The 72,089-nt window shown below is 39.9% G+C and overlaps 1 non-coding gene across 1 annotated transcript; it reads left to right on the forward strand.

Moving 5' to 3' along the window:
• Positions 1-30,814: 30,814 nt before the first annotated feature.
• On the forward strand, positions 30,815-30,916 carry LOC131767496 (U6 spliceosomal RNA). Its single transcript, XR_009338709.1, has one exon. It is a non-coding gene; the product is annotated as a U6 spliceosomal RNA (small nuclear RNA).
• The last annotated feature ends 41,173 nt before the right edge of the window (positions 30,917-72,089 follow it).

Consider the following 72,089-nt stretch of genomic DNA (forward strand, 5'->3'; position numbering starts at 1 on the left):
TTTTCTCAAAGTCACATTGATAAAACCGAATACCACCTGAACCACGCAAACTCCAAGTTGTCCAGCTGCTTGATACCTAATGGCCGACAACAGCAAGGCAGCCTGAAGGATCTTCTGCCCTCTCATTTCAAAAGCTGAGATTTCACATATCCTGTATCTCCAGATGCTGGCTTCCCATGCCCCTCTCAGAAAGGAGTCTAACTGGTGAGAGTATTTGAATGCTGGTCACAGAAGTCTCCCCAGAGGTGGTATCTGGAGTACTCACTCCTATCTATCTGATGAGAGGAAGATGGAAAAAAAGAAACCCTAAGAAACAAGACTTTGGAAGACACTACACTATTTCGAGGACTTTTCTACGGATGCCTGTGTGGTTTGCCGAGATAGAGCTCCCTGATCGTCCACAGCCCTGTCGAGTCCCAGCCAGGCCTCGTGGCGTGAGGCAGCTAAGAGATAGTCAGTCAGTCCATGGTAGGGCAAAGGAATATAAACAAATCCCTCCTGCTTTGTTTTCAAGTCAATGGCAAGATTTTCCAATGAGACGGTACAGCGTTTGGCAGGCGCAGTTTGTATCAGCAGCCGCATCAGAGGAAACTTCAACCCCTGAAAATGAAACACGCTATATACTATTGATCATTCACTGAGAGTTCATTGACATTCTGTGGTTTACTTTTACTCTTCTTACCCCAGGTATAATTCATCAGAAAACACACATGGTCTTCTAAATTTTTATGAAGAGGCAACTGTTCCAGCTGAAAGTTAAAAAGTCCCCCAACGCCCCCCCCCCAAAAAAAGAGAGAGAGAGAGAGAGAAAGATGTGAAAATAACCTGAAGTGAGGTTTCAAGCAGATAAGCTTCCTCTTTCCTCTGCAAGTCCAAGTTGAGAAATCTCTTTCTCGTTTAGTAATAAATAATTACTGAGCACCTACCGTGTAAAAGATGTAAGACCAGGCTCCATGGTCATACACACAAAAACTGATAACTGTATCATGATAAATAATAGATAAGTGATAAAGTGTATCATGGGTGATAGAAGGCTTGCTCAAGAGGGGAAAAGTGAAGAATTGTACCATATGATTTGTTATTTCATTCGATGTAAATAATTACTCATGGACGCACGGCTACTTGTTTATTTATTCATCTGACTCTATGGATTAAAACCTCATATTGTCATTATTTTGTTGCTTAACTGTTTCAGTTTAGGCCATTAGAAGCTCCTTCAGGTTGGCTCCTGTGTTCTTTCAATAAGCACCACCACTTCCGGGTCTTTTTGAGCATTTCCTTACTTTCTGGCACCACAAGACATTCCAGGCTAAGTTTGTATTTTCCCTGCAGCAGCCCCAGCATCAGCCACTTCTGCAAGGAGCCTTGGTTCCCTTTGTTTTGGAAGATGGTGTTTAGAAACCAAGATCACTGTTTAGACGTCAGTGATTCTTGGTCCTCTCACTGGACAGAAGTGTATGTATAGAAGTGTATGTATGGACTCTCTACCACCTCACACACATATCTATATTTATGTATTTATCCACCTGTATGTGTAATAAAAAACCAGGAGCTCAAAGTGACACCTCTGATTCCAATCCAGTCCTGCAGCGTTCATTTTAACTTTCCCTTTTCTTTATTCATAACTTCTTTCTCTAACAAAGAGAACCCAGCTTTCATTATCTACTATCTATTCACCTATTTATGCAATTCTAGTAAGTGCTTAAAAGAGTTTCAGAATTCCCAGTCCAGATCCTGGTGACAGAGAACTGACCTACTTTTACTGACGGGATAGCTGCGAGCACGTGTACAGTTCTTTTGTGTTGGCCTCAGAGTAACTAATCCAAGAAGCTGTTTTCCAGTTACTTAAGTTAGGTCTTTTCTTTCCTGCCCCGTCAGTGTGGGTATGTTATATGTTGGTAACACAGGAGGTTTGTTTGTTAGTGTTTGTATTATTCCATTTTGTGTTCTTCCCACTGCCTGCTTGCTTTTCATTGTTTACTCTTGAAGTGTGTGAAATAGTACTATGATTCTAAGAGTCAGAGCTGTACAAAAATTACACTCACAAAGTGTCATCCCTCCTTGTCCAGCTACCCTTTTCCCATGTCCCCTTCTTTCCAGCCCATCGCCTCCCACCCTTTAGGAAACCAGTCCCTTAAGTTTCTGGTTTATCTTTCCTGATTTTCCTTTGGCAAATATAAGCAAATATCTATGTAAGTACCTATATCCGCTTCCTTCTTACAGGAAAGGAACAACTATAGATAGTCTTCTGCGCTTTCCTTTTTTCACTTAACAGTGTGCTATTGCTGCAACTTCTTGCTTAGGCTTCACTCCTGGCTCTATCTTTGGTAAAACTTATTCTTCTTACGGAGTTCACAGGGTTTTTTTTCTCTGACTTCTAGTTCACTGAAAATGTCATTTATGGGCTTTGTTTTTGTATTCTCCTTGTTGCTCTAAGGGGGTTTCCAAGAGGGAAAGCAGATTCTGAACTAAGCTGTTACCTTATTTCCACTGAAACCAGAAACCCACAAAGTATTTGCATTTTAAAATGTTTCCCCTAGAAGAAGACTGAAGACGATGACTTTATAATGCAGTTTGAAGCACTGAGTTCCTTCCTGGAGATGACTGAACTCAGTGAGGAGGGAGGGGCCTTTATAAAAACGGTATCAATTCATTACTCAGGCAGAGCCACTTAGCAAGTGGTTTTCAGTGCCTACTATGCGACAGCATTGCTCTAGGTACTGGGCACACACCAGTGATCAAAGCAAAGATCCCCATCCTCATGGAACGTTCTTTCTATACGCAAGATACTATACTAAGGACTTAAAGGAAAATAGATATATAAAAGATAGAAATAAATAGGTCCCTGCCTTAAGAAGTTTCCATTCTCACTACTAGACAACATGTATACACCTTCTGAGGGGAACTAATGTGCAGCTTCATGAAAAATACAAAGTGCCAACATCCTAAGTTCCAAATGATTAACATGAGTTTCTTTCTTCTTTCACTTAAATATTTATGGAGCATCTACTACGTGGCAGTCACTATTCTAGGCACTAAGGATACATCACTGAACAAAAGAGGAAAAAAATCCTGTTTTCATAGAGCTTACAGTTTTGTGGTGGTAGAAACCCCACTGATCGATCAAAAAATATAAAGTCAAAACACATCAAATATCAGGTAATATAAGTGCTCTGAAGAAAAATAAATAAATAAATATAATTTTTTTAAAAAAAGAAAGCAGGAAAGGGGAATGAATGGGGTGGACCACAGGGTCCTGGTGGTTGGACCCTGTGGGGCTCCCGGGCACAAAAGCCCCACAGGGTCCTGCTTGGCTTCATTTTCCCTTGGATGGCTCACAGTCTTCTAAAACAGCCCCACAAAGTGACCTTCCTTCACCTCAGTCTTCCTCTTCTCAGTAAATGTTATCATCGTTCATTCAATTCACAAGCCAGAAACCTAGGAGATATTATTTTCTGGTTGCTTCACCCTTTTCATCGATATCCTCCCAGCGTATAGTTCCAAGAGTACGAAAAGGCTGTGCTCTCTGCTCACCTCCACTGTAACCCCCACACTGCAGCCTCCCCCATCTCTGTCCTGTGTGACAACCTCCTCCTCCTATCCTGTTTCCTTCATTTCTTCTCTCACCCATCCCATTGTCCACTTGCCTGCCAGGGTGATCTTAAGAAACAGAAGGCCCTCTTCTTCCATGGGTCCCTATTCATACTGCATGATTCTGTCCCTCCCTTTCTCTCTCACCACGTCTCAACCCACTCTCACCATATCCACCGAGCTCCAGCCACAGTAGTCTTCTTGCAGTTTCTAGAACAGACTATACTACTTCTCACCTCAGGATCCTTATCCATCTTGTTTCGTCTCCACACCGTGTGCTTCTCTCCCTCTCTAAATGGCCAAATTCTTTCTCATGCTTTATGCCTTAGCTTTTGAAAGAGTGGAAAACCAATCTTCGATGTTATGGGTGTTGGGTTTTAGCCGATAAGAATGTAGAATGAATATCAAGCAGGATGAGTGGGAGAAGGAAGAGGAAGAAAGCAATAGAAGAAAATAAACTAAAATTGATGAACACATCATGTACCAGGTGCTATCACTTGAGCAGATAACAGAGATGCATACAGGAGCAAAATGAGACTTAGCATGGGGCCAGGGAAGGGAAGAAATGAGCAGAATTGAAGACGCCCTCACTCAGGGAGGTTCCACCTCACTTCATAATAACAACCACAAGGGAGGTTGTTGGGGAAGACAGGAAACCAGTACATGAGCCAAAGAATGACTGATGTCACTGTCCAGCATCAGAATTTCACTTAGAACTTTAGTGTCCACTCATCACAGCTTCCTTCCAAGCGTCAGGAGAGAAGCACGGGCCAGGCTGAGTAGGCATGGGTACATGCCGTGTTCAGACACCAGCCCAGGGATATGAGCAGTGGAGCACCATCCACCTGGCTGGGGTGCAAGATGTGGGTGCATGGTGGGGCAGACAAAGGGCAGGGAGAATGGGCAGGCCCAAGGACAAACACTTAAACTCCATCCCAGAGTAACTGCTCAGTGAGTATATGTACAGCACCCTAAGTCCTTAGCATAATGAAGGTCCTTACTAACTCGGAGAAAAACATTTTTTAAACACAAAATTAAAGTCTCAAAATTAAAGTTGTGTGGTTCTAAGAAGCTACACCTTAAACCCACTTTTCCAAAAATTAGCAAATTAGAAAAAAATCTTGGCTTTGAATATTTTACCATACTTTGTTTTTCATTTTTCATGCTAACAGTATTTTATAGAGATACAATTTACATAAGAGTCATATGCACAGGGCTCCAGTACCCAGGTCCATGACTGCTAACATAGGTATTCACCCTCTGTCACCACTGCCCAGCCCAAGAGGACAATGCAATACAAGTACTACCATTGGTTCCAAGGTGAGAAACACAATTCCTTGTGCTAGGCAATACCCATTATCGGTGACCACCCCCTGACCTTCAGTCTAAAAGAGCCAAGGTAATTTTGGTATGGTTGAGTTAATGCCTGGCATAGAAAAGCCATTTTCACTGAAGTTACCTGTACAATGTCAAAAACCCAACAGATACCATTCTTTTCTAAAAGAAGTGCCAACCATAGTAGCTTTATATTTAGAGGAAAATGAGAAAAATATTCTTATGCTTTGGAGAGTCATGTGTGACCCTGCTTCTCTGAGTGGGGTTTTTCCAGGTTATTCTGTTTCTTAAAGCCACTAATAACCCCAGCTCTACCGGTTTTCTTTACCCTGTGCCCCCAGAGGGACATAGGTACAGTCCTGCCAGGTGTAAAAGCAGAGGGACAAGAGCCTTTTTAAAAATCTGTTATTACACTGCTTTCGCCTTTGTGGGTCTCACCCTAGTGGGAGGGTCTGTGGTTTCCATGGCAATGATACCTGGCATCAATGCTGTGCAGCCTTCCAGGGACTGGGGTTGGAAGCTGTGAGGCTAAAATACGTCTGTCAGAGGTAATGAAGAGTTCTCTGTGTAAATATTTCTATCTGTCTGCTCCACTCAGCCACCTGCACAGGTCCAGAAGGTAAAGTGAATGATGCAGGGGTAGGGATCGGGGACTGGGAGTGTCAGCCTGAGACTAACATGACACGTATCACACAGAGCGTCTCTATCGCATGTATCATGATAGGGCCAACACTGCCACCCAAACGGATGGCTTATTTATCCAGATAATAAATTAAAAGCTGATGCTGGGTGACTGCTGGAAGTCTTTGCAAAAGATTTGCAACAATTCTCAGATTCAGCTCTAAAAGCTGAATTCCCTGTGTTCCTACTCCCTGCCGTCTTTCATGAATTGCTTTCCCTAAATTTACTGTCTGTTAACACTATCATCATTTTCCTAGGCATCTAATGCTTCAAGTTGGGCTTGCAACCCATTTTTAAAATCGAAGTATAGGTGACATAAAATAATAGTTTCAGGTATATAACATAATGATTCGACATTTACATACATCACAAAATGATCTCCACGGTAAGTGTAGTAACCATCTGCCACCATTCAAAGGTATTACAATATTGTTGAGTAATTTCCTGTGCTGTACATTATAGCATGACACTTATTTTCTGACTAGAAGCTTGTACTTCTTAATCCACCTCACCTATTTCCATTCCCCCTCCCCCTTCCTGTCTAGCAACCACCAGTTTGTTCTCTGTATCTATGAGTTTGTTTATGTTTGTTTTACTTGTTTGTTTTGTTTTTTAGATTCCACATATGAGTGAAATCGTATGGTGTCAGTATTTGTTTTTGTCTGATTTATTTTGCTTAACATAATACCCTCTAGATCATACATGTTGCTGCAAATGGCAGCAAGAATGGCTATTATCAAAAAGATAACAAATAACAAGGGTAGGTTGGGGGGGTTGTGGAGAAAAGGGATCCCTCTTGCACCGTTGGTGGGAATGTAAATTGGTGCAGCCACTATGGAGAACAGTACGGAGGTTCCTCAACAAATTAAAATAGAACTACCATATCATCCAGCAATCCCACTGCTGAGTATCTATCCAAAGAAAACAAAAAACATTAACTCAAAGAGATACAGGCACCCCTATGTTCATCACAGCATTATTTACAGTAGCCAAGATATGGACACAACCTAGGTGTGCATGAACAGGTGAATGGATAAAGAAGATGTGGTACATACGTATAATGGAATATTACTCAATCCACTTTTCTAATTGAGTCAACAAAATAATCCTAACAGCTTCTACTTCCCATTTTTATATCAGCCATTCATATCCATTCATTTATTCATGCATCCATTCACTTAAAAAATACTGAGGATGCAACAAAGAACAAAACAGAAAAAAAAAAAGTTCAGTGTCTACAGACACACTAGCGCACGGAACAAGGTGAGAGCTGTAACTCTCTATTGTGACAGCTCAAGTCAGATTTCTGCCCACTAGGCTAAGAACTTTGCCAGTTGTAAAGATCAAGTAATCCTCTGGTAGGCTGCCCATTTCTTTCATACCTCTGGCCTTATGATGAATTAGCCACCAGGAAATATCCTTTTCAGGTCTACGTATTCTGATAATATTCCTGTTGTTATTTACTGTTTCTACTCTGTTGGTGCCTTATTTCTAGAAGTAAGTGCTGGTGTTTGATCTCTGCCACTGTAGGGAGCCCTTCATCCCCGTCATAATGACAACATCTCCCGCCACCAACCTAGCCTACGGAGGCAGCTTCCACTGAGCTTTTCAAGAATGCTGGTAATTGATTCACTAGTTTATTTTTTAGTGCCTTCCTGAAGTGAGTACCTCGGGGGATTACCAAAGCACATCCACCAGAGAAGAGGCTCTTAATATCCAGCCATTCAAAGAGGTGTGTTTTGTGGCAGGCAGCCGCTTTCCCCAGCCACCTCAAGGTTCTCAATGGCAGGGATGGAGGAGCTTACGGTCATGGAGTCCCGCTCTCCAAAGCTGAACTGGCAATCACTATGGCTGAATGTTTAACCTACCGAGAGCGTAGACCAAAACTATCATTTGAGAGAGCTACCTAGTAGAGGATTACTTGTATTGGAATGCTTCATCATAGGAGGGAGCCACTTGGGCTGATGGGAACATACACGTATTAGAGTATGGACTTCTCTTCCCTGTCTCTAACATTTCTGCCCATGCCATTATCCTCTGACTCACATAATGCCTTACTCACCGACATGGTATCCCACACAATATTGCTTTTAACCAAGGAACTTATTTCATGGCAAAAGAAGCACAGTGGTAAGTCCATGCCCATAGAATCTACTAGTCTTACCGGGTACCACATCACTCAGAAGTAGCTGCTCTGATCAAATGGTGAGATGCCAATTAAAGGCCAGTTGAGAGAGAAAACCCTAAAAAAATCTAGGCTCTATCCTATTGGATGAAATACATGCTTTCAACCAGTGACCAAATACATGGGGCAACTTATCCCACAGGCATAATCAAGAGGGAGAATTTGGGAATAGACCCTCCTACAAATACATCTTATAATCTACTGAGATAGCTTTTGTTCTCTGTGCCTACAGTGTTGGCTTTGCTGGTTTAGGGCTCTTAGTTCACCAGGAAACATGATTCCACTTAAGCTTCTCTGACCATTTGGGTTTCTCATGCTACTGAACCAAAAGGCTCAAAAGAGTCTCATATACGGCTGGGAAATTTGGGTTCTGCCCCTCATGGGGACAGAAAGGACTATGTGTGCAAACTGTAGTCTTCTACGGGTGTCTCCTAGTACTTACATGTTTAAAATTTGTGGAAATCTACATCAACCCACTGAAATAACAACTTCTGGGAATTCAGACCCTTTTAGGAACAAACGTTCGAGTCATGCTACCAGTAAAGAGGCTTTACCAACGGAGTTGCTACCTTAAGATAAAGGGAACATCAAATAGGTAGGTAGTGGAAAGGAAATTATAAATATCAATCATGGCCTCAAAAACAATTACAAAAGTGTCACTGTTATAAATATTTTCTGCCATGTTTGTAGTGTAGACATTGCTAATGTTAAGTCATCTTTTTCCTCACACCTCCTTTCTCTTATTATTTTACTTAAGCACTACAGTTGGTGTAACAAATCTATAACTTTTTCTTTACATTACAGAATATTCAGATATATGTGCCTATGATTTCTGTAGGAAATCTCTCCTTTTGGGAAGAGAGTACAGTCTTGGTTTGTATGAAAGATAATTGCATCTTTAGTCAGAAGCATAAAACTCTATCTTGGTTGGCAGAGTATGGATGCTGATTAGCTGAGGAGATAGATGGTATTGGTTATTTACCTGTTTTTCCTCAGTGCCCCCAAGTGCTTCTGTGCTTCTGGGCCTAGATCTGCATACTCCATTCTTCACACTAGTTTGCCAGTTGGCATTCTAATAGGTTTTGCTGCTGGGAGGCACCAAAGGAACGGAAGGTGGCAAGAGGAGAGAAGGGACATTCCTCCTGTTTTCAGCCCCTCTAGCAAAGCTCCAGCAAACACAGATGATTGAGTCCAGCCTCCAGCCTTCTTCAGTATTCCCAGCATCAGCCTTTCCACACCCCTTCATAGGTACCAGCAATAGTGAAGAGGGGGAGTCTTTGGCATTCCAGCACTAACCACATCACAGTCCCTCACCTGCTGGGCCTGGCCCCCCTCCACACTCTGCACTCCTCAGATCATGCTGACTCCCATGAAGCCCAAGCGCCCGCTAGGTCACACACCAACCTCAGAGGTCCAGCACTCCCCTACCTAGACCCTCCCTCAGGATTCTGAACACCAACAGTGAGGGGGTGTTTTATTTTTTGTTAATATAAATTCTAATATTGCTTTCAAAGTGATAATATAGTTCTATATGTTTTCATTACCAAAACAGAGTTCTGTCTATAATAGGAGTATCATGTATTCTGACAGTAATCAATCTTTCTAAAGAAGATTCCTTCTTTGTTTGCAGTAAAACTGGCGTTCATTCAAACATTCCTGACGGAGGGTAGTAAGTGGGAAAATGATGTGCTCTGTTTCAAATGTCTAGTTTCTTTGGTTTTGTGGGGTTGTTTTTTTGTTTGTTTGATTTCTTTTTTTTTTTTTTTTGCGGTATGCGGGCCTCTCACTGTTGTGGCCTCTCCTGTTGCGGAGCACAGGCTCCGGACGCGCAGGCTCAGCGGCCATGGCTCACGGGCTTAGTTGCTCCGCGGCATGTGGGATCTTCCCGGACCAGGGCACGAACCCGTGTCTCCTGCATCGGCAGGCAGATTCTCAACCACTGCGCCACCAGGGAAGCCCTGTTTGTTTGATTTCTAACTGGACCCTGCTTGATATAGAGAAGAGTATCAGGTTTGGAGGGGAAACTAATTACCACCATCATTCACTGTTACTGTATTCATTCATCCCTTCCACATTTGACACTTATTGGATACCTATTAGGCTTTGGGACTATAAAGATCAGCCAGGCATTGTTTCTTCTAGCCATCAAAGAACTTAGAGTTAGTGAAGGAAACAGGCAACTAAAGCAGCAAGAGAGTGTAATAGATGGTAGAAGAGTGCTTATTTCAGTCAGGGGTTGGGAGAGAGTGAGCATAAGCTTCCAGAAGCCATGGTATCTGAACAGAAACACAAAGTGTGAATAGGAACTAACAAGGTAGAAAGTGGGGGTTGGGGAGAAAATGTTCCATGCAGAAGGAACAAGTGCCAAGAAAAAATGTTTAAGAAAATGTGACAAGTTTAATACAGCAGTAAGGATGGAGCTTAGCTTGCAGAGTGGGATGGGCCAGAGCTGGGAAGGTATAGAGGAAAAACCAGGCAAGAGAACAGAGGCTGGGGGGCTTCCCTTGTGGCACAGTAGTTAGGAATCTGCCTGCCAGTGCAGGGAACACAGGTTTGAGCCCTGGTCTGGGAAGATCCCACATGCCGCGGAGCAACTAAACCCATGCGCCACATCTACTGAGCCTGTGCTCTAGAGCCCGCGAGCCACAACTACTGAGCCCGTGTGCCACAACCACTGAAGCCCGCGCGCCTAGAGCCCGTGCTTCACAAGAGAAGCCACCACAATGAAAAGCCCGTGCACCGCAACAAAGAGTAACCCCGCTCGCTGCAAGTAGAGAATGTCCACATGCAGCAACGAAGACCCAACGCAGCCAAAAATAAAAGAAATAAATAAGTAAATTTATAAAAAAGAATATTATCTTGTCATTGAATGAATACAGTAAATAACTTGAGTAAGTGTTGGGAGTGTGTTAGAGAGCCAGTTGAACAAATTCTGTGTGAGATAGCTACCTCTCCTTGCCAGGCTCACAGTGAGGTTGGCAGCAGAAAGAGATATTCTTAATGCCTGGTGAGTATTCCCAAATCCAAGAAGATTGTGAATTCATCTAATTACTTTTTAGTAAAAGATTTTGTGAACAAAGTACAACCTAAGTACCGTAAATGATTTTTAAATCCATTTCAAACGCTGCATTTGAAGTTACAGGATTCTTTGACTTACATGAAGGATGTATTCCACGTGCAATTAAAATTTTGTTAATGAAATTCTACCTCCCCTGATTGCCACATTTAAGCCATGTCTATATTCCCTCACAAACTATATCCTGGCAGCAACAGTTGGATATTCTTGCCACATGTAAGAATGCCCAGCCATCATCCCATCACTTGAAATCCAGAGCAAACACGGAACCGCACAACCATCCAGTCACTGTTGCGAAGAGAATCACCAAAGTAAGATGTAAAATTATGTGTGTAAAAATAAATCTCTCTCCCTCACACATGATGTCACTCCAGGTTTCCTTCTCTCAATACTCTCTATCATCAAATATGGTGGCACCATGCGTATATTTTTCTATTTTCCAAACTGTCTACAATGCAAATGTATTCCTTCGTAATTATGTAGTAGAGCCTCTACACGAGGTATTCAAATATCTGGGAATATCTGGTAAACCAATGGGGTCAGCCTTCCTGATATGTATTTGCATGAGGAATTGAAGAGACTTCTCAGAGAAGAGGTCACAAAACGGAGCCAAGAATGAGAGTCTTGACCCAGCAAACAAGCCATAGTCATCAAAAAGGAGGGGTGATCCTGAACACATCCTGATATGGGTTATTGGATGTGGCCGTGTCAACTTTGGTTTCATATCTGAGTTTTTTTGTTTTTTTTTTTTTTAGGGGTCGGGGGGTACGCGGGCCTCTCACTGTTGTGGCCTCTCCCTTTGCGGAGCACAGGCTCCGGACGCGCAGGCTCAGCGGCCATGGCTCACGGGCCCAGCTGCTCCGCGGCATGTGGGATTTTCCCGGACCGGGGCACGAACCCGTGTCCCCTGCATCGGCAGGCGGACTCTCAACCACTGCGGCACCAGGGAAGCCCCATATCTGAGTTTTTTAAAGAAAGTGTGGCTGAGAGAAATGTTAACATCTCTGTATCATTTATGACACTGGGGTACAAGTAGCCCAGGTTCAGGACCCCTCTAACTAGGTATAACACAGGGACAAACATTCTTCCCTCATTCACGGTGGAACTGTCTCGGCACCTGAAGCAATCTGGTGAGAGACTATGATGCCCAGCAAGAGTATGTTGGGTCTGGAAGTCACAGAGATGCTCAACTAGGAAGAGAAGTGACTCTCTGCAGAAGCAGTGGTATTACAAGATGATTCTCACGGAAGAGGCAAAAGGGCCCATTAGATGTGAAAGGTACCCGGTGGACCCTGAGGTTGTATCCAGAAATGTGAGACACAGCGGTGTGCCTGGCAGACTTGTTAAACCACTTGAGGAAGCCAGTGCCAGGAGGAGACGAATAAAATCCCCAAGCCACATGGAAACACATCAGACATTCCTTGGGGACTCCCAGGAAAGCACAGCAAGAATTTTCAGTATACCAAAGCAAGAGTTTGAGAAGGACATCTAACAGTATCTCACACAGTGTACGTATGCAAGCTTTTTCCTTTAGAAGTGTGAGTTTAAATGCCAGTAGAGCAGGTAGAGAGGATGATACAAAATGAGTGACTCATATTTGTAACGAGGTGGATGGACCTAGAGTCTGTCACACAGAGTGAAGTAAGTCAGAAAGAGAAAAACAAATACCGTATGCTAATGCATACATATCAGGGCAGGAATAAAGATGCAGATGTAGAGAACAGACTTGAGGACACAGGGGAGGAAGGTGAAGCTGGGACAAAGTGAGAGAGTGGCATGGACATATACACACTACCAAATGTAAAATAGGTAGCTAGTGGGAAGCTGCTGCATAGCACAGGGAGATCAGCTCAGTGCTTTGTGACCACCTAGAGGGGTGGGATAGGGAGGGTGGGAGGGAGGCTCAAGAGGGAGGGGATATGGAGATACATGAATACATATAGCTGATTCACTTTGTTGTACAGCAGAAAATAAAACAACTTCGTAAAGCAATTATACTCCAATAAGATATTAAAAAAACAAAACAAAATGAATGACACAAATTTATAAACGTATCCTCTAAATAGTGTTACAATCTGCTGGAGGAAATGTCTGTCTTCTGGTCCTTGCTCTGCTCTCCATAGCAGCAACTTACCAAACTGCATTTTATGGATTATTGGAGGCTACTCAGAGGGAAAGTGAACGTCTGGGGGAGGGGCTCAGGAGTGATTTCATAACTGATTTTGCTGACATAAGAAAAAAAAAAGATTTTTCTCAACTTGAGACAAAGTCACTGCTGTATGGCCATATAATGTAAGACAGCTTATTCTTCAAAACCATAACCCTTAAGATATTTGAAGACAGCTGTCATGTCTCTGCTGAGTCTCTTCTGAGGCTAAACACCTTGGACATCTGTTCCTCAGATACCACGGCTGCGGCCCCTTCCACATGCCAGTTCCTTTCCTATGTTGCCCTCTGGTTAGTGAATCCATGTCTTTTTGAAAAGGTGTGTGGCTGAATCAGAATTCACAGATGTTGACGCAGATGTGCTTTTTAAGACGTTTTCATTGTCGACAATTATTTTTGTCTTACACACAAGCCCCTTTCCTCATCATGAAAAGAAAAATTAGACTTTCCAAATAAATCTAACTATTTCTCTTGACTTAAGATATAGATTATTCTGTTCCAACGCACATTTTTATAGCACCAATTACTCATACATGATTGGTTAGTAGGAGAATGATGTCAATATAATGCAGAAGTTACTTTGGTTCATACATCATGCCTGCTAGGCACGGGAGAGAATTAAAACCATCAGCAGAAAAAAAAAAAACAAAAAAAAAAACACCCTCAGCTTGACACCTGCACAAGCAGGAGGCTTCTTCTACTCTGCACTTTAAGAAAATTAAAAATGGGCCCCTACTGATGAATTGTTTGTTCGTTTGTTTTAATCAACACCAGGGGCTCTTCCCTGGGCTCAGGACTCCAGCTCACCTGCCTTCCCTCTGCACAAAAAGCCTGTGCCCTTGCACTATTGTTTCTCGGAATTCTTATTCCCTAAGGCAGCCTGAGGCCACGGATCAGTGCTGGGCAGTCCATGTCAGCCCTTAGCTAGATATGATTGTTCGGTTAGTGCTCTGGCGAACCAGGCACATAGGTTTTTCCAAGTGGTTTGTGCCTAAACTTATTTTTCCTACAAACCTGTTATTCTTCCTGAGCAATTTTACAGAATGAGAGGTTTTTCAGGTACAGGTACAAGGAGTCGTAACAGAAAGACCCAGAGACTCAGCCATGTCAATATTCAATCAATTCAAATGTAGCCTCTCCGTAAGGCTGTTTCTCCCTTCTCAAAGCAACTCCCACCCCCCACCCCCTGCTTTTCCCAAAACAGTGTGTAAGTTCAGAGGCGGCTTTTGTATCCTAATGGCAGGAGAGATGGGCAAGGGCCTCTGACCTCATTCAAGACGATCTCTGGGTCATCACTGTCCCCTGTGGAGATGATGTTCCCTCTCATCTGGTTTCTGGTCCTCTGGGCTGCCATCAGTGTGCCCCGTCCTTCCTAGTGTCTCTAGGTATTATGTGAGCACCAACTGCTAAAAACACTGATCCTTCCTATACCCTTCACTCGCAAAGTCCGTCACCTGACCCGAGACCGTGCCTGGTCCACAGGCCTCCCAACGCCTCCACCCCCCACTGGAAGAGGCCAGACCCGTGGGTACACTGCTCAGCCTTTGCAGGATGCAGGCGACCAGCAGCATAGCCCAGACCCCTCCCTCCACACTGCTGCTCTTCTGCTCCACACGGTGTTAAACAGTAGTGTGGCAGGAACTCTCCTTACACCTTATCTTCCACCTTCTTCAGATCTGCTTTCTCTTATAACTCTGTGCTCAGACTGTCATAATGCACCCTGGATAGCTAAAGGGAAACGTGGAACTTTACAACCCCTTTTTGTCTGGATTTCAAGATTATTGTCTCTCTATATTCTCAAGAATAGTCAAATTTGAGTCTCAATATTGAAAAACATCTTTCCCATTTTTTTCCCATTCCCATAAATGGCTAATAAACAGCCATTTATTAGGCTGTTATTTTCCCTTCCCCTGAAACAATGATTGTCAATGATTTGGGGGTGAAGGAGCCACGGGACAACAAGGAAGTCAGGAGCTTCGGGAATCAAGACACACTGGTGGATATGTTTCTAAAGTTTATCAAGGTTTCATGTGACGTCCAGAACTGAACATGGAGGTCTGACCAACAGAGAGCTCAGTGGGACTAGAGCTGGGAGTGAGTTGACCTCAGTAAAGGGTCTTCCTTTTTTTACTATGCAAATCACGTTTTAGATTCATGTAACTAAGTCAAGTGACTACTGTGGAAGGGAAGATGTGGTCCGCCCTTGGGTCTGCAGGGTCCCACACTAGTCGTTTCCTGAGCCAAAGATCCTGCTGAGATTTCCCCACCTGCTATTTTCATCACCATGAGCTGCCTCTGCTCCAGGCCCTAGTGATCTATTAGTTTCACTTGTTCTATTACCTTATGTCTCCAAGTTCCTTTCTCACAGGAGTTCCCTGCAGCTGCCAAACACAGGCAACAATGAGGCAGCCTTCCCCACAGGCAGCGGACCCAAGCCTCCCCACCCCAGACACCACGGTCGAAGAGCACCCGGACCTTCGGGAGGAGAGGCTCACCTCATCCCATGCCTGCTCTCTCTGCTCTCCACGGGTCTCCTAGAGCCCTTGCCTGCTCCATGCCTTGCAACCTGATCAAGTACTCTTGTTATTTTTTTCTTTCTTTTCAATTAATAAACTTCTAGAAGAGGGTTTCAGCATCTAGAAAGGGCTACCAAATGGCGAAGTTCATGTTAAAGAAGAAACAACTACCTGGTTTGCCCTGGCGGCTTCCTTCCAACATCCCTAAATCAGGAACATCCCTGCCAAGGGGCCCGTCAGACAACCTGCATCTGACATGCAGAGCTCAGGGTCCTCTGCAGGGGAAATGTGTTTTTATACAGTTTTAAAACCTAATTAGTGGGCTTCCCTGGTGGCGCAGTGGTTGAGAATCCGCCTGCCGATGCAGGAGACACGGGTTCGTGCCCTGGTCCGGGAAGATCCCACATGCCGCGGAGTAACTAAGCCCGTGAGCCATGGCCGCTGAGCCTGTGCGTCCGGAGCCTGTGCTCCGCAACGGGAGAGGCCACAACAGTGAGAGGCCCGCATACCGCAAAAAAAAAAAAAAAAAAAAAAACAAACAAAAAAAAACCTAATTAGTATTTTTTATTGTCATCATTTTAGTAGGTGATTTCACTTCAAATGAAGTAATTGCCCATTTTTTTTTACTAGCTTTGCTTTAATTGGAACAAATATTACAATAAGTTTAGGGGAGGCCTCAGGATATGAAATGACAGACTTGCTCACTCATCTTTTGACTCTCTTTCTCCCCTAGAAATGATAGAGAAAAAAATTGTATGACAGAATGAATTCATTAGTGACAAAATGAAAGCAAAATAGGATTTTTGCTCTCAGAACTCAACTCTTGAAGCCTAAGAACTACATTTTAACAAAAGTGTGTTATCTGTCTAAAGAGGAAGTAAGGATACACGACAAGGCTGACAGGACTGGAGGAAGAAGTCAAGTTTGAGATAAACCTCGACCTCCAGGAAACAATGAAACAGAAAAGGAGTGAAAGAGATCACAGCTCTGCATGCCCAGAATCATGTTACCTGCTCAGGTGCCCTACAAGGAAATATTGGGCTGACATGCCCCCAAATACACACACCTGGCGTCAGCCCTCTTCAGAAGAGAGGTCTTCTGGACGAAGAGCCACCCACATCAGCCACCTGTACTCATCAGTAGAGCGCTCCACTTGCAAAAAGGAATGGAACACCCAAAGAAATCCAAAAGAATGGGAGAACAGAGAGGGCAGACAGCAGAAGCAAGAACTACAATCCTGCAGCCTGTGGAACAAAAAACACATTCACAGAAAGATAGACAAGATGAAAAGGCAGAGGGCTATGTACAAGAAGAAGGAACAAGATAAAACCCCAGATAAACAACCAAATGAAATGGAGATAGGCAATCTTCCAGAAAAAGAATTCAGAATAATGATAGTGAAGATGATCCAGGACCTCAGAAAAAGAATGGAGGCAAAGATCGAGAAGATATAAGAAATGTTTAACAAAGACCTAGAAGAATTAAAGAACAAACAAACAGAGATGAACAATACAATAACTGAAATGAAAACTACACTAGAAGGAATCAATAGCAGAATGACTGAGGCAGAAGAACACATAGTGACCTGGAAGACAGAATGGTGGAATTCACTGCTGTGGAACAGACTAAAGAAAAAAGAATGAAAAGAAATGAAGACAGCCTAAGAGACCTCTGGGACAACACTGAATGCAAAAACATTCACATTATAGGGGTCCCAGAAGGAGAAGAGAGGGAGAAAGGACCCGAGAAAATATTTGAAGAGATTATAGTTGAAAACTTCCTTAACATGGGAAAGGAAATAGCCACCCACGTCCAGGAAGTGCAGAGTCCCATACAGGATAAACCCAGAGAGAAACACACCAAGACACATAGTAATCAAACTGGCAAAAATTAAAGACAAAGAAAAATTATTGAAAGCAGCAAGGGAAAAATGACAAATAACATACAAGGGAACTCCCACAAGGTTAACAGCTGATTTCTCATCAGAAACTCTACAAGCCAGAAGGGAGTGGCATGATATACTTAAAGTGATGAAAGGGAAGAACCTACAGCCAAGATTACTCTACCCAGCAAGGATCTCATTCAGATTCAATGGAGAAATCAAAAGCTTTACAGACAAGCAAAAGCTCAGAGAATGCAGCACCACCAAACCAGCTTTACAACAAATGCTAAAGGAACTTCTCTAAGTGGGAAACAAAAGAGAAGAAAAAGACCTACAAAAACAAACCCAAAACAATTAAGAAAATGGTAATAGGAACACACATATCAATAATTACCTTAAACATGAATGGATTAAATGCTCCATCCAAAAGACACAGGCTTGCTGAATAGATACAAAAAACAAGACCCATATATATGCTGTCTACAAGAGACCCACTTCAGACCTAGGGACACATGCAGACTGAAAGTGAGGGGATAGAAAGATATTCCATGCAAATGGAAATCAGAAGAAAATTGGAGTAGCAGTACTCATATCAGATAAAATAGACTTTAAAATAATGTTACAAGAGACAAGGAAGGACACTACATAATGATCAAGGGATCAATACAAGAAGAAGATATAACAATTATAAATATATATGCACCCAACATACGAGCACCTCAATATATAAGGCAACTGCTAACAGCTATAAAAGAGGAAATAGACAGTAATACAATAATAGTGGGGGACTTTCACACCTCACTAACACCAATGGACAGATCATCCAAACAGAAAATTAATAAGGAAACAGAAGCTTTAAAGGACACAATAGACCAGAGAGATTTAATTGATATTTACAGGACATTCCATCCAAAAACCACAGATTACACTTTCTTCTCAAGTGCGCATGGAACATTCTCCAGGATAGATCACATTTTGGGTCACAAATCAAGCCTCAGTAAATTTAAGAAAATTGAAATCATGTCAAGCGTCTTTTCTGACCACAATGCTATGAGATTAGAAATCAATTACAGGGAAAAAAACCACAAACACATGGAGGCTAAACAATACGTTACTAAATAACCAAGAGATCACTGAAGAAATAAAAGAGGAAATCAAAAAATACCTAGAGACAAATGACAATGAAAACACGATGATCCAAAACCTATGGGATGCAGCAAAAGTGTTCTAAGAGGGAAGTTTATAGCTATACAAGCCTACCTCCAGAAATAAGAAAAATCTCAAATAAACAATCTAACGTTACACCTAAAGGAACTAGAGAAAGAAGAACAAACAAAACCACAAGTTAGCAAAGTTAGCAGAAGGAAAGAAGTCATAAAGATCAGAGCAGAAATAAATGAAATAGAAACAAAGAAAACAAGAGCAAAGATCAATAAAACTAAAAGCTGGTTCTTTGAGAAGATAAACAAAATTGATAAACCATTAGCCAGATTCATCAAGAAAAAGAGGGAGAGGACTCAAATCAATAAAATTCGAAATGAAAAAGGAGAAGTTACAAAAGACACTGCAGAAATACAAAGCATCGTAAGAGACTACTATAAGCAAGTCTATGCCAATAAAATGGACAACCTGGAAGAAATGAACAAATTCTTAGAAAGGTGTAACCTTCCAAGACTGAACCAGGAAGAAATAGAAAATATGAACAGAGCAATCACAAGCACTGAAATTGAAATGGTGATTAAACATCTTCCAACAGACAAAAGTCCAGGACCAGATGGCTTCACAGGTGAATTCTATCAAACATTTAGAGAAGAGCTAACACCCACCCTTCTCAAACTCTTCCAAAAAAATTGCAGAGGAAGGAAAACTCCCAAATTCATTCTATGAGGCCACCATCACCCAGATACCAAAGCCAGACAAAGATACTACAAAAAAAGAAAATTACAGACCAATATCACTGATGAATATAGATGCAAAAATCCTCAACAAAATACTAGCAAACAGAATCCAACAACACATTAAAAGGGTCATACAACATGATCAAGTGGGACTTATCCCAGGGATGCAAGGATTCTTCAATATATGCAAATCAATCAATGTGATACACCATATTAACAAATTGAAGAATAAAAACCGTATGATCATCTCAATAGATGCAGAAGCTTTTGACAAAATTCAACACCCATTTATGATTAAAACTCTCCAGAAAGTGGGCATAGAGGGAAAACTACTTCAACAAAATAAAGGCCATATATGACAAACCCACAGCAAACATCATTCTCAATGGTGAAAAACTGAAAGCATTTTCTCTAAAATCAGGAACAAGACAAGGATGTCCACTCTCACCACTGTTATTCAACATAGTATTGGATGTCCTAGTCATGGCAATCAGAGAAGAAAAAGAAATAAAAGGAATCCAAATCGAAAAAGAAGAAGTAAAGTTGTCACTGTTTGCAGATGACATGATACTATACATAGAGAATCCTAAAGATGCCACCAGAAAACTACTAGAGCTAATCAATGAATTTGGTAAAGTTGCAGGATACAAATTATTGCACAGAAATCTCTTGCATTCCTACATACTAATGATGAAAAATCTGAAAAAAGAAATTAAGAAACACTTCCATTTAGCATTGCAACAAAAAGATTAAAATAGCTAGGAATAAACCTACCTAGGGAGACAAAAGACCTGTATGCAGAAAACTAGAAGACGCTGATGAAGGAAATTAAAGATGATACTAATAGATGGAGAGATATACCGTGTTCTTGAATCGGAAGAATCAATATTGTGAAAATGACTACACTACCCAAAGCAATCTACAGATTCAATGCAATCCCTATCAAATTACCAATGGCATTTTTTACAGAACGAGAACAAAAACTCTTAAAATTTTTATGGAGACACAAAAGACCCCAAATAGCCAAAGCAGTACTGAGGGGAAAAAAACAGAACTGTAGGAATCAGACTCCCTGACTTCAGACTATCCTGCAAAGCTACAGTAATCAAGACAATATGGTACTGGCACAAAAACAGAAATATAGATCAATGGAACAGGATAGAAAGCCCAGAGATAAACCCATGTACCTATGGTCAACTAATCTATGACAAAGGAGACAAGGACATACAATGGAGCAAAGACAGTCTCTTCAACAAGTGGTGCTGGGAAAACTGGACAGTTACATGTAAAAGAATGAAATTAGAACACTCTCTAACACCATACACAAAAATAAACTAAAAATGGATTAGAGACGTAAATGTAAGACCGGGCACTATAAAACTCTTAGAGGAAAACATAGGAAGAACGCTCTTTGACATAAATCACAGCAAGATCGTTTTTGATCTACCTCCTAGAGTAATGGAACTAAAAACAAAAACAAACAAATGGGACCTAATGAAAGTTAAAAGCTTTTGCACAGCAAAGGAAACATAAACAAGACGAAAAGACAACCCTCAGAATGGGAGAAAATAGTTGCAAATGAATTATCGGACAAAGGGTTAATCTCCAAAATATATAAAGCTCATGCAGCTCGATATTAAAGAACAAACAACCCAATCCAAAAATGGGCAGAAGGTCTAAATAGACATTTCTCCAAAGAAGACATACTGATGGTCAAGAAGCACATGTAAAGTTGCTCAACATCACTAATTATTAGAGAACTGCAAATCAAAGCTACAATGAAGTATCACCTCATACCAGTTAGAATGGGCATCATCAAAAATCTACAAACAACAAATTCTGGAGAGGGTGTGGAGAAAAGGGAACCCTCTTGCACTGTTGGTGGGAATGTAAATCGATACAGCCACTATGGAGAACAGTATGGAGGTTCCTTAAAAAACTAAAAATAGAATTACCATATGATGCAGCAATCCCAGTACTGGGCATATAACCAGAGAAAACCATAATTCAAAAAGACACATGCACCCCAATGTTCATTGCAGCACTTTTTACAATAGTCAGGTCATGGAAGCAACCTAAATGCCCATCGACAGACAAATGGGTAAAGAAGCTGTAGTACATATATAGAATGGAATATTACTCAGCCATGAAAAGGAATGAAATTGGGTCTTTTGTAGTGACGTGGATGGATCTAGAGACTATCGTACAGAGTGAAGTAAGTCAGAAAGAAAAAAAACAAATATCATATATTAACGCATATATGTGGAATGTAGAAAATGATACAGATAAACCAGTTTGCAGAGCAGAAGTAGAGACACAGATGTAGAGAACAAACGTACGGACACCAAGGGGGGAAAGCTGCAGGGGGTGGGGGTTGTTGTGTGATGAATTGGGCGATTGGGATTGAGATATTGTATTGGTCATCCATTTTATACACATCAGTGTATACAATTGGGATTGTATACACTGATGTGTATAAAATGGATGACTAATTAGAAAATTAATTAATTAATTAATTAACATAAAAAAATAAAATAAAAAGAATGGGAGAACAAAGACCAAGATGAACAAAAAGACAAACAAATCTGAGAAACAATGGCAGAATCAGACTTTAAGTTGTACTTGTCCACAAGGACAAATTGCTACAAAAAAGGAACAATTCAAGAACAAGAAAGATTGGAACCTTATGGTCAACTTAATGTAAAGGATAGATTAAATGATAATAACAAAGTAGTCAAAGATAGGACTGGTGATATATAAAATAGAGTCCAGGAAATCCTCCAGAATGCAGAACAAAAGTCAAAATAATGTAAAATATGAAAGAAAAATTTTAAAACTTTAGTATTCATTTGATAGTTCCAAAAACACAAAACAGAGACACTAGTGTGGAAAATATATACACATATAAAAGAAATAGTAAAAGGTAATTTGCCTCAGTTGAAAAGGCCAAGGTCTGAAGATCCACACAACTGGTCATTTCCTACTGAAATTTTAAGATAGGATAAATTAAGATCTGAGAAACTTCCAGAAAGAAAAAGAAAGCAGGCTAACTGCAAAGGAAAAAGCCACAGTTGATACTACAGAATAAAGAGCAGAGTCCAGAGAGGAAAGTTCTCTCGAATCTAGAAATCTATGGACAGTACAGTCAAATTCTGAACCACAGATGAGGAGTTTTTTAATGTTTTTTGACACAGGATATCACAAAGTTTAAAACCCATGTTCCATATATGAAAAAAAAAAAACTTAGAAGTAAATAGCAGCAAAAGTAAAAAAACAAAGACATCCAACAAAGAAAGGACATAAAATAAAAGGAACAAGAGCAACCATGACACAGAAGTAGTAAAGGAAATGAGATGGAAAACAAAAGAAACTCCTTAGGCTGCTAAACTTTGAAGATTTTATTTCAAACAGCAAAAATTTAATTTGCTAGATTATATTTCAATTCACCTTGCATCTAATTATTCTATGTAGTTCTGGAGTAAATAAGTTTATAATTGTAATATTCAAAACATTAATTAATTTTCTTATTTTAGAATCAGCCTATGGACAGAATATGAGAGTTAATTATAAGCACAGAACTGAAGGACAAAATGTAAATATTATAAATAATGTACAATAATAAAAACCAGGAAATAGATGGAAAAAAGTAAGAGCAATGTAGTTGGAAGAAATATTATTAAAATGACCATACTACTCAAGGCAATCCACAGATTCAGTGCAATACCTAGCAAAAGAAAAATGGCATTTTTCGCAGACCCAGAACAAATAATTCCAAAATTTGTATAGAAACACAAAACGATCTTGCGGAAAAAGAACAAGGCTGGAAGTATCATGCTCCCTGATTTCAAACTGTACTACAAAGCTACACTAATCAATACAGTATGGTACTGGCACAAAAACAGACACACAGATGAATAGAAAAGAGAGCCCAGAAATGAAACCACATTTATATGGGCAATTAATATATGACAAAAGAGGCAAGAATATACAGTAGAGGAAAGACAGCCTCTTCAATAAATGGTATTGGGAAAACTGGACAGCTACATGCAGAAGAAACAAACTGGACTACTCTCACACCATGCATACAAAAAATTCAAAATAGATTAAAGACTTAAATATAAGACCTGAAATCATAAAACCTCTAGAAGAAAGCATAAGCAGTATGCTCTTTGAAATCGGTCTTAGTAGTATTTGGGGGGTTATGTCTCCTCAGGCAAAGGAAACAAAAGCAAAAATAAACAAACAGGGCTATATCAAACCAAAATGCTTTTGTACAGCAAAGGAAACTATCAACAAAACAAAAAGGTCACCAATGAACTGGAGCAGGTATTTGAAAATGATATATCTGGTAAAGTGTTAATATCCAAAATATACAAAGAACTCATACAACTCAACACCAAAAAAACCAAACAACCTTATTAAAAAATGGTCAGAGGATCTGAATAGACATTTTTTCCAAAGAAGACATACAGATGGCCAACAGGCACCTGAAAAGATGCTCAACATCATTCATCATCATGGAAATGTAAATGAAAACAATGAGATATCACCTCACATCTGTTAGAATGGCTATCATCAAAAAGACAACAATAACAAGTGTTGGTGAGAATTTGGATAAAAGGGAACCCTCAGGCACTATTGGTGGGAATGTAAAGTGGTGCAGCCACTATAGAAAACAGTATAGAAATTCCTCCAAAAATTAAAAATAGAACTACTACTTGGTTGAGCAATTCCACTCCTGGGTATTTATCTGAAGAAAATGAAAACACTAATTAGAAAATATATATGCACCCCTATGTTTATTGCAGTATTATTTATGATACCCAAGATACAGAAGCAACCTAAGTATCCACTGACAGATGAATGCATAAAGAAGGTTTGGTGTATATGATGCAATATTACTCAGTCACAAAAGAAAAGAAAGAAATCTTGCCATTTGGGACAATATGGATGGACCTAGAGTGTATTATGCTAAGTGAAATAAAGAGAAAGACAAATACTGTATGATTTCACATATATGTGGAATCTGAAAAACAGAACAAATGAACAAACATAACAAAACAGAAACAGACTTATAGATACACAGAACAAACAGGTGGTGGCCAAACAGGTGGGGGATGGGAAGAGGAAAGAAATATGTGAGGGAGATTAAGAGGTACAAGGTCCCAGATGCAAAACAAATAAGTCATGGTTGTGAAATTGACAGTGTGGGAAATATTGTCAATAATTATGTATTAGCTTTGTATGGTGGGAGATCGTGACTAGACTTATCATGGTGATCATTTTGAAATATATAGAAATATCAAATCACTACGCTGTGTACCAGGAACTAATAGTGTTGTAGGTCAATTACACTTTGAAACAAGCAAACAAACAAACTCATAGAAAAGAGATCACATCTGTAGTTACCAGAAGCAGGGCAGTGCATGAAGGGGGAATTGGATGGAGGCAGTCAAAAGGTACAAACTTCCAGTTATAAGATAAATAAGTCATAGGGATGTAATGGACAACATGATAAATATAATTAACATCACTGAATGTTATATATGAAAGCTGTTAAGAGACTTAATCCTAAGGAAAAAAAACTTTTTTAAATTTAATTTTGCATCTATGTGGATACATATAGATGGATGTTCACTAAACTTATGTGATAATCCTTTCATACTGTATGTAAGTCAAATCATTATGTTGTATGCCTTAAACTTATACAGTGCATATACAATTACATCTCAATAAAACTGGAAAGACAAAAAGAGAGGAAAAAAAGAATAAGGTAAGGACACTAAACTGCTCATGTTTCATAGCAAAGTTAATATATAATGTTTAAAATCGATAAAGCAAGATATAGAGGCATAAAAATATTATCTCAGTGTATAATGGAAACCTCCAGAAGCACTAAAAACCAAATCTGCCTCCACAGTTGCCTCTGGGAGCTAAGACTGGAAACGAGGTGTGGTGAGACCAGGAAATTGTATGTTTCACACTATACTCTTTTGTACCGTCTAAATCGTTTATCTTTTTGGTGCACTCATTCTATTACTTAGTACAAAAATGTGGAGAAGGGAGCACTATACATGAAGAGCATACCCTTAATCCTTAGTGTATATATTTTGGCTATTTAAATAGAAAAACAAAATAGGTCCCATTGTATGTTTAAAACTTTGTTTTTACAAATCCTGAGTTTTCAGAATAAAGTCTGGGAATATTTCCATTAGAGGCCCAAGTAGCTATGGGTCCACCAGACTTGTAATCCCCACAGTTATTTGCGGCTTTGGATTCAGACATGGAAGGCATTGGCTGAAATGTGCAGTAATCTGCAAGAACAAGGTAACTGATATTTAACCCTTTGTTAAAGGAATGAGAATTTAGCATAAATTAGTCAATCAGATTAGCTAGTGAGTCACAAGGATGCCCAAAATTAATTGGAGTTTTGGTTTGGAAACAAATGGGACAGTAAAATGGAAGAGCTCCCCTAAAAAGAATGTCCCATGAAGGACCAAGAGGATACCATAGAGTAATTTGACACCTAAAGACGGGAAAAGGCAGGAAGGAAGCTACCTATTTCACAATATCGCTTTGGGTCAGCCCTGACTGTAAACCTGGACAAAGCTGAAGTCTTATCTGAGGTTTGAACGTCACATTTTAGATCACTTTACAAAAAAATGTCATTGATATTTTTATCACAGGCTTCTAAAACAAAGCTTTATCCAGTCATCCTCAGAAACCAGGGCCAAAGTAAGGAGTCTATCTAGGCACAATGGGATCCATGGTGACCAGAGGCAGGTATACTTTGTAAATATCAAAGCTGACTGACCCCAAAGCACATTTAACAATGAATCTTTTATAAGAATGAAGACTATCAAAAGGGCTGTATGAGATATTAAGGTAATAGTCACACAATATTAGGTAATAGTTATAAATGCTTTGAGGAATAATAATATTTACCAACTTGCTGGTATATTGGTTTTAAGTGTAATTGTGTAAGGTCATTTGCATAGAGTTCTTTTTAGCTTATCATCTCTGTGTCTTTTCTCATTCTTTGAAAATTCGTTTCAGCTATGTAACTTATGGTATCTTGCTGGATACAAACAGCTACGTCAATCTGAAGCTGACATTCAGCACAAGAAGAAAACAGGTGACAAATACAAATCAAAGGTGTTAAAATAAATCATATGGGATCACCTGAGTGATAAAATATATTAATAAATGGACTACAATTTTTATCATTTTCATTTAACCCTATGAGTGAGAAAAAGTAACTGTTAGAAAAATTTGATCTTGAGGCCTCTAGAGCAAAATCTGTACATTGACTAGAAGAGCAAGGAAGAAATAGAAAGGCATCTTGCTATCAAATGCAAACAGAGAGGACTTTCCCAGAGCTTCCAATGAAGTGACAGCCCAGGTGGGTCTGGGGCTGGCTGCTGAAACACCTCTCAACCTCCATCTAGCCCCTTCTCAGGCTACCCCTGTCCTGTAATGACACCTCCCACCGCTCCACAGTTGCCTCCAGGGCTCACCTTGTAACCCTGTTTTCTTTGTATGTTTGGGAAATCCTCAGTTTGACTTATTTTGGGAATTCACCTCTATCTCAGATCAACTGGAGGAAGTCTTAAAGAATAAATCTCCAAGAGAATAAAATATCTGATTAGCTGATCCCATCAGGATGACAAAATTTAAGGAGAGAGCAACTCATGTTCCAATACGGTTTCTATTTCTTTTCATTTTCATTTTGAAGGCAAACGGGACATTTTTTAGTAACATATCTTCTGTACTACAAAGATGGCACAGCTTTAAAATTTTCTACAACTGAATTATTTCCCATGTTTCTCTGACTCTTTCCTTGTATAGGGTCTGAATTTCTGTATCATATTTATTGGATAATTCACCGATCTCGCGAGCACATGAAAGCCCTTCTAACTACCGATCTGAAGCATTCATTAAACTATTCTGAAACACAACAGGCACCACTCTATCACATAAAATAAGGTGCAGGGTACACACGCGTGCCTGCCTGTTTAGCGGTCATACAGATTTTAGCGTGCACTTGTCATCCACTTCAGGTTCTCATTAATGTCCTGCTCACCCTAATTCAGTGATGTATCATCTTCCTGCATTTGTCTAAATCAGTTCAGCAGCCGATAAATCAAAGCTTTTCTTGCCCTTGTCCTTCCACACTGTTCAAATCATCCATCTGACCATGGAAGAAAGGAAATAATCACTTGCTTGGAAGAAGAAAATATCTGCATTAACTCTACAGTAAACTTCTACATCAGTGTATGAAAATATGCACGTGAAGCGTGCATGTGCACATATCCTACACACTGACGTCACACACCTGGGGTTAGCTTCTGAAAGAAAAACATCAAAGCCTCAAAATGTTTCATTTTTTTTTCTTTAAGGAAAGAGAAAAGCCATTTTCAATTCTCTTCTTTTAAGAATACAGTATGGGGCTTCCCTGGTGGTGCAGTGGTTGAGAGTCCGCCTGACGATGCAGGGGACACGGGTTCGTGCCCCAGTCCGGGAAGATCCCACGTGCCGCGGAGCGGCTGGGCCCGTGAGCCACGGCCGCTGAGCCTGCGCGTCCGGAGCCTGTGCCCCGCAACGGGAGAGGCCACAACAGTGAGACGCCCGCGTACCGAAAAAAAAAAAGAATAGAGTATGTCCTCCATTTCAAAAGCCATGTAAGATCCTATTTTTACATCCTCAAGAGCTGTAGGCGCTGGAAATTAATTGGTCCTTTAACTGGCAAATCCTTTGACAGACAATACGCCCTGGCATTTGGAGGCCTAATCCATTTTTCTCTTTGTGGTTCAACAGAGGAAGAATCCTAAACCAGGAAAGACCTCCTGGGTAGACCTACAGAAGGCAGCAGCGCCCTCTTGTCCTTTTCATTCCCTTTCTCTGGCCCTCTCCCACTTTTTGATATTTTATTTTACTTTTTTTTTTCTTGCCTTTGGAGCTTTTGCTTCTTTTTCTAGGAAGACTGTTACTGGAAAATAAAAAAATATATATATATAGAAAGCAAGGGCTACGGCTGTGACAAGGGAGACTAAAGTTTCCACCATATCCTCCGCCGGCATCTGCTCCATTTCCCATGTCTCCATCAGGACAGGGGCTACACAGCTCTTCCCTCTATTGCAGAATTAACTCTGCTGCTCCTGGAGCATTTGCTGGCATGTCAGAAATGAAATCAGGGCATTTGTCTTCTTTCACGTTCTGCGGGATATCACACAAAACTCCATTTTTAAAGAAACAATAAAATAGACAGGAGTCTCCCTGTGTTCTGGAAGGGATCCAAACGTGCTTCTCTGAACTGGTTTTACTGTGTCACTTGTGCCCAGGGTAGAATCTCGGTTGAACTCTGGAAACTAGGATTTTGAATTTCTTTCTCTTGAGGCAAAAGTAGCAGAATGTTGTTGTACAGTCTATTTATTTCAGTTTATAATTTTATCAAAAATTGCACTCTCTCCCCATCCTACTTACTCTTTTGTTTTATTATTATATATGTCTTTATACATATGTTCTTTCTCTTTTTTTAGGATTTTTTTTTTTTTTTTGCAGTACGCGGGCCTCTCACTGTTGTGGCCTTTCCCGTTGCGGAGCGCAGGCTCCGGATGCACAGGCTCAACAGCCATGGCTCACGGGCCCAGCCGCTCCGCGGCATGTGGGATCTTCCCGGACCCGGGCACGAACCCGTGTCTCCTGCGTCGGCAGGCGGATTCTCAACCACTGCGCTACCAGGGAAGCCCTCTGTTTTTAAAAGACTTTTTTTAGAGCAGTTTTAGGTTCACAACAAAATTGAGAGGAAGGTACAGAGGTATCCATATACCCCCTACCCCAGCACATGATAACCTCCCCCAATATCAGCATCCTCCGCCACAGTGGTACATTTCTTACAATGGATGAACCTGCACTGACACGTGATAATCACCCAAAGTCTACAGTTTACATCAAAATTCACTCCTGGGGTTGTAAATTCTATGGGTTTGGAGAAATGTATAATGACATATGTCCTTCATTACGGTATCATACAGAGTATTTTCACTGCCCTAAAAATACTGTTCTCTGCCTATTCAGACCCCGACCCCAGCCCCATCCATGGCTACCATGGATTTTTTTTACCATCTCCATAGTTTTGCCTTTTCCAGAATGTCATGTAGTTGGAATCATACAGTATGTAGCCTTTTTCAGATTAGCTTCTTTCACTTAGTATATTATGCATTAAATTTCCCCTATGTCTTCTCATGGTTTGATATCTCATTTCTTTTAGCTCTGAATAATATTTCTACTGTCTGAAGTTGCTACAAACAACTGTGCGCAGGTTTTTGTGTGGACATAAGTTTTCAACTCCTTTGGGTAAATACCAGGAGTGTGATTGCTGAATTGTATGGTGAGAGTATGTTTAGTTTAGTAAGAAATCGCCATCAAATGGTCTTCCAAAGTAGCTGCACTATTATGGATTCCCACCAGCAATGCATAAGAGTTCTTGTTACTCCACATCCTCATCAGAATTTGATGTTTTCAATGCACCTTATATTTTATATAAATTAATTTTCTCATTATGAGCCTAATATTTTTTAATTAACTGATAAAAGTAATATATATTTTCTTTAAAGTTTTCATGTCATGTGTCTGTGGGTATAGATACACACAAACACATACGTTCTCTCTCTGGTTTTGGAGAGCTTTTCTTTTGATTCTTTATGATTTTGTCAACATTCCTAGGCTTACTGCCTCTGTATTATTCCCTTTGTATACTAATTCTGTCTTCTCTTTCTTATCCTAAAAAATTCTGTCCTAATGTTTCACTGGACAGCACCCAGAGGAGCGAAAACCTCCATAAGCCTGCAGGTTCATTTCCTCCTTGGATCTGTTAGTAGTTCAGAGAGAGCTGACTCAACTCCTCTGAGTTAGCTCAAGAGAACAGACTGAGAGAAATCCCTGAGTCCCAAAGGTTTCCCTTTCTAACAAAGCTACTTTCCTGATTGGGGAGCACAGCTATAACCTGCTCCTCCAGTCCCTGCAGTACATGCAGCATCACAGGTCCCAGGCTCTTCTCTATGGACCATTGGCCATGGTGCACACAGTTCACCCATGTCCCACACACCAGCTGTGGGATAATGCGATTTTGATGGATTTGTGTGCACTCTGCTACTTCTCTGCTTCTGAGTTTTTCCTCAGTGAGGTCTATTTTCTACCTGCCCCAGTGGCTCTGGTGGTCTATTTCCTGACCCCTCCTTACATAGTTCAATATCTACCTGGTAACTCTTTTCTTTTTTTTGACAATATACAGTATGTATTTATTGAATACAACTTGACAGATGCTAATATAGCAGATGTGAATTAATATTGGAACAAAAGGACATGGAATACCTATAGAATACTACACCTTTCTCATTTTTACTTTAAAAGCTCTGGTTTACTAGAAACTTCTGAATAGAATTAATTGGGAATTTTAAATCCTTGTAAAAGAATATTTTCCATGCACATTTCAACAGCACATATGCTAAAATGTAATGATACAGAGGAGGTTAGCATGCCCTGAGCAAGGATGACACACAAATTCATGAAGCATTTATGTATCTTTATGAAAACTCAAAAAAAAAAATCAGTTTTCACTTTTCCAACTCAGGTGGACCAGATATCTTCTGAACTGCCCTCTCTTTTCTCCCTCCTTTCTTTGTTTTTCATAAATCATTTTTTTTAACATCGTTATTGGAGTATAATTGCTTTACAATGGTGTGTTACTTTCTGCTTTACAACAAAGTGAATCCGTTATACATATGTTCCCATATCTCTTCCCTCTTGTGTCTCCCTCCCTCCCACCCTCCCTATCCCACCCCTCTAGGTGGTCACAAAACACCTAGCTGATCTCCCTGTACCATGCGGCTGCTTCCCACTAGCTATCCACCCTATGTTTGGTAGTGTATATATGTCCATGCCAATCTCTCACTTTGTCACAGCTTACCCTTCCCCCTCCCCATATCCTCAATTCCATGCTCTAGTAGGCCTGTGTTTTATTCCCATCCTACCCCTAGGCTCCTCATGACATTTTTTTCTTAGATTCCATATATATGTGTTAGCATATGGTATTTGTTTTTCTCCTTTTGACTTATTTCACTCTGTATGACACACTCCAGGTCTATCCACCTCACTACAAATAACTCAATTTCGTTTCTTTTTATGGCTGAGTAATATTCCATTGTATATATGTGCCACATCTTCTTTATCCATTCATCTGTTGATGGACACTTAGGTTGCTTCCATGTCCTGGCTATAGTAAACAGAGCTGCAATGAACATTTTGGTACATGACTCTTTTTGAATTATGGTTTTCTCAGGGTATATGCCCAGTACTGGGATTGCTGGGTCGTACGGTAGTTCTATATGTAGTTTTTCAAGGAACCTCCATACTGTTCTCCATAGTGGCTGTATCAATTTACATTCCCACCAACAGTGCAAGAGGGTTCCCTGTTCTCCACACCCTCTCCAGCATTTATTGTTTCCAGATTTTTTTGATGATGGCCATTCTGACCGGTGTGAGATGATATCTCACTGTAGTTTTGATTTGCATTTCTCTAATGATTAATGATGTTGAGCATTCTTTCATGTGTTTGTAGGCAATCTGTATATCTTTGGATAAATGTCTGTTTAGGTCTTCTGCCCATTTTGGATTGGGTTGTTTGTTTTTTTGTTATTGAGCTGCATGAGTTGCTTATAAATTTTGGAGATTAATCCTTTGTCAGTTGCTTCATTTGCAAATATTTTCTCCCATTCTGAGGGTTGTCTTTTGGTCTTGTTTATGGTTTCCTTTGCTGTGCAAAAGCTTTTAAGTTTCATTAGGTCCCATTTGTTTATTTTTGTTTTTATTTCCATTTCTCTAGGAGGTGGGTCAAAAACGATCTTGCTGTGATTTATGTCATAGAGTGTTCTGCCTATGTTTTCCTCTAAGAGTTTGATAGTGTCTGGCCTTACATATAGGTCTTTAACCCAGTTTGAGTTTATTTTTGTGTATGGTGTTAGGGAGTGTTCTAATTTCATACTTTTACATGTATGCGTCCAGTTTTCCCATCACCACTTATTGAAGAGGCTGTCTTTTCTCCACTGTACATTCTTGCCTCCTTTATCAAAGATAAAGTGACCATATGTGTGTGAGTTTATCCCTGGGCTTTCCATCCTGTTCCATTGATCTATATTTCTGTTTTTGTGCCAGTACCATACTCTCTTGATTACTGTAGCTTTGTAGTATAGTCTGAAGTCAGGGAGCCTGATTCCTCCAGCTCCGTTTTTTGTTGTCAAGATTGCTTTGGCTATTCGGGGTCTTTTGTGTTCCCATACAAATTGTGAAATTTTTTGTTCTAGCTGTGTAAAAAATGCCAGTTGTAGTTTGATAGGGGTTGCATTAAATCTGTAGATTGCTTTGGGTAGTAGAGTCATTTTCATAATGTTGATTCTTCTAATTCAAGAACATGGTATATCTCCCCATGTATTTGTATCATCTTTAATTTGTTTCATCAGTGTCTTATAATTTTCTGCATACAGGTCTTTTGTCTCCTTAGGTAGGTTTATTCCTAGATATTTTTTTATTTTTGTTGCAATGGTAAATGGGAATGTTTTCTTAATTTCACTCTCAGATTTTTCATCATTCGTGTATAAGAATGCCAGAGATTTCTGTGCATTAATTTTGTATCCTGCTACTTTACCGAATTCATTGATTAGCTCTAGTAGTTTTCCGGTAGCATCTTTAGGATTCTCTATGTATAGTATCATGTCATCTGCAAACAGTGACAGCTTTACTTCTTCTTTTCCGATTTGGATTCCTTTTATTTGTTTTTCTTTTCTGATTGCTGTGGCTAGAACTTCAAAAACTATGTTGAATAACAGTGGTGAGAGTGGGCAACCTTGTCTTGTTCCTGATCTTAGTGGAAATGGTTTCAGTTTTTCACCATTGAGGACGATGTTGGCTGTGGGTTTGTCATATATGGCCTTTATTATGTTGAGGAAAGTTCCCTCTATGCCTATTTTCTGCAGGGATTTTATCATAAATGGGTGTTGAATTTTGTCAAAAGCTTTCTCTGCATTTATTGAGATGATCATACGGTTTCTCTCATTCAGTTTGCTGATATGGTGTATCACGCTGATTGATTTGCATATATTGAAGAATCCTTGCATTCCTGGAATAAACCCCACTTCATCATGGTGTATGATCCTTTTAATGTGCTGTTGGATTCTGTTTGCTAGTATTTTGTTGAGGATTTTTGCCTCTATGTTCATCAGTGATATTGGCCTGTAGTTTTCTTTCTTTGTGACATCTTTGTCTGGTTTTGGTATCAGGGTGATGGTGGCCTCATAGAATGAGTTTGGGAGTGTTCCTCACTCTGTTATATTTTGGAAGAGTTTGAGAAGGATAGGTGTTAGCTCTTCACTAAATGTTTGATAGAATTTGCCTGTGAAGCCATCTGGTCCTGGGTTTTTGTTTGTTGGAAGATTTTTAATCACAGTTTCAATTTCAGTGCTTGTGATTGGTCTGTTCATATTTTCTATTTCTTCCTGGATCAGTCTCGGCAGCTTGTGCATTTCTAAGAATTTGTCCATTTCTTCCAGGTTGTCCATTTTATTGGCATAGAGTTGCTTGTAGCAATCTCTCATTATCTTTTGTATTTCTGCAGTGTCCATTGTTACTTCCCCTTTTTCATTTCTAATTCTATTGATTTGAGTCTTCTCCCTTTTTTTCTTGATGAGTCTGGCTAACGGTTTATCAATTTTGTTTATCTTCTCAAAGAACCAGCTTTTAGTTTTATTGATCTTTGCTATTGTTTCCTTCATTTCTTTTTCATTTATTTCTGATCTGATCTTTATGATTTCTTTCCTTCTGCTAAATTTGGGAGTTTTTTGTTCTTCTTTTTCTAATTGCTTTAGGTGCAAGGTTAGGTTGTTTATTCCAGATGTTTCCTGTTTCTTAAGGTAGGACTGTATTGCTAAACTTCCCTCTTATAACTACTTTTGCTGCATTCCATAGGTTTTGTGTCATCGTGTCTCCATTGTCATTTGTTTCTATGTTTTTCCTTTTTTTTTTTTTTTTTTTTTTGTGGTACGCAGGCTTCTCACTGTTGTGGCCTCTCTCCTTGCAGAGCACAGGCTCCGGACACGCAGGCTCAGCGGCCATGGCTCACGGGCCCAGCCGCTCCACAGCATGTGGGAATCCTCCCGGACAGGGGCACGAACCCGTGTACCCTGAATCGACAGGCAGATTCTCAACCACTGCGCCACCAGGGAAGCCCTCTAGGTATTTTTTTATTTCCTCTTTGATATCTTCAGTGATCACTTCGTTATTAAGTAGTGTATTGTTTGGCCCCCATGTGTTTGTATTTTTTACAGATCTTTTCCTATAATTGACATCTAGTCTCATAGCACTGTGGTCGGAAAAGATACTTGATACGATTTCAATTTTCTTAAATTTACCAAGGCTAGATTTGTGACCCAAGATATGATCTATCCTGGAGAATGTTCCATGAGCACTTGAGAAAAATGTGTATTCTGTTGTTTTTGGATGGAATGTCCTATAAATATCAATTAAGTCCATCTTGTTTAATGTATCATTTAAAACTTGTGTTTCCTTATTTATTTTAAAATAAAAAATAATTATTAAGAAGAAAAATTTTAAAAAGTAAAACCAAAAAAAACGGGACGGTCCGAACCCTCAGACAAATTGTGAAAGCAAAGCTATACAGACAAAATCTCACACAGAAGCATACATATACACACTCACAAAAAGAGGAAAAGGGGAAAAAATAATCTATCTTGCTCCCAAAGTCCACCTCCTCAATTTGGGATGATTTGTTGTCTAATCAGGTATTCCCCAGATGCAAGGTACATCAAGTTGACTGTGGAGCTTTAATCTGCTGCTCCTGAGGCTGCTGGGAAAGACCGCCCCCTCGCCTCTTTGTTCGCACAGCTCCTGGGGTTCAGCTTTGGACTTGGCCCCGCCTCTGCGTGTAGGTCGTCCAAGGGCGTCTGCCCTTCGCTCAGACAGGACAGGGTTAAAGGAGCAGCTGATTCGGTGGCTCTGGCACAGGCCGCGGGAGGGAGGGGCACGGATGCGGGGCGAGCCTGCGGCGGCAGAGGCCGGCGTGACGTTGCACCAGCCCAAGGCGCGCCGCGCGTTCTCCCGGGGAAGTTGTCCCTGGATCCCGGGACCCCGGAGGTGGCGGGCTGCATAGGCTCCCGGGAGGGGCAGTGTGGAGAGTGACCTGTGCTCGCACACAGGCTTCTTGATGGCGGCAGCAGCAGCCTTAGCGTCTCTTGCCCGTCTCTGGGGTCCGCGCTGATAGCCGCGGCTCGCGCCCGTTTCTAGAGCTCCATTAAGCGGCGCTCTTAATCCCCTCTCCTTGCGCCCCAGGAAGCAAAGAGGGAAGAAAAAGTCGTTTGCCTCTTTGGCAGCTCTAGACTTCTCCCGGACTCCCTCCCGGCCAGCCGTGGTGCACCAACCCCTTCAGGCTGTGTTCGCGCTGCCAGTCCTCTCCTTGCGATCTGATCGGACGGAAGCCCAAGCCTCAGCTCCCAGCCCCCACCCGTCCCGGCGGGAGAGCAGACAAGCCTCTCTGGGCTGGTGAGTGCCGGTCGGCACCGATCCTCTGTGCGGGAATCTCTCCTCTTTGCCCTCCGCACCCCTGTTACTGCGCTCTCCTCCGCGGCTCTGAAGCTTCCCCCTCCGCCCCCCGCAGTCTCCACCCGCGAAGGGGCTTCTAGTGTGTGGGAACCTTTCCTCCTTCACGGCTCCCTCCCACTGGTGCAGGTCACCTCCCTATTCTTTGTCTCTGTTTATTCTTTTTTCTTTTGCCCCACCCAGGTACGTGGGGAGTTTCTTGCCTTTTGGGAGGTCTGAGGTCTTCTGCCAGCGTTCGGTGGGTGTTTTATGGGAGCAGTTTCACGTGTAGATGTATTTCTGATGTCTCTGTGAGGAGGAAGGTGATCTCCGTGTCTTACTCTTCCACCATCTTCTCTCTCTAGCTGGTAACTCTTTGCCTAACTTCTTATGAGGCATCCCTCACCATCTAGAGGGGTGGTTTATAAAGTATTGTACAAGTTTCTCAGGCTAGTTCCAAGGCGTGCATCTTAACAGCATTAATGTTTATTTCACACAGTGACCTTGTTTCTGATTCAAGCAGTTTTCTGACAGCATCTCTCACAAGAGAGCCATCAAGGCAAGTCCCATTCTTATAAGAATTTAGGAGGTTATGAGCACAGAACCAAATGAGTTGAGTGGTGTGGTTTTTGTCCGGCCACAGTTATCTGCAGATGAAGGACCTTTGACTCTGGCTACTCAGATTCCTGCCCTTGTTGTCCCTTTACTAGTTGGTTTGTTCTCTTGATTTAGGGCAAGCGTATGCGTGTAGAGGGTAGGGTGGGATGATAGCATATGTTAGTCACGATTCTAATGTTTTTCAAATTGTTGAAGCACGCATTTAGAATACTCACCAGTCATTGCCTGTTGCCTCTAAAAATATCTAGAATTTTCAAATAATCAGGCAGAATAGAAACTCACAAAGTTATCATGTGTTCTTTTATATATAAAAACCCCAATTAAAAATTATAGCTAGAGGTGTCAAACATAAAAATAAAAATTAAGTAATAGTCTGTGTTTGGAAAAAGTTTAAATAAAGATATCATCAATTCACCAAATATTTTATGTACTATAGGGAATTTAAGGAAACATAATTCCTTATCTTTCTACATTTCAATGAAATCTTTCAGCAGCACATGTTCTACACAATTTAGTCAGAAACCTCAGAGGATTCAGAAATACAGTCATGGGAAGAGTGCTGTTCCAGAATGACAAGCCGACAAGAAGTGAAAAGAAAATAAATGGATTACAACAATCATACTAAAAAAGGAAAAATAATGTTAGATCAATTTCCCTAAGAAACCAGTGATAAAGGAATAGATTTTGTCTGGTTTTTTAATATGCTTTCTTTTCTTATTTCCAAATAACATGTGCAGTTCAAAAAATAAGATAACATCAAATAGCATTACTTTCCAGTTTATCTCAGGGGAGCTTAGTATTATAAAATAACAATAACAAATAATAATATATTTCAGGGCTTAGGACTGATTTATTAAGAGATTCCAATTACAGAAATCTAAAAGGGGCGAAGACAAAGGATATGGTACATTAATAATTCTTTATAAGCAGCAAGCATCCCTAATGGGAAAATAATTTAATTAACATAAAAGCGCTGAACAATTAGTGGTCTTTATCTGGCTCAGGACTCATAAATTCAGTTATCACTAGTCACCCCATTAGTTAAGCTTAAATTTGAGAAACTTTGGAAACTGTAGACGAGAATGTGATTCAACTTCAGTGTTTGCCAAGTTTGAACACAAGTACCAGGTAAGGGAGAGCCGTGCGCCCCCCTACATTTTCACTGCTCTATGTTACAGCTGAAATATAGCATTGATGCCAACAGAGTGTGGTACAGTGTCCGGCGAGAGCTGAAAAATGTGGGAACAAGGGGCACAGTTTATTTCACTTTCACTTTGAGAGGTGGAGTTTTGGAAGACAGGCATGATAGGCTCAAAAAATTCTCAACCTACATACACCACTGTTACTTCCCCTTAACCTCTCTGAGAGCCAACCTGAGGACCCTTGGGACCTCTGTTGGGATGTTGGTTTAGAAACCACTGGTTGGCAAGAGCAAATGCAGAGGAGCGTGTCAGGGATGGAGGTGTGAGTGGACAGGTGAAGGAAGTACTTCTAAACTCTTCCATCAAAGAAAAAAATGGTGTCAGTGTCACCAGCCTATCATAAAGAAAGCATTGCAGGCCAGATTAAAGATTTTGGTCATCCTCCTAAAAGCATCAGGGAACCCCTGAAAGATTTATGTGATGTGATGCTATCTCACTGAGGAGTTACTGGGTGTGAAAATAGTCAGATACTTGAAAGCACAGTCTGTCCACAGATGAACCTTTGGAATTCTGCCATGTTTCTTGTACAGCCAAGAAGCCCAGACTGCCAAGCCCTTAGACATCATGACATGTGCTGCTTGTGCAAGATAACACGCCCACAATAGAGGTTAGTAAATAGATCGACACTCCAGAAACCAAACCAGAGGAATGGGGTCCATCTGGATGTCATTGCCACGCACGACTCAGAAAATAAGACAAAACCATGATAATGGCCACAAAGCACTGTAAAAGCCTGTTCTGCATCAAGACCATGCTCCGGGCAACGTTCTGGTCATTCCAACACCTTTTCAGTAAAACAATATGTATAGTATCTTCTTAGCCCCTCAAACCCGGCCCACCTATTTACTTATTTCCAGAAATGGGGCTTCATATAAAATTGAGAAGCACTTATCTGAAAAGTGGAAGAATCAGGGATCAGGGGAGCAAAATTCTTATATCAGAGCATTATTTTTCAGATTCAAACTAATTAACAGCGATTCTGTAATAAAGTCGCTTTTTTTTGAAACACGATTTTTTTATACAATTCATGTGCTTAGATTAGAATTAGTGGGTAGTATTTTCATTTTAGCTTGGCTAATATATATTTTCTTTATATTTCCCCTTACATTGACTATGTAAATTCATGTCTTTTTAAATTAATAGATAGAAAAAGAGTCTTTTCCAACAATCCTTTAAAAAAGTAAAGCTGTATTTTAAAAATAATTACGAAAGACCAAGGTGGCAGCTTGAGCCTAAGCACCCAAAGACAAAGACTCTCCTTTGACTAAACCTGAGTTATAATACCCTGAGCACATTCCTCTACTAGGTCTTGACCTTGGGCTCTGTCCTTGGCCTGCTTAGTCCAGTTTTAACAAGAATCCTGCCAGGTCCGTTTAATGGAAATCCCCCACTCTCAATATCTAACCAAATTCCTTATCCCTTACCCTGGATACCTTATTGCCCTGGCCTGCCTTCAGCAAGAATTCCTGTCAGGTTAGTTTAGCCAAAATCCTCCCTTACCTCTGATGTTTCCTCTTAGTAATTGTCTATCACTGACCCCACTCTGCTTCTTTGCTCTAAATCTCCATTTGTCTTGGCTGCATTTGGAGTTGAGCCTGATCTCTTTGCCCTACTGCAAGACCCCCCACTGAGTTGAAACCCTCTTGAATAAAGTCTTCCTCACCATTTTTAACAAGTGCCATAAGTAATTTTTTTTCTCTAACACCAGGATTCTTCAAAATTCACATAGAAATGATCAGAGAACGTTCTGAGAGAAACATCTTCATCCTTATTGCAATCAGGAATGATCACCATACATATACCAGAGATCTGGATGAACGTCAGTTAAATGCAGTCCCTGTGGTATGAATTGATGAAAGGCAGGGACCACCACTGTCAGCATCCCTTGGAGAGCAAAACACTGGGAAATTAGTGGAAGGTGACACCGACACTTGCAAAAACCAGAGTTGCAGTAACGGTAGATCAAAGTAATAAGAAGGGTAATGAAGAATTTTGGTCCTCTGGTTCTTCTGGCGTCTATAGCAATGCGATCCTACCAGTCAGAAAAGAGGCATAAGGGAAACTTTCTCTGGAAATACTGTCCCTGTCGGTGTCCTTGAAAACCTCTCAGCTATGGCCCTGATCCAGCTGCCTCCCCAATCCGCAAAACTGCTAATCCTATGATGGTTCTCTCCTGTTTTACTTCTTTCTCTACATTCTAAATAGAGAAATCTTCCTATAAAAATCATTGGCCGAGAAACATACATCAAACTGTGTTAAGAACCCAGCCTAATCCTACTTAACAAAAAGTCAATGAGATGGTTTCTTATAAAGCTAATCATACACTTATCTTGCGACCCAGAAATCCTACTCCCAGGTATTTGCCCATGTATTAGTCTCCTATGGATGCTGTTACAAATTATCATAAATTTAGTGGCTTAAAAACAACCCAAACTTATTGTCTTGCAGTTCAGAAATTCAACACAGGTCTCACTGGGCTAAAGTGAAGGTGCTAGCGAGGCTGCATTTCTTTCCAGAATTTCAAGGGCAAAATCTATCTCCTTGCCTCTTTAGCTTCTAGAGGATGCTTGTATTCTTTGCCCCTTCTATCTTCAAAAGCTAGTAACAATGGATCAAGCCCTTCTCAAGCTGCTATCTCTCTGGTTTTCTACAACAGTTAGGAAAGGTCCTCCTCTTTTCATAACTTATGTGATTTGGTTGGGTCCACCTGGAAAATCCAGGTGATAAGCTCATTAGCAACTTTAATGCCACCTGCAACCTTAATTCCCTTTTGCCTGTTACGTAGCATATTCACAGGTTTGAGGATTTGGGGATGGGCGTCTTTGGGAGCCATTGTTCTGCTGTTACAATCCAAGAGAAATGAAAATATATGTCCATACAAAGACTTGTATTCAAATGTTCATAGCAGTTTTATTCATTAAAGCTGGTAACTAGAAACAATCCAAATGTCATCAACTGGCAAATGGATAAACAAATTGTGATACATCCATATAACAGAATACACTCAGCAATAAAAAGGAACAAACTACTGATACACACAAAAAATAAATTATGCTGAGTGAAAGAAACTAGCTATAAAAGGCTCTATAGTGTATAAATCTATCTGTATGAATTTCTAAGCAAAGCAAAACCATAGTGTTAGAAAGCAGTGATAGGATGCCAGAGAGGAGAAGAGGCTTACCACAAAGGCAGAGAACTTTTTGACATGATGGGCATGGTTTGTATCATGAGTGTGGTGGTGGTTACACAATCATATACATTTGTCAAAACTTATCGGATCATACCTTAAAATTGGTGAACTTTATTGCATATAGATTAATTAAAATATAAAAATAAAATATGTAATTATATAAAATATATAATAAAATATAAATTACATTAAATATATAAAGAAACTGAAATAGATTTTTAAGAGCCACTAAGAGGACTATCATGGACTTCCTAGTAAGAATGAGTAAAGAGTCATGAGGTCCATGAAAAATTCTGCAATGCAAAAGATAAATACAAACGAAGAGAACTCTGGAAACTGACTTTCTCTGCAATAAATTTTCTAAAAAGACCAAAAAAATCAAAATATTATCTGATCTTTATTTTCACCTAGAGAAACTGCACCTATGAAAGAAGAGGGAAACATCATGAAAAAGAATAATCTAAGACAAGGAGAAACTGGACAGAGATGTTAAAAAGCCAACATCATATGGAAATTAAAATCCACAGAGAAGACACTTTTCCCACGTGAACTAATTGTGTTTACTCATTTGTTTACTTGGTGATTGTCTCTTCCCCCGATGTAACCTGTGAGCTCCCTAAGCACCAGAACCTTGTCCTCTGTGTTCACCTTCTGCCCTTGGTATCCAGCAGAGCCTTGCATTTTCCAGGTCTCCATAATACTGGTTGAATTAAAGGATGCATTATTTAAAATTAGAAAAAATAAAATGAGTTACTACACAAAATGGAGGGATACACAATGAAAAAGAAACCAGCCCCTCCATAAGAAATCAGTGCCACTATTTGTAACTAGAGAATTACCAGGAAACCTCTAAGAGCCCTTCAGAATACGAGTGGGCAGCAGCCCTCTGTATGCAGCCTTTTTGCAGTTGGCTAGGTTCCCCTTCCTTTCCCCTGCTGAACATGAGCTCTCCTCTCCCTGCAGTGAGCATCTCCTCCCCTGCGTGTCACAAAGCAATCTTGGAGAAAGTCCTATGTTGCACTCGGGTATGACAGCTCGATAGGAGCTAGGGTGTGGCGAGGGCCCCTGCCAGCTTCTTTGCTTTTCTTCCTTCCTCCTACAACGCGGTTCTTGTACACAACATCATCGTACTTAAACTCTTAGACTGTGGTCTTATATTCTACAAGAGTAGCTATTAAGGTAATGCGAATAAAATTTTGTCATCAGGAAAATGCTTATGATGTGACATTAAATTTTTTAAAAGCACTAGATAAAAATACACAGAAAAATACTGGGAGAAAAGTAACTACGTTGCTAATAATTGTTATTTCTGTATGGTGGAATTTGAGTCACTTGAATTTTTATCTTTATACTTTTCTAGTGTTTTTCTTTCATTATTTAAAAAAATTTTTTGAAGAAAGAAAATGACAAACAAGAAAAATTTGAGTGTTCTAAATGAAGTGTGATCTAAAAGGAATATCAGTTATTTGTGTTTAATAGTGAGCACCAGCTATGTCTGAACACTAAGGATTCACAGTCTAGAAGGGATGCCCACATACACACTTATACCTATAGTAATAGACAGAAGGTGGCAAGTACCACACATAACACTGCATGGGAGTTTCAAGCATGAACACATGAATATGTATGTGAGCCTTTTAAGACACTACTGAGAACTGTTATACTTGACATATAAGAGAGGATGAGGAATTTTCCTGTAATCACTTGAAATCATTAAAGTAGTTCGGAGACTGGGAAGGAGAGAGGGACAGAGATTTCGACCAGTGGTTTTCAATCAACATGGTTTTGCCCTTCAGCAGACATTTGGCAATATCTCAGAGATGTTTTTGGTTATCACAACTGATGGAGGGGTATTACTGGTGTCTAATGGGTAGAGTCCCAGGATGCTGCTAAAAATCCTGCAGTGCATAGGACAGCCCTCCACAACAAGGGATCACCCAACCCAAAATGTCACCACTGCCAAGTCTGAGAAACTCTGAATTAGACAGATAATATTGTATTGGGTTGGCCAAAAAGTTCCTTTGGGGTTTTCCATAACATTTTATGGAAAACCCCAAAGGAACTTTTTGGCCAACCCAATATAAAGCATGTATGTATTTACATAGTGGAAAATTCATTTGAGGGATTTATAATTTATTAGATATATAATATTAATACTTTACCCTAAGATCGCTAATAGGTAGTTGAGTAATCCTGCCAACACTTATACTATTGCCAATGACCATATCCTAAAGGATTTTGAAAGACTCAAATTCCTACACTAACATCAGATTAAAAACATGAAACATTGCTTAGCCCAGTTCACGAATGTTGACTGGAAAAAAACATAACTGCCTATGCAAACATAAACAGAAGACAGAAGATCTGTCTGATGTGTCTCAGATGTGATATTCATCCTACAATTACAGATTAGGAGGTGAAAGGGAAGAGAAAGAGCCCATCATTCTCTAGAGCCATTTTTCTGAGTATTCACAGCTCCCTGGGAGTAATCTTTTGTTTGGTAGATAGCAAAATTTGTGCAGCTCGCTGAGTCGGTCATTAAACATTTGCCTGAAGATCTGAGTGTTAGCATCAGTGACAGGGCTTCCTAAACATGTCACATCTCCTCCAGCTGTCATGAAGAAATTATAGCTTCTGCGATTCACATTATAATAGCAGCTATTTGTGATATTTTAACCTAACGTACAGCCGCAGAGGAGAAACAACAGAAACAATAAAACATCTGCCAGGGACTTGCTTGAAGGAAGGGCTTCTGAGTGTTCTCAGGATTCCAAATTAAAGAGTAAAGTCTCGGGTGTCAAACACTAAAGGGTATGCCTTTATTAACTTCCCAGTAATTTATGTCTTGATTATCTCCACACCCCAAAGGGGGACATTCTAATTCACCTATGTTGGCTTTATTTGGTAAAATCATAGGCAAAGCCAGAAAATGTAAAGAGCCTAATTTTGTTTTTCTATTTCCATGGGCTGGGGTGGGGCAGGGGAGCTACTAATCTCAAATACAAAAAAAATCCTCTTTAATGACAGTTTATTCTTCTGCATGGATTCCTGCCATGGCTAGATTTTTGCTGTGTGGCAGGAAGGGAGGGTGGCAAGGGAATTGGTTGTTTTCTTTTTTAATGAAAAGCCCAGTGTCAAAACCACCGTCAGGATTTCTCCTTTCTTCCTCTTCAGCCTATCAGAGCCAAAGATTCGCAACAGGCTCTGGAGAAGCGAGCACCAGCTTTGGAGAGACCAAATCCACTAAACAAAATAAACCGTGTCATTTCATGCTAATTCAAAAACTCATTCCAACTGCTGTGTGATGAGGAAGCCAAGAACCGAACTGTAACACAAACACAAACACGTCGCATTGCCAGGAAACGGCTAATGCGGCCTCCCATTACACAGAGCTTTCAAAATGTTTTAAGCGTTGATGAACACCTCGTTTTGGGAAGAGTTCAAACATACGCAGCATTAATTCTACAACTATATCTTTCTTTCAAAAATAATCCCCTTGCCTCGGAATGTGGATGAGGAAACGGGGCCTTTGGGTCGAGGCGCGTGGATGGTGCCTCCCGGTGGTTTGCTCAACCGCAGTACGGTGCCCAGTTCCTGCGGCCTCATCAGAGCATCTTCCACTGCATTTATCTCCCTTTCCGAGAAAAGCACAACCATGCTGGAGCCTTGCTCTTCAAGAACGCGAGATACATTGAAAGTCTCTTTTAGGGTGCCCTGTGCAACCCCAGGCTTCAGGGACAAAGACACAAGTGTATTCACTTTAAAATTGATTTTTGAAGAGAAGGAAATGTGATCCTCCGTCCCATAGAAAGGAGTATATGAAGACTGATAATCCCCTTTGTGCCCGTTTACAGGAAGGTGCAGCAAAATCCACAGGGACTATGGAACATGGTGAATAGCCATCGGGCACCCTTTGCAAAAAAAAGCTGCCCCTAAAAGTAGGTTGGCCACAAGAAAAATATTCCTTCATCGAGCCAGTTTGAAACAATTTCAGGGGCTTCCCTGGTGGCGCAGTGGTTGCGAGTCCGCCTGCCGATGCGGGGGACGCGGGTTCGTGCCCCGGTCCGGGAGGATCCCACGTGCTGCGGAGGGGCTGGGCCCGTGAGCCATGGCCGCTGGGCCTGCGCGTCCGGAGCCTGTGCTCCGCAACGCGAGAGGCCACAACAGTGAAAGGACCGCGTACCGCAAAAAAAAAAAAAAAAAAAGTGATGAAACCATTTCAATCTGAGTTGAGCTCTGGACTTATTTTAGTCTACACCTAGACCTGCTTTTAAAACTCAGATGAACACAAGAAGTTGCTCTTCCAAAGGTTCTAACTGGGTGCCGCCAAAGCCAATGTGAAGACCTGGGCCAGGCCCCTCTGGCGAACTGAGGAAGCCCCCAGGTTAAGTTAGCTGGTGCTTCACAGTGGGAAGGAGAAGCATTTCAACCTGGCTGTGCCAGTTTGTTATTTACCCGTTTTCTCTCCACGCAAAGGAGGAAGGGAGGGGACAAGGGTAAAGGAAACGGGTTTGTGGAGAAGTCAAGGTTTTCCACCTGCTGGAGGATCAGCTGAAAGTGAGGCTGTGGATCCGCGGTGTCCAATGGGGCACTCTTTGAAAGATGGCTAGTATGACTCTGGGACTGAACGTAAGTCATGTTTTGGTACTCAGTTTGGTTATGTTTAGAACAACTTAAGTAAGTGAATGTACTCTTTTAACTGCACATTTTATGAAATCTATGTAGAGATGAATTCTCTCTGATGAAAAGGTTGCATACAAGTTGAGATATGCTATAAGATACATGCTGGATTTTGGAAGCTTCACATTTTTAAAAAAGAATGTAAACATCTCATTAATAATTTTTCACAATGATATGTTAAAATGATACTATTTGGGATATATTGAGTTAAACTAAACATATTATTAAAATTAATCTCACCTGCTTTTTTTGTCAGTGTGGTCACTAGAAAAGCTTAAATTATTTATGTAGCTTGCATTCTACTTCTATCACACCATGCTGCTCTGGGCTCTGATTTCTTTTTTTTTTTTTTTTTTGTGGTACGCGGGCCTCTCACCGTTGCGGAGCACAGGCTCCGGACGCGCAGGCTCAGCGGCCATGGCTCATGGGCCCAGCCACTCCGTGGCACGTGGGATCCTCCCGGACCGGGGCACGAACCCGTGTCCCCTGCATTGGCAGGTGGACTCTCAACCACTGCGCCGCCAGGGAAGCCCTGGGCTCTGACTTCTTATAACGTCAATATCAAGGCTCTTCATCCAAATACATTGCGTTAGTTACTGTGCATATTGTACCATGTAACAAAAACCAACTCTGGATAGTTTAATAAGAACAAATTGCTGGATACCAAAATAACAGCAAGCAGAGTAGAAACCTGAAGTTAAAACACAAATGTAAAAATGTCTGGAGAACCAGCACTAAGCTGAGTTTGACACCAAAGAACTCAACCTCTGTATACTTCCTCACGTCCCAACATGCTATTGTAGAGCCAGATGGCAAACAAAATAACAGAAACACATAAACAGCAAAGCCAGATAAAAGAATATCCCTCTAATTTCAATCTAACAGTTGCAGATAATTAGCTTATGATGTCTGAGTCATTCAGTATGCTTTCAAATTTCACAACAAAGTCATCCAAATGATGACAACACATTTGTTACGAGTCAAGGTTCACCAGTAAAATAGAGTGAGGATTCTGGATTTGGGGTTTCAGAGGAAGAAATATAGTAAGATAGCATCAGCAATTATACCATACACTTAAATTGTACATTTCTGTGTAGTTCCATAAGACAGGTTTCCTATTAAATGTTGTCTCTTTTCTTTTTTCTTTTTTTCTTTTTTTTTTTTTTGCGGTACGCAGGTCTCTCACTGTTGTGGCCTCTCCCGTTGCAGAGCACAGGCTCTGGACGCATAGGCTCAGCGGCCATGGCTCACGGGCCCAGCCGCCCCGCGGCATGTGGGATCTTCCCCGACCGGGGCACGAACCCGTATCCCCTGCATTGACAGGCAGACTCTCAACCACTGCGCCACCAGGGAAGCCCTGTTGTCTCTTTTCTAATCATAAAAAACTAGTTTGCATACAGAATTTTTCTCTGTTATAGCCAATATGTTTCCATTACAATTCTTTAAATTCTGTAAGAACCTACAGACCAATCGAGTAATATGCAAATGCTTATTCAATGTCTACTAGGAAACAAAGCACTACGTCAGGGGCTTGCGTGTTGAAGAAATAACCGTGTCTTCTTGGCAAGAAACTTGCAAATGAGAGAGAGTGAGAGAGAGAGAAAATACAGAATACTACAACTTTAGCTTTGGGAGAACCTTAGAAGTCACCTAATCTAATCTTCTAGCTGATGGATAATTCAGCTTCTGCAACTGTCCCTGTGAATATGCAGCTTCTGTTTAAAGCTTCTTAAACAAGAACAGATAATTCTCTACCTCGGGATCCTGTCTACTCCATGTTTGTAGTGCTTTGATTTTTAACAAGATCTTTATGCTAAATCAAAAAGTGCATGCTTATAATTTCTACTCACTGTTCCTTTTTGTGTCTTCCTTTACAAATAATAGACCTTCAAGTATTTAAAGTGCCTTATCATATTTCTGTCTTCTTTTTTATTGGCAGTATTGCCCTAGTATGTTTCATGAAAGGGAAAAGAGAGCATTCCATGGGGAAATACTCTTATAAAATAGAACATACTTTAATCTTGTCTTGAAAATACAACTTTTTTGAAGCTCTGAAGGTTTGAGCAGTAAGGAAACCCATTTGACTGCACTGCACTTTCCAAACCAATTTGACCACAGAAATTTGATTTCTCCCAATTTTACCCTTTTAACATCACACAGATTTATGGTTCAATGGAAACTTTATCTATTCATTCACTCATTCAACAAATATTCAGTAAGCATCCATTTTGCATCAGGCATTGTGATATGTGCTGGAACACTATAGTAGACAAAACAGAAATGATTCCTGATGTCCGAGAGCTTAAAGTCTAGCATGATAAATGAATGATTAAGCAAAAAAAACAACATAAAAAGTTAACATAGGAGTTGTTGGGGAAGTGCAGTTCCATGGGTACACACTTTGGGTACTTACTGCTGCTCTGTGCTGAACAGTCTCAGATTTTTCCCTGGTTCTTTTTACATCAGAGTTTCCAGAGTTTGTGCCTTCCTGATTCTTTGCACACCACCTAGTTTGTCAATATCCCTCAGACAGGGCCCCAAACTAAACATAATACCACAGGAATGATTTGACCACTAGAGTCATGGGCAAGATAATATCTTCCTTGTTCTGGGCACTGAATGACTATTAATACAACCCGCTGCACAAATATAAAACACTAAAAACCACCATAAAATAAAAAATAGCTTATTGCAAAAAAATTAGGAGCTGCTCCAAGAAACCCCTTTATACTAATTATCAATTAAATGGTAGACCAAAGTGACTATCAGAAAAGAAACCTCATCTCCATTGAGAGACTAGATAAGACTTCCAGAAATATTTGAGTTAAATCTTGATAAGAGAGTAGAATTTGGATGGGAAATGCCTTTAGATCGTTCACAGAAACATAAAAACTAAATGAGATCTGGGAAACTCAAGCTTAACCAAGATCCCTATAAGCTGCTTAGAAATACAGAAAACAAACTCAGGGTTCAGAAGCCAATTTGTGGCATCTAATCATAGATTCCAAGCTTTGCAATGAAAATGGGTGGCATATCAGACCATTTGTTTTTAGAATGGCCTTGACTGAACTTTCAGATTCCTCGGGAGATGCAAAGGTCTGCCTCCTCTCACCTAATGGAAGCTAACAGTGAGTACAAGTGGTGCTTCTCATCCTGGCAGTGGTTCAGGATGGGAACAACTTGGCTTAAGGAAAATCTGTGCTTGAATGGATAAAGAAGATGTGGAACATATATACACCAGAATATTACTCAGCCATAATAAAAAAAGAAATAATGCCACTTGCAGCAACATGGATGGACCTAGAAATGATCATACTAAGCAAAGTAAGTCAGAAAGAGAAAAACAAATACCGTATGACCTCACTTATATGTGGAATCTAAAATATGACACAAATGAACTTATCTACGAAACAGAAGCAGACTCACAGACATAGAGAACAGACCTATGGTTGCCAAGATAGGGGTGGGGAGGGGAGGGATGGATTGGGAGCTTGGGATTAGCATATGTAAACTATTATATGTAGGATGGATAAACAACAGGTCCTAGTGTAGAGCATAGGGAACTATATTCAATATCCTGTAATAAACCATAATGGAAAAGAATATGAGAAAGAATACATATATATGTATGTGTATATATATGTAACTGAATATATATATATGTAACTGAATCACTTTGCTGTATACCAGATACTAACACATTTTAAATCAACTATACTTCAATTTAAATAAATAAATAAATAAGAAACTGTGCAGAAACAGAGATCTTAAACTAACCACAAAGAAGTGACCATCTTTTATGTTAAGATGGCATCATAACTAACATGTCATTACTATTAATAGGTAAAAGCAGCCCTGAAGGTAAAATGTGAAACAAACAGGCAAAAGAGCAGACTGACTTCCTCATTGCCCACATAGCCCTCTGGAGCCCCTGATGTAACCAGTACTGTGCTTGCTAAATCTTCCCCACCATTTCCAAAGGAAAGAATAGATAATTCAGCCCTTTCTACTCCTCTGGCTAAATGGTAGAGGATATTCAAAGGAATAGCTGAGGGCTTCCCTGGTGGCGCAGTGGTTGAGAATCCGCCTGCCAATGCAGGGGACATGGGTTCGTGCCCCGGTCCGGGAAGATCCCACATGCTGCAGAGCAGCTGGGCCCGTGAGCCGTGGCCGCTGAGCCTGCGCGTCCGGAGCCTGTGCTTCGCAACGGGAGAGGCCACAACAGTGAGAGGCCCACATATCACAAAAAAAAAAAAAAAAAAAAAAAAAAAAAAGGAATAGCTGAGATTATTTTTTATTATTACTATTATCATCCTGGTTTTCATTCACCCATGCCTCCTGTCTCCCCGACTGGCATGGATAATTGAGAGCTGGAGGTGGTACGCTGCATTTAAATCAGGAATATTTAGTACTAATAGCCTGATCCTCTTTCCCCCTCCTGACATCACACCACCTGACTGCACCTAATGCACTGAAGGACCGAATGCCCTGATATCATAATTGGCCACAACTCATTAGTTACACATGAGAAACCCTCCTCTGTTTACTTTTAATTTGAGTTTCAGAAATTGTTCTATTCATCATCAACAATGGAGAATCCGCAAGGGCAAACCAAAAGCTGTATGCCAAGCACCCTGATGAATGAAAATTTTAAAACAATCGTCTGAAGAGGTTTTCTATACCTAGTAAAGCCTTCAAAAGTATGGGCACTTTTAGGTAACTGACTGAATTTTTCATATTTAATTAGGTTGCTTGACCTCAGTATTTATTTACATTTCCCTAGCTGGATATGCCAATAATCTAAATTAGCTGTGAAAATGACCAGCAACAGCCAGGTATGCTTTATTTCCAGCCAGGCTAAATAGAAATATCATTGGAGGGAGGGAGAGGAAATTGATGGAGGCTAATGGAACAGAGAAAGATGAAATGGAAGAATGAAGGAAGGGAGAAGGAAAGAGGGCCAACAAGCAAAGTGCAGAGTAAATCACTTCTCACATGCCTGATGCATGTAGGAACTGCAAAACCTTCATTACTTTTTCTATGTGTTTGCTCATTTAATTGATGAGGTTTTCTGTTGAGTGATGAGCTTTTTTCTTGGTAATTTTATGAATGGATACAAAAGAAAATGAGAGTCACCGTCTTGGCCTTAGATCACTTAAAAAGCTAAGTGTCGAGATTTTCTTTATTCCAATGCAGTGGGCTGGATAATGGCCCCAAAGATAGTCAGGCCCTAATCCCTGGGACATGTGAATGTTAATTTACATGGAAGAAAGATCTGGTTAGATGAGAATAAGCTAAGGATTTTGAGATGAGGAGATTATCCTGGGTTATCCAGGTGACCCTTAACTTCTGTCATATGTTTCCATATAAGTAGGAGACAGAAAGAGATTTCACTACAGTTTAACTGTAGAAGGCTATGTGACCATGAAGGCAGAGACTGGAGTGATACAGCCATCAGAAGCTGGAAGAGACAAGGAATGGATTCTCCCCTAGAACCTCCAGAGGGAGCATGACCGTACCAACGCCTTGATTTCAGCCCAGTGAAACTGGTCGAGGACTTCTGACCTTCAGAACTCTAAGAGTATACATGCATGATGTTTTAAGCCACCAAGTCTGTGGTAATTTGTTCCACCAGTACTAGGAACTGATATACTACATGAAAAAAAAATTTTAAAGCAAGCAGCCAGTATCTTCAAAATCCATTCCAAACTGCCAAGTATTCTTTGGCAAAGAGGTCCCTCTCCAGGACCTCAAGCCACAGATCCCATACATTCCCTAGGTACCCACTTGAAGAACCAAAGCTCATCTCCTCCTGGGAAAATAGCCAATGTGGGCACCCATCAGCAGTGAAAGATTATAAAAATGAAGTTTTTACCTTGCTCCTTCATCTGTGACATATTTTTTTGTCGTCTCATTTTTTTCTTTTTTTTTTTTATGAGTGGGATTGTGTCCCTGTTTTACTGGTTGTTTGGCCTGAGGCTTCCAACATGGAATTTGTAGGCAACTGGGTAGAGCTGGGTCTTGGTGCTGAGATGAGGAGTTCTGTGAGACCTCATTCCAATGAATATTTCCTTGGGTCTGAGGTTCTCTGTTAGTCCAGTGGTTTGGACTTGGAGCTCCCTCCACAGGAGCTTCCCCCCCGACCCCAGGCTGTGAATCAAGATCCCACAAGCCACATGGGGTGGCAAAAAGAAAAAGAGAGAGAAAAATAACAAAGTAAAAAATAAAATTAGACTAGGAAACTAACAGATATGTTAGAAAGAATGTAAAAATTCAAATGTAGATGAATTGATAACCAGAAGGTACATCAGTACCACAATAGTAAAAAAGAGGAGGGGGGAAAGAAAATAAAAAGGGGAGAGGAAGGCCTTGGCTGTGGAGAGCAGGGTTTGGGCAGTGGGCAGGGCCAATGCTCAGGACCCACAGAGCTGGAAAAGGCCCTGGGGGCTGTGGGGGGTGGGGCTTAGGGTCAAGGAACAGAAGGGGCCCAGGCATGCCCCCCAGCCCAGTCTCAGGGGCAGGGGACCTCACCTGGGAGCCTAGCAAGTTTCCTGGGCTCGAGTGGGTGCAGCAAATGTCCTCCTCTCCTCTCCTGCTCCTCTGGTCTGGGGTCTGAGAGGGCCCCTCCCGCCTGCCTCTCTTGATCTCCCCAGCCTCCCTCCTATGCCCCCAGGACCAATATGGCTGGTGGGGGGGAGGGGGACCTTGCAGGGCAGGGGAGCAGCCTGGGAGCTCAGCAGGCTCCCCTTGCCCAATTGGGTGGGGCAATCACCCTCTGCTCCTCTCCCACTCCTCCCTGAGGGCCCCTCCTGGCTGCCTCTCCTGTTCTCCTCTCGGCCTCCTTCTTATGCCTCCAAGGACCCACGCAAACTGGAAGGGGCTTTGGAGGGCAGGGGATTGGCCTGAGAGGTCAGCAGGCTCCCCGGAACCCAGGGGGCAGGGCAATCGCCCTCCTCTCCTCTCCCGCTCCTCCTGGATGGCCCCTCCTGCCTGCCACTCCGGATCTCCCTGGCCTCCCTCCGATGCTCCCAGGACCCATGCAGCCTGGATTCAGCTTTGGATGGGGGGGGAGGGGAAGCAGCTTGGGAGCTCAGCAGGCTCCCCTGCCCAAGTGGGCCAGGCAATCGCCCTCTGCTCCTCTCCCAGTCTTCCCAGAGAGTCCCTCCCACCTGCCTCTCCTGATCTCCCTGGCCTCAGGGGCGCTGATCTCGTCTGGCCTCCACTTCTCCTCCCTCCTCGGTCCCCCTACATCCTACCAGTTCACTTTGGGGTTCGTCCTGTCTCCTTAGGGATCAGAGTCCCCCACCAGCGGCCAACAGATGCCCTAGTTGTGGGGAGACGCTAACTCCGCATCTTCCCACATTGCCATCTTGACTCCTCCCCCCCAAATCCTTTTAACAAATTCATTTTCTGCTCAAAATCAACCAGAGTATTTCTGTAATTGCACTGAAAACTCTGACTGACAATATCGCTATAGAGCTCTTTGCTGCCTTTGTCTAAAGTTCTCACCTATTCCAGGAAGCAGCCAATCTTCCATTGTTTCTATGTATTTTCCTTCTTACCCCAAATGGTACCTCACCCTGTACAAGACCATGTTAGTCACTTGGCTTGATGACAGGCTGCCATGACAGTGTGTGTCTTACATCTTATGTATATCTTCACTTAAAGCAAAAAACAAACAAAAAACATTTTAATACATATGTGTCTTCATTTAAAGCAAAAATATATTTTAAATATATATTTTAGGAATGTTAAATATATCGTAAATATTGATCTCAGTTGCATACTTATGAACTGTGTGAGGTGCAGAAGTGTGAAAAATACTGAGTTAGAGTATGGAAAATGGATCTACTCAATTTCTGGAGGCAGAGAAGAGAGCCTAAGGCAATGGTTACCAATCAGATGATCATTAGAACATTCCAAGAGCTTCTGATTTTAAATATAGATTCCAAGTCCCTCAGAGAAACTTATTTTATATATCTAAGATATAGCCCAGAAATGCGAGCTTTTATAATGCTTAGCAGAATCAAAAGAGACTGTCCAAACTGACCAAATAAGAATGGAAGTTCAAGTTACAAAGGTAAGCAATAAAAAGATTAATGTAAAATATAAGTAACAAAACTTGGGAGAAGTGTTGTGGAGTAGGGAACTATTATAAGAAAGCTAAATACTTCACCTTTTATGATGAGGGGTCAATAGATAAGGACTAAAGATGATAAATCTACAAATGGACTTATAAGCCTTATCACTCAGAATTATGGCAGCAACCATCTGGAAAAACTAAAACTGTACCTTTTCAAGGTTCTGGCCCAATTAACTTCATCCACAGTCTCTTCCTGCCCATTATGCTCTTTTTTTCTGCAATTCTTTATACTTTCTATTTGATAATACATTTTTATTTGTTTATTTCTAAAGTTATAGCAAGGCCCATTAGGCAAGGATCTTGTCTGTCTTGTTCTTTGTGTCCCCACAGTTGGAACAGTGCCTGTATATAGCAGGTGTTTAATAAATTTTTGAAGAAGGAAGGAAGGAAGGAAGGAGGAAGGGAAAGGAAGGAAGGAAGGAAGGGAGGGAGGAAGGGTGGGAGGGAAGGGAGGGGGAGAGGGAAGGGAGGGAGGGAGGAAGGAAGGAAGGAAGGGAAGGAGGGAGGGAGGGAAGGAGGGAAGGAGGGAAGGAGGGAGGGAGGGAAGGAGGAAGGAAGGAAGGAAGAGAGGGAAAGAGGAAGGAAGCAAGGGAGGGAGGAAGGGAGGGAAGGAGGGAGGGAGGCATATGTAATGATAGATACTCCTAGGGAGTAGAATAAGGATGGCAGAATTTTACACTTTATTTATGCTATTCTGGACCATTTGAACATATTTTTCCATGAAAATGTATTATTTTCTAATAAAAAAATGTAAATGCTCTCCTAGCGGCTCTGATGTGTAGCCAGGTTTGGGCACTGGACTAGGGCATGAAAGAAAATGCCTATACGGTTAGAGAAGGATTTAGATAGATAACTTAGATAAGTGTGTGTGTGTGTGGGGGGGGGGGGGCGTGCTGATTTTGTTACTAAGCTTTTTTGTTTTAACATTTTTCCTTTTTTTTCTGATTGTGTTAGTACTAGGCTGTCCCCCATATTATGTGATGCAGATAGCCTTGGAAAGACAGTACCCAGTCTTCTACTAACAATTTAAAATTATCCATTCCTTTATTCAAAAAACTTTTCCAGATTGTTTATTCTAGTTGGATGCTCACTTCAGTCCTCTTTTAAAATGCGAACACTCTATAGAGGGGTGGCACACATTATGTGCTCAGTATCTTAGTGTGAATTTCTTATGTGGTTTAATCATCTTCTCACTCTGTTTAAATGCCAAAACACAGAAAAAGGAGATAAATCTCTCTACAGGGTTCCAGCTATGAATGTTTCATATGATGAATGATGAATTTGATCTTCTCTTTCATATTTGCATTTACACAAAGGCTGAGAGTAAATACGGAACTTTCAACTTAGCCTTTTTTTCTTTTTTTGAAAACTGATTTTCCCTTTTTTATTGAAATATAGTTTATTTACAATGTCTCAGGGTACAGGAGAGTGATTCAGTTATATACATTCAGTTATTTATACATATATATTCTTTTTCAGGTTCTTTTCCATTATAGGTTATTACAAGATATTGAGTATAGTTCCCTGTGCTGTACAGTAGGTCCTTGTTGGTTATCTATTTTATATATAGTAGTGTGTATCTATTAATCCCAAATTCCTAATTTATCCCTCCCACTACCTTTTCCCCTTTGGTAATCATAAGTTTGTTTTCTATGTCCATGAGTCCATTTCTGTTTTATAAATAAGTTCATTTGTATCAATATTTTAGATTCCACATATAAGTGATATCATATGACATTTGTCTCTCTCTGTCTGACTTACTTCACTTAGTATGGTAATCTCTAGGTCCATCCATGTTGCTGCAAATGGCATTATTTCATTTATTTCGTTCCTTTTTATGGCTGAGTAGTATTCCATTGTATATATGTACCACATCTTTTTTATCCATTCATCTGTCGATGGACATTTAGGTTGCTTCCATGTCTTGGCTCATGTAAATAGTGCTGCTATTGAAACCACACTCCTTCAGATGGGGCTCGAACCCAGCCGCACCTCAGATTGGGACTTGAACCCACAACCCCTGACTTAGGAGGGGACTTGAACCCAGTGTCTTAATTGAAACTGCTCACCTGGAGTTAGGACTTACTGAAGCTCAGGTTCTTTTGTTTCAGCACAAAATGAATTCAGTGTGAGGCAAAGTGATAGGCAAAGAGTGAGTTTATTAGCATAGGATGCTTGTGACAGATACAAGCAGGCAGGCAAGGGAGCACAGCCCAGAGAAAAAAGGGGGCTACATTTTTATAATCAAGGGAGAAGACCACCTTCTTTCTCATTCTTCTTCCTCATTCTTTGGTAAATGTCAAGGCTTACACTAAGAACATTGGGGTGCATGTGTCTTTTCCAATTAGAGTTTTCTCTGGATATAAGCCCAGAAGTAGTATTGCTAGATCATATGGTAACTCAATTTTTACTGTTTTAAGGATTGAAAACTGATTTGATTTAATTTGATTTTTTATAGGTTATTACAAGATACTGACTATAGTTCCCTGTGCTATACAGTAGGTCCTTGTTTTATTTTTTTAATATTTATTTATTTATTTTGGCTACACCAGGTCTTACTTGCAGCACGTGGGATCTTCATTGAGGCATGTTTAATTGCGGCATGAAGACCCTTAGTTGTGGCATGCGTGTGGAATCTAGTTCCCTGACAAGGGATTGAACCCAGGCCCCCTGCCATTGGGAGTGTGAAGTCTTACCCACTGGACCACCAGGGAAGTCCCTGAAAACTGATTTTAATAACAAGGTAGTGAAGCTCTTGACAGAGTTTGCCTCATATCTGTATAAGCTCCATTTGGAGTCAGTGTCATATATTCAAGTGTACCAATGATTCAGTATTTTTAAAGGAAGAGGAAGTAAGTGAGTGGCATGGCTTGCTTTTGCTGATGCACTCTTATATCTACTTGCTCTGAAAGAGATGAAAGCTAGTGTATAACGGAAAGTCCTCCCACACAGACACCGCTGTGGTGTATTCTTCAAATCACTTCCCTTCTAAATGGAAGATCAGGCAGCTCTTCTGCCCCTAATATAGATTCAGGGCTAAGGACTCAGAGTGATCCAAGGTTGCAGAAGCCCAAGAGTCAGGTCTCAGGACTTACCATACAGGTTTCTGGAAGTAAAAAGTTCACATCACCTTTCATTACCTATGTCATCCATTTTTAGGTCAGTTTGTTTTTCTTCTGCATATACTACTTTTTCTCACTTTCCAGTGATGACCCAAAAGATTAGAATCTACACACCATAAGGAGCATTTTTCTTTGATTCAATACAATAAAATTCTCTATCCAAATAAGTTTTACTCAATTCGATACTTATCTTGGGAAGCCAAAGATTCATTCCACTGATGTACCATATTTCAGAACATTTTCAGAGGTCCTTGGAAATTGTCTTCAGGGCCTAGAGTACATTTTTTTTTTTTTCTTTAAGTTCACAGTGGTAGCAGGTAAGTCTTTAGGAATTTAATTGACTTAAAGCAGCAGGTCTCAAAATTTTTGGTCTCAGGATCCTTTCACAGAGGTAAAAATTTTTGAGGATTTAGAGAATGTTTATGTAAATTGTTTTACAGTATAAATATTTAACCATGTTAGAAATTAAAATAGAAATTTAAAACTTTTCATTGACTAGCTCATTTTAAAATAATAAACCCATTAAATGTTAATATTTTTATAAAAATAATCACTTTTCTCAAACAAAAAACTTTTGTGAGAAAAGTAGAACTATTTTACATTTTTTTGTAAATAATTTTAATGTCTGGCTAATATAACACAGCTGGATTTTTATATCTGCTTCTGCTTTCAATCTGTTACAATGTAATTTTAAATGAAGTATATGAAGAAAATCCAGACTCACACATATGTAGCTGGAAAAGAAGGATTTTAAGAGTTTTTTCAAATAATTATGATATTCTTCTTTGACACTTCACTCAAGTGGTAGTTTCTTAATGATTAGTTGCAAAGTGAAATCTGAAACCATATCAATAAGCTTTCATATTCTATTACATTAACATCCCTTGGTCTAACTTGCACTTTGAAAGAATTGTTTATCCATGCATAATTTTGTAGCATCATGCATTAGCTATTTGGAAACTATCAATTCACTGAGTTGTGCAGATCTTCCAAATATCAATACATTTAATTATATAATGGTATCACGTGCCATGAAACCTCTGGAAAACTCCACTGTACTCTCATGAGAGAAAAAGAAAAAAGACAAATAATGTCTCAGTATTATTAGTTAAAAATAGGTTTGCGGGCTTCCCTGGTGGTGCAGTGGTTGAGAGTCCGCCTGCCAATGCAGGGGACACGGGCTCATGCCCCGGTCCGGGAAGATCCCACGTGCCGCGAAGCGGCTAAGCCCGTGAGCCATGGCCGCTGAGCCTGCGCGTCCGGAGCCTGTGCTCCACAACGGGAGAGGCCACAACAGTGAGAGGCCCGCGTATCGGGAAAAAAAAAAAAAACCAACAAAAAAAAATAGGTTTGACTTTATTGAACCCCCCCCCCCCAAAGAGTTTCAGGAACCCCAGGTCCCCAGACCACACTTTGTGAACTCAGACTTAGAGGACAGTCTAAAAGTCTTTCAGAGTCAAGTTTTATAAGGCATGTTTTCAAATTAAGCAACACAAAGCATCTCATTTAGGAACTTAATAATTTCAGCTACTTTAGCAGCTTTTGTGGAAAAATACATTTCAATGAATTTTTTTTGCTGTCAGGTGTACTGATTAATGTCAAGTTTCATCCCCTTACATCATATAAGACAGTTCATGATGTTGGCCCATTTTAGGTGCTAGAGTTGCCCTAAATCACACAGCCAGTTAGAAACCAAGCTGGGTCAAAGTCCACAAAATTTAGCACTGTCACAACAAAAATATTTTTATTTTCTAAACCCAACATGGGGGCCCATTTACTTCAAGAAATGTACAAAAGGACCGTGGTTAGTATTAGGAATAATGTGGATATCCTATAGCGTTTACTGGAAAAGGATTTTCTATAGCTCTAATGTTAACATTGCTGTATGTTGGAATGTGGTTTAAACTGTGATTTACAATTGTAGAATTGAAGAGCTATAAAGAACTAAGAGGCAATCTACTCTAATGTTCTAATTGTATAAATCATAAAAGTGAAAATCAGAAAATCAAAACTACGTATCTACTCTGAGGCAGAGCTGAAACCAAAATCCAGATCACATGACATCCTGCCCAGTATTCTCTGCATAGACAAAGAAGGTTCTCAAAAAAAAATTATCTTATCTCAGCTTTGTATTTTCCATTTATCACCCAATCCAAATTGGAGATGTGCAAAAATGTGTCCACTAATTTAGAAACACTTTAGACCTTTTTTCTTCCAGAAACAAGTATGTCAGTTTTTTTAAGTTCTATTCTTGTAACCGACCCAAAAGTTATGTGATATTTTATAAGCAAGGGATTAAGAAATATTGAAATAATTTGGTGAAATGCCGACACATTACAAAGCTAACCAAAATCAGAAAATTATTATCTATTTTATCTGCCTTGGTGATATTCTTCCAAATGTAATAAATTAAGGTTCATGGTCTTGAAATAGGCAATAAAAATGATACTTAACAAGAATGACTAAAGATAGGTGGAGTGCCATTAATTAAGCAATAATCCCTTTGAAATCAGTCATTACCAGCAGTTTTTCCTATGGGCCATTACCACTCTAACTAGCAAGTCATTAATAGTGGTAATAACCAATTCTGAGGGGATATTGCTCAAATAAACTAGATATAATGCTTTTTAAGCTTTGTAAAAATTTTCACACTTTTATGTTAACCTTTGAATAATAATTATGAAAGGAATTGGCTGAGAATATTACTGGCTAATTTTTTAAAACATAAATATTTATCTCTCTCTATCTATTCCTATGTATTTGTCTATCATGTCCTTCACATTTGAGGGTGGTGCTCCTGATACTCCAGTATGTAGAGGGTTTTGCTATCCTCGTTTTTTTTTTTTAATTGAAGTATAGTTGATTTACAATGTTGTGTTAATTTCTGCTGTACAGCAAAGTGATTCAGTTATACATATATATATATATATATATATATATACACACATTCATTTGCATGTTCTTTTCCATTATGGCTTATCACAGAATATTAAATATAGTTTTCTGTACTTTACAGTAAGACATTGTTGTTTATCCACTCTATACATAATAGTTTGCATCTGCTAAACCCAAACTCCCAATCCACCCCTCCCCCAACCCCCTCCCCCTTGGCAACCACAAGTCTATTCTATACGTCTGTGAGTCTGTTTCTGTTTCATAGATAAGTTCATTCGTGTCATATTTTAGATTCCACATGTAAGTGATATCATATGGTATTTGTCTTTCCCTTTCTGTCATTTCACTCAGTACTATAATGTCTAGGTCTATCCATGTTGCTGCAAGTGACATTATTTCATTTTTGTATGGCTGGGTAGTATTCCATTGTGTGTGTGTGTGTGTGTGTGTGTGTATACACAGCACATCTTCATTCATCTGTCAGTTGTTTCCATGTCTTGGCTATTGTAAATAGTGCTGCTATGAACATAGGGGTGCATGTATCTTTTTGAATTATAGTTTTGTCTGGATATATGCCCAGGAGTGGGATTGCTATCCTCTTTTTATACAATCTTTGTAATGACTGTGTGGTGGTTTGCAAACTGCCCTCACTTGTTTAGAGCCCAGCATTACTACTGACTTCATCTTTTAAAGTCCAAACCTGCTTGAAGTCATTTTTTGTCCAATTTCATCTAGGTCACTTTGCTGATTTTTCTTTTTTTGGTATGCCTGTAACACTTGAGTATCTTCAGTAATGTAGACAACCTCTATAGCTTGCTCTAAGTGTAAAGGGCCACACCCAACACAGAAACTGACCCAATTTAGGGGAGGGGGATTGGTAAAAGGGTTCCCGATTTTTTGATCCATAATGGTAGCCTACAGGTAAACACTTTGGCCCTGGCTTCCTCCTTGCTCCCCAGCTCCTGGAACTCCAGCAGGGCTTTTGGTGGTAGCTCTACCTTAGTTGCCTAGTTATCATAACGTGTTCTTTTTTTCCTTCATGCTGCATCTAGGTCAAAGAGGGGATGGGTGTTGGACCTCTCTGATATAGTTCACATCACAACTTGACTCAGATAATTTTACAAATTATAAAGCAATATTGGGTAAACATAGACCCCCCCCACCAAAAGAATTAGTCAAATAATGGGTATAATAACTATTAATGGACTATAACTTTTAAACACTGTGAATCAGTATGTTGTCCACCTGAAACTTATATAATATTGTACATCAATTATACCTCAATTTTTAAAAAGTTTAAAGAAAAAAAGAGAACGAAAAATCATGGGATACATGAAAAGATCCTGGAAAGAAAAAAAGAACACTGAGTAGGGAAAAGAGAAACACCCTTCTTCAAAAGAATTAAAATGTATTCTTTGCTCAGAAATAGTATTAAGGCATAAGGATAAAACCTTCTATTTTGTACAACCCTTCAGAGAGCCCTTATATCTACTAGATGGGAAGGTGCCCGATTCGTGAATCATTCAATAACGCCAATTAGATCTTCAAATTGACTCAGTTGAATTTTGTTTTTTAACACTACGAACTGGGTTGGAACATGTGACTACTTTGACCAATAAAATATGAAGAAGCTCTGCCTTATGACTTTCATAGCTAAGTTACAGAAAGGATACAACTTCCACTTGGTGATTTCTCACCCTGCGGTGCTCATTCTAAGAACCCAGCCCTGTGACGTGAGGAAATCAAGCAGACACATGAAAAAGCCATGTTCTAGCTACAGCCTCAGCTGTTTCAGTCTCCCCAGTCAACCACCATTCTCAACTGCTAGACACCTGATGGAACCACGTGGAGCAAAGATGAGCCTTCCCCACTGAGGCCTCCCCACATTGCAGATTCATCAGCAAAATAATGTTTCTTTACCATCCTCACAACTCTCATCTGTGTTGATTTAGAAGTCTCAATCCCCCCCCAAACAAATGTTTCCAACAGGGGCTACCATGATGGTCCAGTGAACTGGAAGTTATTACTACCACTGAGCCACTCTGACCTCTCCAGGCTACTGAACCAACAGGCAAAGAAGGGACTACAGTACTGGCCTGGGAAATTACCATTATTAACAAGGGGAAATTGGGTTCCTGCTCCACTTTGTGGGTAAGATGGACCATGTCTGGAACTCAGGGGATTCTCTGGGGCACCTCTTAGTAGTTCCTGAGTAATGTTTAGGATTATGGTTACTGGAAGTTTACAAACTTTCAAAGTAATATGCTAAATCTTTTGGTCCAAGGTGAAGACCAATGGGACAATCTTGGTCACCAACTTTACACACAGAGCCCAAACACAATGAGCCTATGCACAAGAGGGGACAACCGTGACCACCTAGGTCCTAGAAGAGTGAGTCCCTCAAACTCAAGAGAAGATCCCTCTCTGAAGCATCGAGTTTTCAGAAGTTCATGTTGCCAGATTGGATGGAAGGAGATAGGGGGACAAAGTAAGCTTGGCACCTGCCCCTGTACACTTACACATTTCATCAGTTCTAATTCCAGTCATGGATACATTTTTATCTTTCCCAATCCTAACTGCATAATATGATTTACAAAACCATCTTATGAACCAATTATGCTCACATATAAAAATTAGAATACATTTTCCATTTCTTTATGGAGATGTTCAAGTATTCAGAATCTGTTTTCTAAACAAGATTTCATTACTAAAGATAAGAAACTTTTAAGGTTAGAAGCAAATAAGTCTTTAAATAGAAATTCTTCCTCCATTTGGACTCAGCAAAAAAAAAAAATAGTGACTTGTTTTCTACTTTTTTTTATTTTTGGGGTACGCAGGCCTCTCACTGCTGTGGCCTCTCCCGTTGCGGAGCACAGGCTCCAGAAGCAGAGGCTCAGCGGCCATGGCTCACGGGCCCAGCCGCTCCGCGGCATGTGGGATCTTCCCGGACCGGGGCACGAACCCGTGTCCCCTGCATCGTCAGGCGGACTCTCAACCACTGCTCCACCAGAGAAGACCAGTTTTCTATTTTTTAAATGGGGAGGTTCAAGCTGGTGTCAGAACAGCTATGGAAACACAAGTGAAAGTTGACAAAAACACACAGCAAGTGAGATAGTTGAGAGAGATGCAGGAAGGAAGAAAATACTTGGTTGAATACATAAATACCCTCTGTCTGAATTTGTCTAATCTTTTTCATGTTCCCTGAAAACTGATAACTTATCTTAAGCTATAAACCCCAGCCAAAAAAACAACCAAAATATGTAGATAGTATTTAAACAAACTACCCAAACTATCATGTAACCCAATTTTCAGTCTTCCCTCACTTCATGGGTCGGACCTTCTTTGTCAGATTGCTCATGTATTTTTTTTTTCTCATTTAGCCTTTAAAGGAATTTTGAAAAATGATGTACCCCCCTCACCTATTTGTTTAGTTCAAAATTAACTTTTTTATAACTTTTCATGATTGCAAAGGATCTACTTTCCAGTGTGTTAAAAATATTAACATTTATAGATATAATTGTTACTGCACTCTTTTAAATATATCCAACAGATCCTAAGTATTATGATTTGGGGATTTTTTTTCAAACTTTAACATCTCAGAAATTGAAATGAATCTTATTATTGCTCTGATCAGGTAGCAGGTGTGCCTGTGTCAATCACTAGGAAGAAAATTCTAGAGAAAATAGCATTTAAGAAATGCTGTACCAAGGCTTTTGATGACTCACCCAGACACTGACAGCTAAGCAAAAAATTGTATTCAAAGACTGAGACTCTGAAGGTTAAAAAGTTTTAGTAATAAAATGTTCTGGTACCAGTTCTAACGTGGTGGGAGTGTGGTCGGGGGGATAGAGTGCCACACCACCAAGCAATTCTCCGACACCAGATGGGAGTCCTACATTTCAATTCAATTCTGACACTATCTACCTGGACACAGCATCAGATTCCACAGGTTAAGGTCTCAGTCCTACAAGACAGGCCCCCTGTCTCCCTACTTCAGACACCAGTCACAAATCCAGGTAGTGACTTCTGACCGACAGGCTGCTGATCTGAGGTTCCAAGGACACCCTCCTTGGGTCTGATTAATTTGCTAGAGCAGCTCACAGAACTCAGAGAAACATTTCACTTACTTGATCACAGGTTTATTATAAAAGGATACAGTCATCCCTTGTATCTTTGGGGCATTGGTTCCAGGACCCTTCTCTGATGTGAAAATCCTCAAATGCTCAAGTCTCTTACATAAAATGGCATAATGCAATCAGCCCTTCATATCTGCAGATGCAGAACCCATGGATACAGAAGGTATAAACTCAGGAAAAGTCAGCTGGAAGAGGTGCATCAGGCAAGGTCTGGGGAAAGGGTACAGAGCTTCCATGGCCTCTCTAGCCTGCCACTCTCCTCAAATCTCCACCTATTCACCAACCTAGAAGCTCTCCCAACCCCATCCTTATAGGTTTTTATTGAGATGTCATTACATAGGCATGATTGATTAAATCATTGGATACTGGTGATTGATTCAACCTCCAGCCCCTCTGCCTACTCTTAGGAGGTCGGGGGTGGGGGGTGGGGGGTGGGGGTGGAACTGAAAGTTCCAACCCTCCAATAATATGGTTGTTTCTCCTGGCAACCAGCCTCCATACTTAGGTGGGGTCCAAAGTTATCCCATTAACATAACAAAAGACACCTTTGTTGCTCTCATCACTTAGGAAATTTCAAGGGTTTTCAGACCTCTGTGCCAGGAATAGTGGACGAAGACCAAATATATATTTCTTATAAATCACAATATCACAAGTAGTATCTTAAATAATTTGTTCTGTTCATATTTCCACATATACATGAGCGTAATTGATGGTAAAGATCCAAATAAGTCTAAAAGATCTGTTTCAGTAATAATAGAACAAAATTTGTAAGTGATTAAAAACCATCATAGTTTGTTACAGATTTTTTCTGGCTTAGTTATACACATATAATAGTGCATCTAAACAATCAGTGGTATCTAAGATTTAATAAAGTATGAGACTAATGATTTAATACCCACAGATATTCACTTTTTTAAAGTTACATGAATAAACTCTTATGTGGTAAAATATATATAACACAAAATTTACCATTATAACTACTTTTAGTGTACAGTTCAGTGGCATTAAGTACATTTGCTTTGTTGTACAATCATCACCTGTATCCATCTCCAGAACATTTTCATCATCCCAAACTGCCACTCTGTACCCACTAAATAATAACTCCCCATTTTCCCTCCTCCCTCACCCCTGGTAACCACTATTCTACTTTCTACCTCTATGAATTTGACTATTCCAGGGACCTCATATAAGTGGCATTGTACAATATTTGTCCTTTTGTATCTGGCTAATTTCACTTAGCATAATGCCTTCAAGGTTCTTCCATGTTGTAATATGTATCAGAATTTCCCTCCTTTTAAGGCTGAATAATATTCCATTGTATGTACGTACCACTTTTTGTTCATCCATTGAGGGACATTGGTTTATCTCTACCTTTTGGATATTGTGAGCAATGCTACTATGAACATTGGTGTGCAAATATCTGTTCAGATCCCTGCTTTCAATTCTTTTGGGTATCTAACCTGAAGTGGAATTGCTGGATCATATGGTAATGCTATGTTTAATTTTTTTAGGAACCTCCACACTGTTTTAAAAATGCTTTCTTTATAGCTATTTCCATTCCACTTCTCCCACAAGAATTAACCTAACATAAAAATATTTATTGTTTAATTTTTTTGATTATTTATCATAATCTTCTACAAAAAATAATATAAATTAAAACATAAATTTCCTATTATCATAAAGACCTAGGTGTTAAAATTTCTTCTAGATTGAGTTATCAATGACAGTATTACATATTTGATCAAAACAACATAAATGGGTTATAGATTTTATAAATATTAAGAAATGGATTGTTTACAAGTCAAATCATTTTAACTTTCAAATGAAATTGGTATTACTTTATAATTTTAGTGAACTGCTATGAAGATTGGATGAATGTATCTTTTCAAATTAATGTTTTTGTTTTCTTTGGATGTATACCCAGGAAGGGAATTGCTGGGTCATATGGTAGTTCTAATTTTAGTTTTTTTGAGGAACCTCCATACTGTTTTCCATAGTGGCTGAACCAATTTACATTCACACCAACAGTGTAGTAGGGTTCCCTTTTCTCTACATCTTCACCAACATTTGTTATTTGCTGTCTTTTTGACAATAGCTATTTTGACAGGTATGAAGTGATATCCCATTGTGGTTTGATTTACATTTTTCTGATGATTAGCAGTGCTGAGCATCTTTACATGTGCTAGGTGTCCATCTGTATGTCTTCTTTGGAAAAATGTCTATTGATGTCTTCTGCCCATTTTTTAATCAGGTTGTTTGTTGTTTTCATATTGAGTTGTATGAGCTGTTTATATATTTTGGATATTAACCCCTTATTGATCCTATCATTTGCAAATATTTTATCCTATTCAGTAGGCTATATTTTTGCTTTGTTAATGGTTTCCTTTGCTGTGCAAAAGCTTTTAAGTTTAATTAGGTCCCATTTATTTATTTTTGTTTCCTTTGCCTTGGGAGATAGATTCATGAAAATATCACTATGATTTATGTCGAACAGTGTTCTGTCAATGTTTGCCTCTAGGAGTTTTATGGTTTCCAATCTTACATTTAGGTCTTTCGTCCATTTTGAGTTTATGTTTTTATATGGTATTAGAGAATGTTCTAATCTCCTTCTTTTACATGTAACTGTCCAGTTTTCCCAGCACCACTTCCTGAAGAGAGTACCTTTTCCTCACTGTATATTCTTACCTCCTTTGTTATAGATTAATTGAAAATAAGTGCATGGGTTTATTTCTGGGCTTTCTATTCTGTTCCATTGATCTATGTGTCTGTTTTTGTGCCAGTGCCATACTGTTTTGACTACTGTAGCTTTGTGGTATAGTCTGAAGTCAGCCAGCATGATACCTCCAGCTCTGGTTCTTCTTTCTCAAAATTATTTTGGCTGTTTGGGGTCTTTAGTTTTCCACACAAAGTTTAAAACTATTTCTTCTAGTTCTGTGAAAAAAAAATGCCATTGGTATTTTGACTGGGATTGCTTTGAATCTGTAGATTGCCTTGGGTAGTATGATCGTTTTAACAATATAAATTCTCTCAATCCATGAATATGATATATCTTTCAATCTTTGTGTCATGTTCAATTTCTTTCATCAATGCTTACAGTTTTCCAAGTAGAGGTCTTTTACCTCCTTAGTTAGATTTATTCCTAGGTATTGTTTTTCTTTTTGATGGGATTGTAAATGAGATTGATTTCTTAATTTCTCTTTCTGATAGTTTGTTGTTAGGTATAGAAATGAAACAGATTTTTGTATATTAATTTTGTATCCTACAACTTCACCAAATTCATCAAGTTCTCAAAGTTTTTTTTTTTGGTGTTGTCTTGAGGATTTTCTATGTATTACTATACATAGAAATATATATAATGTCATTTACAAATAGTGAGAGTTTTATGTATATCTCAGAAATAACTAAATTTCCTTGTCAATTTCATTATTATGAACTTTCATCAAATCTTTAACCGTGGTCATTTTTAAGTCTTTTGTCATTTACAGACAGTTCTGGGTGTACTCTGATGCTTTTGCAAAAATGTTCCTATAAAGGGTTTCATCTTCAAGGAATTCATGGAAAAGACTCTGACAAGTACCGGTTTCTGGTAACTGACTATACTGCTGAACTGAATGAATAAGCATTTTCAGAACTCTAATGGAAAACTGGTAAATTCATAAAAGTGCTAACAAAAGATCAAGATGAAAAAAACACTAATTACATGGGACTGAGTGAACTGATGAGGATGATTATAATTTTGGGGACTTTCTGTTTGAATTTTTTAAAAAAGCAAATAGTGAGAATTTTAATTCTCCCTTTTCAGTTTAGAAATTTTATTTCTATTTCTGATTGCTGTGGCTAGGACTTCCAATACTATGTTAAAAAGAAGTGGCAAGAGCAGGCATCCTTGTCTTATTCCTGATTTTAGAGCTTTCTAAAAAAAAAATTATTTATTTTTATTTATTTATTTTGTATTTGGCTGCATTGGGTTTTCATTGCTGCGCACAGGCTTTCTCTAGTTGTGGTGAGTGGGGGTTACTCTTTGTTGTGGTGTGCGGGCTTCTCCTTGTGGTGGCTTCTCTTGTTGCGGAGCATGGGCTCTAGGTGCGTGGGCTTCAGTAGTTGTGGCACATGGGCTTAGCTGCTCCATGGCATGTAGGATCTTCCCAGACCAGGGCTCAAACCCATGTCCCCTGCATTGGCAGGCAGATTCCCAACCACTGCATCACCAGGAAAGCCCAATTTTAGAGCTTTTGAAGCTTTCAGCTTTTCACCATTGAGTATGATGTTAGCTGTGGATTTGTCATGAATGGTCTTTATTATGCTGAGAAATGTTCCCTCTATACCAACTCTGATGAGAGTTTTTATCATGAATGAATGTTGAATTTTTGTCATGTGCTTTTTCTGTTTCTATTGAGAGGATCATGTGAGTTTTATCTTTCTTTTTGTTAATGTGATGTATCACATTGATTGATTTGGGATATTGAACCATCCTTGCATTCCTGGAATAAATTCCATTTGATCATGGTGTATGATCCTTTGTATACATTGTTGGATTCAGTTTGCTAATAACTTGTTGAGAATTTTTGCATCTATATTCATCAGAGATATTAGGCTGTAGTTTTCTTTTTTTTGTAGTGTTTTTGGTTTTGGTGTCAGGGTAATGGGTGGCCTCATAGAATGAATTTGGGAATGTTCCCTCCTCTTCAATTTCTTGGAATATTTTAATAAGGAAAGGTAGCTCTTCCTTATATATTTGGTAGAATTCCCCTGTGAAGCTGTCTAGTCCTGGACTTTTATTTTCTAGGAGATTTTTTTATTACAATTTCAATTTCACTACTAGTGATCAGTCTGATTAGATTGTCTATTTCTTCCTGGTTCAGTCTTGGCAGGTTGTATGTTTCTAGAAATTTGTCCATTTCTTCTGGATTGTCCAATTTGTTGGCATAACATTGTTCATAGTATTATCTTATGATCTCTGTAATACTGGTTGTTATTTCTCCTCTTTCACTTCTTATTTTATATTTGGGTATGCTTTTTTTCTTGATGAGCCTGGCTAAAGATTTATCAATTTTGTTTACCTTTTAAAAAAAACAAGTCTTGGTTTCATTGATCTTTTCTGTTGTTGTGTTTTTTTGTCTCTATTTTACTTATTTCCTCTCTGATCTTTATTATGTCCTTCCTTCTACTACTTTGAGTTTTTTGTTCTTTTTCTAGTTCTTTTAGTTGTAAGGTTAGGTTGTTTGAGATTTTTCTTCTTTCCTAAGGTAGACTTGTATCATTATAAACTTCCCTCTTAGAACTGCCTTTGCTGCTTCCAATATTTCAAAGTGTTCCTTTGACCTAAAGTTTAAACACCCAAGGACAATGTACCAAGCGGTGCATCTCAGTAAGATTTTAATGGGTGAGAGATTTGACTCTTTTGTAAATTGGGAGAAAGAAAGTTTATAGCTCTGGTAAATCTAGGGGAAATGGAACTTGTTTCATACCCACCCAAGTCTCAGCTAAGTAGCTGTTCCTGCTCATCCTGTCACCCCTCCTTGGGCATCTGCCAGCTTCATCATGGTCACACCTTGAATTCCAAACTACTCTTATCCTTGATAGTGCTGGCCTCACTGAGAGGCTGAAATGGGAAAATCCTATACTTTCCTTTGTGGTCTAATCCTTAATTCCCTTCAACTACCCCAACATGAGGCATTGCAATAACAGGTTTTAGGTTCTAAGATGCTATAGACAACCAGAGAAATTGCAAAGCAGAGGTAAAAACTTGAAACTGCACTATTCCCACAATCCAAAGAAAAAGCTGAATAAAACAGGCAAAAATTTAGAATCGTCCTTGGGTGCCATAGTGGACACACTTGCCCCTGTCTCAAGAATCAGCCTCCTCTCCTCCTGTCTGAAACAAATCCATCCTTATTTTTTCCAGTGTGAATCTCCATCCATTGCTGCATTTGGAAAATTTAATCTACTCAGAAGGGATAGCCATGTCCTCTCTCTCTGGGGGATGGGGGGCATTCCAAGGCAAAAAATTACCATCAGTAACACCTTTCCTCAAGCTTAAATTAATTGAGAATAACATCATGAAAGGCTCCAGCTAAACAGTCCAAATTGGCTTTGTTACCTTAAGTCTTGTACCATTCAAGATCTCTCTGCCAGTGAATTACGTTTATATTCATCCCCTTCTCCCTGTAGTCTTATAGTGGTACATATTGGACCAAGCATGCACACACACAGACATAGACACACACACTCACTCCTTTTAAAGAAAAAAATTACAGTAAGTCCCCTACATATGAACCTTTAAGTTGAGAACTTTCAAAGATGTGAACATGCCTCTGGTTCCAGCAAGGAATCAGAACATGTGCCATCAATGTCAGATGTGAGTGAAATTACAGCTTGCCCTCCATTTCCTATTGCTAACGATCCTTCAGCTCTACCATCTCCCACCTCCTCTCCCTCCTCCAGTCAGTAACTCTTCTTGCCTGTTCACTCGATGCCAGCCCCTGTATGCCAGCTGTTGTGCTGTACTACTGTACTTTTCAAGGTACTGTACTGTAAGATTTTAAAAGGTTTCTTTATTTTTTGTGTATATTTGTTTTTTATGCATTATTTGTGTGAAAAGTATAAACCTATTACTGTACAGTACTATACTGTATGTATAGTATAATACTGTATGTAAACTGTGTGTGTGTGTGTGTGTATATATATATATATATATATATATATATATATATATATCTCCGATTGTGTTAGTTGGGTACCTAGGCTAACTTTGTTGGACTTACGCACAAATTGCACTTACAAACGTGCTCTCAGAATGGAACTCGTTAGTATGTAAGGGATTTACTCTATTTCCAAAGACAGTACACATTAAGTCCGTATTAAAATAGTGTACCCATTAAGATAAGAATCAGCTGCATATAACCACAGGCCTAAAGAAGTGACTTTAACAAGGTAGAGGTTTCTTTCTTTATCATAGTCTGGAAGTAAGCAGTCCTGAACTGGTCTGGTTAGGGCCCAGGCTCTTTCCAACTCCCCACATCCCTGAGATCTGGCTTCATCCTCATGGTAACAAGATAGATGCTTGAGCTTCAGCCATCATATCTGAGATCCTGGCCCTCCCTTTGAAAGGACACCTCTGGAAAATTTTATATAACTCTTCCATTTACATGTCATTGGCCAAAATTTCACAAATTTCCCTACCCATAAAAGAAAGCAGGTTTTACATTATGGTACCAATTATTTTATCAATACCCGAGGCCCCTCATAAAAACAGGACTCATAGCAATGTCTTGCCAAAAGCAAAACTGTATTATCTGATGACCATTTTAGTTATACCTAAGCCTGGAAGAAGCATTGATGTTTTTTCAAATTTGGATCCAAGGTAAATTCCAGTGTTGAGCATCCTTCTCTCACTAACATTTATAATCTGAATGGTGGCCATATATAGATTCATTATGCTCTTTAACAAAGAAAATCCTCTATGGTCAGAGAGAAACTGAGGGGTGGGAAAGCTCATTTTAGGTTTACTCGCATCTTGCCACTTTCTTAATTTTACTTGTATGTGTCTAATGAGTGGCAGCTTTTTCTTTTTTTATATATATAATATATGGAATATACTTCCAAGTGTAGCACCCAAAAAAGCAAGTTTTAAATGGCTCATTGGGTAAATTGCAGACTACTATGAATGGGAGTGAGAGAAGAGAGCAATTGTAGTAATGCAACAGTGATTCAGTGACTTCTGCAAAAGGAGAGATGTTTTCAGTTAACCATCAAATTGGAAGTTTTCTACTTTCCACCAAAAGCAAAAATTATCTATATAATCCCTCCCACTGATACATCACAGAAAATAAGGAACTCTCTTCAAGTGTTAAGACCCTACATCAGGCATTTTTCAGAAAGTTCACTGAAGCAGTTTTCAGCATCTCATTGTTGCATAGATCCATACAATAGAAAATTTAGAAATTCAGAAATAACATTAATAACTCCCTATAGTTAAAGTGTGCGTTTTCAACAAATAAATGTAGAGTTTCTGAGAATTCTGTGTCCAGGAATGAGTGAAATTTGGACCAGCATGGAAAGAGAGGAAGTAACTGACAGATGTTCAAAAACCCCTTGAAAAAGAAGAGAAAACTCAGGAAGAATTAGAA

This window comes from Kogia breviceps, chromosome 12 (assembly GCF_026419965.1).
Source record: "Kogia breviceps isolate mKogBre1 chromosome 12, mKogBre1 haplotype 1, whole genome shotgun sequence".
Taxonomy (NCBI): Eukaryota; Metazoa; Chordata; class Mammalia; order Artiodactyla; family Physeteridae; genus Kogia; species Kogia breviceps.